Source organism: Dermacentor albipictus, chromosome 1 (assembly GCF_038994185.2).
Source record: "Dermacentor albipictus isolate Rhodes 1998 colony chromosome 1, USDA_Dalb.pri_finalv2, whole genome shotgun sequence".
NCBI classification, from domain to species: domain Eukaryota; kingdom Metazoa; phylum Arthropoda; class Arachnida; order Ixodida; family Ixodidae; genus Dermacentor; species Dermacentor albipictus.
Genome location: NC_091821.1, coordinates 316,283,665 through 316,355,753, shown reverse-complemented (window position 1 = coordinate 316,355,753; position 72,089 = coordinate 316,283,665). Strand labels below are relative to the sequence as shown.

Genomic DNA, 72,089 nt, shown 5'->3' with positions numbered 1-72,089 from the left:
AAAAAGGATGTTCCACAACCGCCGTCAAGGCCGTGAGGTTTAGTAGATAAACGTAAATACCCTAGAAAGTGGACAGGAAAACGGCGCCGCGGAAGCTCACTTGGTAACAGCATCGCACGCGTAATGCGAAGACATGGGTTCGTGCCCCACCTGCGGCCAGCTTTTTTTTTATCTTCATTAACGTAGTATTTCTTTAGCTCAGTTAATAAGTACGTGTAATTTTCCCTATACTGTGCTTGGCTTCTTCGTTGGCTTCTTAGGATATGTGTTGCTGCATTTGCTTTACAAAAACTGATTATCGAATGGGCTGAAGTACATAAACATTTGAACAATCTAACCTGGAAGTCGCGGGCAGTAAATGGGTGCTGAAAGGCCTTTCTCACAAATATTTTATCAAAAAGGCAATGATTCCCAAAATGTAATTGCAGAGGCAGATAGATAAAAAACATACCAGGAACGAAGAGAGATAAAGCTAGTAAAGTGCCTCACTCCATTTTTCGATAGGTAGACCTATGTTCACGGGAGGCGGCTATCTCATGTTTGACGTTAGTTAGAGAAGAAGCTAGCGAAATCCATCACGTGATCTCGCTGGTGGTGACAGAAATCTGCAAAAGAGAATCCTAAGAAAGCTCCAACCTATGGCAGTGCATCAAAACGGTTTTGGAACATGCGGGGATTCCATGTTAGGTCACTTGTAAGAGCAATGTCTAAATACTTAGATTTTGTTACTCGCGCAAAAGTTATATTGTTCAAGCAATACTGTACCACAGACGGACTGCGTCTGCGTAAGAAACGTATATGTTGACATACGGTCCCGTTTAATTTCTTGTGTCATTGAGAGCAGCAAATGGAAATTGTGTGTAGATCAGCTTGCAATGCATCGGCGTGGCCATAAATTTCCCTGTAAAGGACAATGTTCTCGGCACATATCTAGAACTTAAGCCAGACCCAATGTCATTATTATATATGAGAAAAAAGAGTAGCGCAAAGACAGGTCTTTGGTTGAATGAGTTCAATAAGTTTATAATTTTTCGAGTCCTACCAATATTGTCACAGTGCAACCAGAAAACAATGTTGTTAGCAAGACCGAGGGAGGATAGATTGTTTAATTAAAGAGTGTGACAGCCTTTATCAAGTGCCCTCTGAAAACTGAGCACCTGGCAATGTTTGCTTGTCCTTATCAAAAGAGAGGAGAAAATCCTAAAAAAATTGAATCAGTTTGGTAACGCAAGAGCAACCGGATCTTTAACCATTCTGATAGTGATACGAAAAAGTCGTTGTCTTGAAAATGGTCAAATACATTGCGTACAAAATATCCTATAACGCTTTGCAGCACACACTGGTCAATGAATAGGTCGATAAATACATACTGCTGCTGGGCTTCCTGTCTTATGAATGGGTACTACGCTGCCCATTTTCCAATCCACCAGTAACTCGGAACTTTGAAGAGAGAGATCAAACAGATATAATAAGTATTTGAATATATCAATTGGGCATTATTTAATGAGGAGTTTAGGAATTTCGGTCGACCTGTTTGCTGATGTCGACTTTAGATTTTGGACAAGTTTCAACACACCGTGACATTTTACGGTGACTTTTTACATAGGCTCCGGAACAAAAACGGAGTAACATGTAAACTGACTTGGAGTAGTCCATAAAAATAAAAGAACAGACTCAAACTAGTCTTTAAAAGAATTCCATTGTAATCATATTGAATGTATTACGAGGTTAATAACAAACATGTGTGAAAATAAAAAAAAACCTTCAGTTCTATGATCAGCCTGGAAGCTCGAATCTGCGAGGCACCGATTGCACCGAACAGACGTTGGTTGCGCCAGAGAATTTGACATGGCAAATGGCGTACTCCGTCAAGACGCCCAATGCGTTGGCGAGTAACTCATGGGCGCATTTTGTATATGTTGGAGATAGAAACAAGGCACTCAGGTTCCGTAAAGCGCCAACAATTCGCGTAAAATGTAGTGTCTATGACTTCTTAAATTTATAGCAGCACTTTCCGAACTACGTGACAAAATGTAACTGCGATAAACGATGACATACTCGATTTGTAGTACTAAATAATAAACTATGGGTTTATAAGGGCCAAAACCACAATATCATTATGAGGCACGCCCTAGTGGAGGAATAGTCCGGAATAATTTGGACCCCCAGGGGTTCCTTAACGTGCACCTAAATCTAAGTACACGGGTGTTTTCGCATTTCGCCCCCATCGAAATGCGGCCGTCGTGGCCGCGATTCGACCTAGCTTCCTGTTTGTGGCTTTCTTGCTATATTCTTTATAATTTGCGTCACATAGCTCGTTACCCGATCCTTCGGAATTCGATATACACTACCTTCTTCCGGGCCTTCGCCGTCACTACTTGCGTCACTGACGGCGAAGAACTCTTATGCCTGGTCGGCCAATACCGGCGTCGAATTACACGCATACTTTTCTCGCTGTTAGTTGGTGACACTGTTTTTGTTTTCTCTTTTGCTCATAATGTTGTGGTGTCGTTGTGGATTTCATTTATTATTGCGCCTTCAACTCTTTTGCTTATGTTTTAGTATTCTCCCCACTGTAATGACAATGACGTGCTGTTGGTGATTAATAAATCAATTAATAAATACATAAATAAATTAATACATTAGTTAATAATTAATAGGACGATATTTCCTTTATCCCACATTTTCCTCGCCTGATTGTCACAACGCTGCTCAACTCACTGTAGCTTCAATAGCTTTCTTGCGTACCACAGAATACAAGTACTAGGCCTTTTTGTTAAGTTTCTTCAGTCACAAGGGTAGAGGGCAGTCAACTGTGAAATTAAATGCCAAATTAGTATTTTGGGGCCTATGATAGCTCTGTTTTGGCACAAAAGCACAGATAGTATTTTTTTTAACCAGCAATGTTCTCCTTAACTCATGACATTAAGCACGTCTTTCCGATGAAATTCGTGATAAGCTTATATTTTGTTGGTTTGGAAAAATAGGCACTCCCTTCAAAGGTGGACCCCACTGATCCAATTTCTAGATACGTTTTCACGCTATGCTACATTGAATATAAAATGCATCAAGAGCGACATCTTTCGCCCTGAATACGAACTCATTCATAACAAAATCAATATTATTGTGCCTCTTTCTCGGGAGGTGGCGACGTGTGTGCTCTGGCTACGAGTGCTGGGGCGACAAAAATGGAAACACACGTGAGGCCACAGTTACATATTGGATAGAGTTTTACGCTGAACGCATGTCACTGGCGATCCATCATTTACTTCCAATGTGGCTTAGAGGCTGTGTTGCTTTACGACTAAGGTCATGGTTTCATTCCGGACAGGAGTTGTTGCATATGAATGGGGAATATGGCTGGGGCTGCGGGAAAGCTTCTGTCTACGGAAATTACTGTATACTTCGAAGGAGCCCAAGCGCTCAAGAGAAATATAATGCTTTACTACGGCCTTCTTTGACGAGCGCACATAAGCTTCATTCGTGCATTTTCTTTTCCAAAGGCCAAATCTCTTGTCAATGTGAAGAAAGGCAACATTCTAGACAAAAAAAAAAAACACCGTCTGTTATGATACCCCCTAATGCGAAATTTCAGTGCAGGTGTATATGTGTTTTCATTCCGCGATATATTGCCTGGCGCGGACACTCTGCCTAGTGCGGCACATTGCGAATGGAGCAAACAATGTAAACTGCATTTTCAGATTTTGTTGCGAGTATATACGACGAGCATGATTACAACAGAAAGAAATTAAAATAATTAATAAATTATGTGCTTTTACAAGCAAGAACCCTATGATTATGAGTCCCGCCTAGTGGTGGACTATTAACAAGGATGGCCAGCTGACTTTATTTAACGTACACCCAATGCAGGGTACATGGGCGTTTTGTGCATTTCTCCCCCATCGAAACGCGTGGGCCACAACCGAGATTTGATCCTGTGTGCTCGAGTCTAGCATCGCTACGCCAAAGCCACCACGCCACCATAGCGGGGAAATATAAAGATAACAACAACAGCGAAGATTTTCCATCTAAGCTTATGGCAAGCTCTAGATATCTAAATATACAACTACGGCATATTAACGGCAGTCAACGGGTATAAAATATGAGAGTGAGTTATGCAGGAGCAGTTCGTACAGACCAATATATTTGTGCCAATTTAAAGAAGTCGTTACTAGGGAATGCGCTTTGTATGTTTGCACATACCCGTTGACTTCCGCAAATATGCCCGTAGTTGTATATTTAAATCACTAGAGCTTGCCATAAGCCCTACGCGAAGGTTGGAAAGTCTTCGGTGTTGTTGTTATCTTTAAGTTTCCGCGCTATGGGCGGTGTAGTGGCTTTGGCGTCAGAGCCGTCGCCCCCTCGTATCGATGGGGCAGAAATGCAAAAAATGGCTGTGGCTTAGGTAAGGTTAAGCCCAGGATGCGAAGCATACTAGCCTTTATTTTAGTTGTTGAACCACTGTTTAGCCTGGTGAACTGCTGTTGCTTGGCTATATTTGGTTCGGCTAGACGAAGAAACAACTCATGCATTACTGCTTCGCCTTCAAGAGTGGAACGCGACAGCGTTCCCGTCGACCCGCCAAGGGGTGTAAGACAATGGGCTACAGGGCAGCGACTACGCGCCCCGCATTGGACGCGGTGAGCGTCGAGCAAAGCAGCGTTCGGCGCGGCAACGAAATGTGCGCCTGAGCAAGAGACGCACGCCTTAGAAACAGCTCGTTTCTAAGGCAACACCGCATTCACTAGAGGCGCTTTTGTACCGCTTTGAAGCATCGTACTCGTGGCTCAGTGGTAGCGTCTCCGTCCCACACTCCGGAGACCCTGGTTCGATTCCCACCCAGCCCATCTTGCAAGAGTTGAGCCAAAGCCACTTCTCCTCTGTCGTGACGTCACGGTGTCACGTGGTTTCAAGGCGACACCGCCGCGCCTGAGGAGCTGGGTTGAGCTCTCGTAATATGCTTCGCATAAAAACGCCCGTGTACCGTGCACTGGGTGTACGTTAAATAAAGTCAGCTGGCGATCCTTGTTCCGGAGTAAACCACTAGGCGCGACTCATAATCACAGAGTTGTTACTTGTAAAACCGCAGAATCTAATTATTATTTTTTTATTTCTTTAGATTGGGATGATGCTCGTCGAATATACTCACAACAAAATCTGAAAAGGCAGTGGCTGAATTATGGCCAGACACCATGACGGACCCGCATTGAGATCTTGGGTCATCAGGTCAGGTCAGTCAGGTCAGTTTATTTCCTTAAAGGCCCCTTTATCAGGGGTGTTACATAAGGGGTGGGGTACATCTTGTAACAAAAAATTCAACATGATAACAAACGAAACATTTGAAAAGTGATACATACTTTGTACAAACAAGTGCTTACTCGTGTCAAATTGTCAATTAGAATAAAGAAGCAACAGTAAATTTGGCCGAAGAGAAGAAACAGTGGTAATGGACAAATCATTTTAGTAACTAGTGTAACATATGAAGAAAGGTAGATACATTGCATACAATCAAAAAAGTACAGTAGGTGATGAATTTGTACAAAATGGTAATTAATTTGACAAAATAGAAGCAACCTCAGCAATGAACACATGGTGATTATTTGTATATACAACATGGTTGGGAAGGGCATTCCAATCAGTTGCTGTTCGCAAGAAAAAAGAAGCAGAGAAGGTAGTTGTGTGTGAGCGTGGTTTTAAAACTTGGAGTGGATGACGAGCGCGTTGCGATATTCTTGCGGGTGGAATGATGTATGGCTCACGATTAAGGGAACTGTAGAAAAACTTATGAAAGAGAGCAACGCTGGCTATCTTACGGCGGTGCGAGAGAGACTGTAACTCAGATTTCTCTTTTAAAGATGATATGCTTACGTCATATGAATAGGATGAATGAATGTATCTTACCGCACGATTTTGGAAGCGCTCAAGTGCGTTAACGAGATATTTTTGATATGGGTTCCAGATTGGCGACGCATATTCGACTTTAGGCCTGATAAGCGATTTGTACGCTGCAAGTCTGACATCCTGAGGCGCATGACGCAAGTGGCGCCTCATAAATCCGAGTGTTTTGTTCGCCGATGATACTATGGTGTTGATATGCGTGCCCCAGTTAAGATCACAGGAAATTATGACGCCTAGGTACTTGAATGATTTTACTGTTTCAATCTGATTGTTGGCTATTGTGTAAGAAGGTAAGAAGGGTGTACGACTACGGGTAAATGACATATGTTTACATTTTTTGGGATTAAGAGTCATTAGCCAATGGGCACACCAAGACTGTACATGGTTGAGATTTTGTTGCAAAATGTCTCCATCAGTGTCATTGATAATGGTATGATAAAGCACGCAGTCATCAGCGAACATCCGAATTTTGCAAGTTACATGAAGGGGTAAGTCATTGATGTATATCAAAAATAGAAGTGGTCCGAGAACAGACCCCTGAGGGACACCTGATGATACCGGAAGGTTGACGGAGGACTGGTCGTTGATAGTAACGAATTGCTCGCGGTTAGTGAGGAACGTTTCTAGCCACTTTAGTACATCCATGTCTAAATTCAAGAAAGAAAGTTTATGTAATAAGTGACGGTGGGGGACTTTGTCAAAAGCTTTTTCGTAGTCGAGGAAGATAGCATCAGTTTGTTTATTACAGTCAAGATTCGTATGAAGGTCGTGAAGGAAAAGAGCTAGCTGGGTCTCGCAAGAAAAGCCCTTACGAAACCCATGCTGAGCAGGATGAAAAAAATTGTTGGCGTCTAAATGGTCCATGATGAGTGAGTAAATGACGTGCTCCATTATCTTACATGGAAGACTTGTTAAGGAGATGGGGCGATAATTTAGTGGGTTATTTCTATTGCCTCCCTTGTAGATAGGAATGACCTTTCGTACTTTCCACTCATAAGGGATGTAACCTGCTAAAAGTGACTGAGAAAATAAGAGACACAAAAATGCGGCTGAAATGTGCTTAGTATTTTTTAACAGTTTCGAGTTAATACCATCGACACCGGTGGATGAAGATAGTTTGAGGTTATCAATTATTTTGGAGATACCATCTACAGAGAACGCGATGGCCGGCATTACGGATACTATGTTGCTAGACATTAATGATAGGGGGGAACTAGTATCTTTAGTAAAAACTGAGGCGAAGGCATCGTTGAACGAAATGGCGCAGTCGGTATCAGTCATGATATCTCCAGAATCGTCAGCGAGAGTTATGGCGCGAGTTTGAGGGGGGTTTATTACTTCCCAGAATTTCTTGGGGTTGTCTCTAAGTATTTTCGCTAGATCGATGTTAAAAAAAGTATGCTTGGCGCTGCGAACAGCGGATAAGTACGTTTTCTCGGCAGAATAATACTTTTCCCATACAACCTCAGCAAAAGTCATCGTGTCATCGTAGATTGACAACAATTTAAGAATCAACAATTATATTTATACTGAAGACAGAAACCACACTGTCTCGGCACTTTCAGAGTAGCATATCTTCGATTGCTGCTAGTGTGTCCTTTTCCTTTAAAGGGTGCACCACTGCACACTTACTGTATGTGCTGCGAAGCATTAATGTTGGAAGGGGACGATGAGGATGATGGGTAGTTCGGTTTATACATTTTCTTGCAAAAAAAAAAATATGTTCCTTGATTGGGCCATTTTAGAGCCTCGCAGAAGATTTGTAGGCTATTCCTTAATAGAAAATATAAAGGAGCGTGACTCAATGCTTGAAACGGTAGAGCTGTAAAAGGCTTTTTCGCTGCACCGTCGCTAGATGGTGCCTCCATCCCGTTCAGCATGTTGGACGCTAGGTGCCCGATACGTACGAAAAAATTAGCAGTGGCTTACCTCGGCTATGCCAGGATATACCTAGCGTAAGCTGAGGCACGTCGCTCAGCCTCCTGCCGACGCCGCTTTGCTAGACATTCCTCCCTTTGATCCGGTGTCTCTGCAGCACGTTTAGCCTTCTTCTGCTCGTTCTTCCTACGCTCAACCTCTAATTGCCAGGCAACTACTTAAGGATCCGATGAGTTAAGCTTCTCCGCTCTTCTGTGCCGCTTACCAGCAATTTCGTTCTCCTTCTCTATGGCTGTACCACACTGGCAAACGCCCCGCTATATGTATACCTCTACTGATACCTCTGCGCATGAGCACAAAATAAGAGGCGCTATCAAGCGGCTCCGGTGCAGCGTCAGACTTGGCCACTGCGCAACGGAGGCGCACAGCTGGGCACGCGCCGGCGCCAGGTGCGTCTGCCGCGGCTATTACGTCACTCCTCTGGAATGGGCAGACCAGCGAGGCACGTGTGGCGGCGGCGCCAGCTGTGCGCCGTGTGACGTTACTGCTCCTCGCGCATGCGCAGCACGCGAAACTGTTCAACCTCGGCCAGTGTAGCTCACGCTAAAGAATTGTCTCGAACTCGGCAAGAAACCTTCGCTGTAAGAAGGCGCCGCTTCCCTTGGCGAACGAAGAGTCGAAGATTGACGCTCGCCTGGGCGCCCTTGAAAAATAAACGCAACTTCTCTAGAGGCGCCGTACAGTGCGTTAATGCCATTGTGACGGAATCTGGTCCTCGCAACGGTTACCGGCGTCCATTTCTGCACCTGCGATTAAGCCAGCATCCTTGTCGAGCTCTCTGTCACCCTAAGAACTGTTGTGCTTCGTTGAGCACTAACTCCAGCATCTCGCCTCGGTACTAGCGGCTAAGCTCAATTTTTGACATATCATATGTCTTCAAAGGTGTAATTTTCCAGAGGAACTGTCGCGGCGTCTGGTAGACCGTAGAGCTGCGCCAGAGTCTCAGATATGAAAAACTGCGTGCTTGTAGTCTAGTGCTTCAATAATCCAATGGCCTGGCACCTGTTAAAGGGTTTCTGGCATACTCTCCGCCTTTAAATTTAGATCGTAGGAGGTTTACGCATGATTTCTATCAAGGAAAAGCTGACCCGTGTGGCCCATTTATGAAGGTGCACTTTAGGGCAAGGAGTCGTGGCCGTATTCATTTCCAGCGCATGAACTTGTTGTCATGTTGTGCCACGCCAACATGATGTTCATACAACAACACGTGTTCATACAACACGTGTTCATACAGTTATGCGGTAGGTTTGTGTTTCAGCTGGTTGGCGACCTTGGGACAGCAGCTTGGATGCCCCATTATTGTAGCAACAGATTTTAACGCACCACACACCACATGGTGTTATATGGTGTTATTTCTAGTGCACCTGCATGCTGCGTGTGTGTCGGGTTCATTAGGAGCACCCAATTTACCGTCCTTAATCTGTCCGCGCCTAACAGTCGCTACGAACACCCTGGCGCACCTCCACACTCACGGGGCCTGTCTTGATGGCTAGGAAAGACGACCTTCTGTGGCCATGTGAACCCGGCTGCGGGGGTAGTGACTGCCATTAGATTCAACTGGGGCTTATCTTCGGGCGAAACTGGTCGCCGCCTCTGGTTGTGTCGAGGGGTTGACTGGGATCGATATAGGGTGTTATCAGAAAGCACTGTCTGCAACTCCCTGCAGGGCCCGGCGCAGTTTCTTAGTGAGGCACTCGCTGAAGCAACACGTGCGTCGTGGGTGGATGAATCACCAACCCATCCAGATTTGAAACTCCTACGTCAATAGGCATTGTGTCGACAAGCGGAACTTGCATCATACCGTCACCTTACATCAACTGATATTTAGTTGGAAGATCAACGCCTTACTACAGCAACTCGGCGTGAGGGTAGAAATACGCGACGAGAAGGTAGAACGGGTGGAAATTGCACTGTGCCATGAAAATGAGAAATAGTGGAAATATCACTAGCGGAACAGGCTTAGTCGTGTGGTTCTCCGTCTGTCAGATAAAGGGGTCAGCCCAAGAGATTATTTAATATGAGAAACGTTGAAGTATTTATCATATTTTTATTCTATGAACCGGGCTAATTTTGAACTGACTGTACAGAGGTAATAAGGCGATCCTGGTAGGCACTCCATATAGGGGAGGGAAATTCAAGTATGCTCCTTATGAACGTTTCATGTGCTATTTTTCTAATTGCAGGAGGGGAAAGGGCTAATGCTTTTCTTTAGGTAACCAACTGACTTTGAAATGCCTCCTACAAGTTTAGAAATGTGTTCGAACCAGGACAATTTACTTTTTATGAGAATGCCTGGATAACTGTAGGAATCGACTTGGTATATGTCTTTAGAGTTAAGTGAATGCTGAAAGACGAGAGTGAGAAAACCATGCATTTGCACTGCTATCATTGGGCTCCATGAGCCAGCGCGAGGATCCATGTTTCGATGAGTTTAGATTATCCTTGAGTAATTTTCGATCCACGCTACTTGCGATTCTGTGGTAGACAACGCAATCATCCGCAAAGAGCCGGATATACTATGTTATTACCCAAAGAAAAATCATTTATAAAGATAAGAAACAGAAGTGGACCAAGAACCGACACCTGAGGAAACCTGCAAAGCACTTCTGTGTCCATGGGCGCCGGACCACAAACGGCGGTAAGTTGAGCGCGTGTTGCTAAGAAGCATTTTAACCATGTTGATATGAGCAGGTCGATATTAAGATGGCAGAGTTTAGTCATGAGTCGTCGGTAAACTACGCGATCAAACGCCTTTGAAAAATGAGTGTAGTTGACATAAGTCAGAAAAGAGGCATGCAGCTTTTAATGAAGGTCAGTGGTGAATTCAGAGAACTGTGTTTGACATGATTAACCGGGGCGAAATCCGTGCTGCTCTCTGAAAAAGAACAAATTTTCCTCTAGATGGCAGGCAACATTGGAGTATATGATGTGCTCTAACAGTTTGCATGCAACGCATGCCAACTATGTTGGACGATAATTAGACGCTTCAGAACTATTACCTTCTTTTGAAAACCGGCATGGTTTTTTGCAATCTTGCAGCCTTGAGGAATACTTCCTTCTTAAAGGGACTGGGTGAAAATTATTTGCAAGATGCGACTTGAAGCTATTTCAGTACTTTTGAGAAACTTAGCGGGCATGTTGTCGGGTCCTGGAGCACTTTAAGCTTTTAAGTTGTCGATGAGGTTCATAATTGTCCTGAGTTCTGGTGACAACAGGCAGCATCTCGCTGAAACTTTGTCTAGGGGGTACTTGTATATCCAAGGCAGCCTTGAGATAAAACAAGCGAAACAGCAGTCCTTGACGTTTTCTCGCCGATCAAGAGGAACGTCTGAGCCATACGGATGGGCGAGCGTGATGTTATGCGATGGATTATTTGGTTTTAGAATATTCCAAAATTTCTTAGGGTTTACCTGAAGGACGTTTGTTTTAATCCTCATGGAAAAATGTCTTTTTCGAATGCCTCAGAAGACCCGCATATTCACGGAGGTTATTTGAATAATTATCTCATTTCACTGCCAAGCGTGACTTGCGAGCCGCGCGGAACAACACATTTCTCTTTTGCGACAACCTTTTCAGTGAGTTAGAATGCCAAGAATTCACTGCATTGCCGCGAATGCACACCAGATGCCCGTATTTATCGGTTAGAGTTTTTCGGTTAGAGTTTGCCCCTATTTATCGGTTAGAGTTTTGTAGAGAAGGAGGCACTCCTGCGCAAACTGTTCTCATTGTTGCCAGACGAACGAGTGGTTGACAGCCGTGGCTGGTGGAAGCAAGACAACTTCATTTTGAGTGCTTCCAATTGCTAAAATTTCCTCCTGCACCTCCTAGCCGTTGCACCCGACGAAGACACCGGTGCCGTCAAAGATGGGAGCGGCCGTAGCTGTCCACAGGAGGACAACCTGCACGAACAAGGGAATTCGCATAACTGTTTTTCTTGCGGCGACGTGCCCCAAGTGGCATTCCGGTGCGGGTGGCATTTGTAGAGCCGGAGGCACTCCTGCGACAACTGTTCTCGTTGTTACTAGACGAAAAAGTTGTTGACAGCCGTGGCTGGTGGACGCAAGAAAACTTCGTTTTGAGCACTTTCAATTATTGGAATTTCCTCTTGCACCTCGTAGCCGCTACACCCGACGAAGGCACCGGTGCCGTCAAAGAGGGGAGCAGCCGGAGCTGTCCACGTGAGGACAACCTGCAGGAAAATTGGCATCCCTATGACTGTGTTCCTTGCGGTGACGTGCCCTGAAGTGACGTGAATATAATTTATATGCGTCCATTGGCCCTCACTTCAACCTTAGGCAAGCTGATGGAGCGTATGATCGCGACACCCCTTACATGGTGGCTCGAGCGATACTGCTGGTGTCATTCTGGCAAAATCGGGCTCTATCCCCACCTGAGCACTGTAGATAGCTTCGCATGCCTTTCTTCTATGATTCGCATCGGAGAGCGTTCTCGACTCATTGGCTCCCTTCTGGCGATGGATATTCGTGAAGCGCATTAATTTCTATGTCAGCTACGAAGCTATCGTCGGAATCGTCCCCATTAGTTACAGTTCCTTGGTCGTATCTGCGAATTCATCGAGGCTTTTCTTCGCGCTCGCACTTTGTCCATTAGCCTGGCTGGCCAAGCAGCAAGGAAGTTCGTCTCACATCGTGCTGTCCAACAATGACCTGGGCTTGCGCCAATCCCCTTCAACATTGCCCTCCTTCCACTAAATTAGAATTTAATGAGAATAAAACACGCACACGACATCATGATTTCGCACATCACTATATGGTCCATTCATTCTGAAATATGTCGCCGGGAACAACTGCTACACTATCAGTAACCCCTACACTAACCAACCACACCTGTGATCTTTGCTTTCCCCTTTCCCATTCCCCCAGTGTAGGGTAGCCAACCGGACGTTATTCTGGTTAACCTCCCTGCCTTCTTCTTTTCTCTTTCCTCCTCCTCCTACACTAACCACCAGACTATCATCAGCCACTACACAAGGCTTCAACCCTTCGTGAGCTTGGCCTTGAAATTGCTGCCTCTGGATTTGCGGGTTCATGGGTGAAGAGCGCAAGGCGAACGAACAATACACTTGCTACGTCGGATTGCGAAGAAATTTTGCTGCGCGTGCACCGACATGGCCCGCCTTCTAGTTAGTTCGGCACTGCGACCATAACTCGTCTATCGGACCCAGTTTCATCATCACACGAAGACCGAACGTGCTGGCCTTGAGCTCATTAATGACTAAGCCATGCATGCCACAACGGGACTGTCATGTCTCTTTCGGGTGGCAACCCTATAAGCCAAGTACCAAGTCAACACTATCGACGAGTCGGTGGACCAACGTCGATGTGCGCGCGCGCTTAAGCTATCAACATTTTGCTAGGCCGCTACGTTGGTCCGGTACATGGGACATTAATACACAATCCAGTTTCTACGACACACAATGTAGCTCCATGAAATAGGGTGCAACTGACAATAAGCCTCTAGGTGGTCTCTATGGCCCGTTTAACGTCAGGCGACTGCGCGCCTTCGTCGCGCCGCTGACCATCAGGCCGATCCCGCTCCGACGGCCCATATTGCCGAGCTTGCCGTCTATGAGGGCTTGTCCGAGTTGCTCCTTTTTTCTCAATCTGCTCGATATTCTCGGCTCAGGATTTGCACGGACTCGTCGCAAGCCCTCCACAATATACATCGAATAACTGGTATACTTCATTCAAACATAGCATTCACCTCCTTGCTGCCACTACGACTGTCGAGACGCGCGTCGAAAGGTTGCTTCGAGCGGCCTTGTCGGGGTCTCCGCGAAGCAGATTTGGCAATTTTTCCACAGTATATAACACACCCACTTCGAAATTGTTTGTGAAGATGCTTGCGGACACCTGCTCCGGCAAAAAGAAAGCATTCGTCCTACCACACGAGCCCTCGTACCCTCGTGTGTTTCAGACTGCCACGGTGTGCTACTCTGCTGAGAGGAGGTGACATTACGAAGGCTGCGTGTCGGGCTGCGCTCAACCCGACTTTGACCGCTCCTTGGCCTTAACAGTACGGTGGTCGCCCTCCCAGTTGAAAAACACAACAGGAAATTTTCACAGTCTGTCGTATTTTGGGACGTTGTTTCTGTAGTTCTGTTGCCTGTAGTTCTGTTGCCTGTAGTTCCGTTGTCTGTAGTTCTGTTGTCTGTAGTGTGACGTCCTGTAGTAGAACGTTCTGTAGTTCTTGATCAATATTTAATAAAATATTGACAGAGACCTCCTTAAGGCTATGTAAATTTGTTAGTACAAAAACGAAAAATATAAAAGTAAAAAAAAATTAAAAAAAGAACGTCCCCGCTTAGGATTCGAACTTGCGACCTCACGCGTCGGAGCCCGGCACCTTACCGCTGCACCACCCCTGACTTTTTTTTTCTTTTATGGTATTTATTACAGTAGCAGCACCCCTGACATGGTTTTCCAGTGTACATTTTGGCCATGTCAATAGTACGACGTGGTGATGTTTACATTTGCTTTTTAAGAGCCAAGATCCGCTATCACTCCATCGCGTCAAGTGCTGCATCTCTAAAAGAGCAAGAGTGTTCGTACCATCGACAGGTACATCGTGGAGTGCAAGAACATCGATTTTGATGTACAATATCCATATTAAATAAGAAATTCAGAAATAGACAACGTTGACTTTTAGGGTTATTACTGCTACTTTCGACAGTTGTCTCTCGTTCTTTACACTTTTGAGCACGCATATAATTCGTGTGTTCAATGCAAAAAAGCTACATAAACATTCGTGGATGAGAGCTCTTTCTGACAGCATACTGGCTTCTCACGGCAGCACTGTACCAGATTAATCAGACCCGAGCGAGACAGCTTTTCACGCAACTTTGTGGAACAACTCAAATCTTTTTTTCCGCTTCGCATAAGCTTGTGAAATATTCCTGGGAAATTAACTAATGTGTCAGTGTAACAGCACATGTAAGTCCACAGGCCTGTATGCCACATCTTACCAAAAAACAAAAACAAAACGGATACGCAGCCATTCCCGCAGATGGTATGATTTTGATCAGCGGCCGATTTTGAGGAGGCCGGTATAGGCGTTGCTGGTGCCGCGTCGTCACGGCACAATTATAACTATTCGCCACGTCGACTTTAATACCGGTGTCGGTGCCATCAGCATTGCCGGCTTCAGAGAAGCGCGATTGAATACCGCGCAAGAGAAAAGTAGTGTACACCACCGATGCGAAACTAACATATAATTTTAAAGGGCCGCGACGGAAAGCGCTTCTGTTGCGACTTCGGAACTCTTGGCCGTCGAGACCGAATGTTTCTGCTGCGACGTCAGAATTGGTGTCGTAACGTCGGAGTCACTGCCAGGATATAAAGCTGTTGTTCCGACTTCAGAACTCTTGTTGTCGCGACAGAACGTTTCTGTTGCGACTTCATAACTATTGGCCTTCGCGACAGAATGCTTCTGTTGCGACATCAGAATTTCTGTCGTAACGTCAGAAATGTATCTCAATTAAAAAATGTTAAGAACTTCTGTCGTACAACAGAATTTCTGTAGTTCCGACAGGAATTCCTCTTGTCTTTTTCAACTGGGCACTACAGAAGCTTGTCGCATCGCACAATTTCAGTGCACTTCTGTTGTCATCATTAGGTACATGTTGCGACGATAGGTTTCTGTTGTGGAACAGTTCTCTGTAGTACAACAGAAGTTTGTCCATTACTTCAGGAACACTTCTGTTATGACAACTGGGGGCCTGTTGCAATGATAGGTTTCTGTCGTACAACATTTTTCTGTAGTACAACAGAAGTTGGTCGCATTACTTCAGGAACACTTCTGTTGTGACAATTGGGGGCCTGTTGCCACAAAAGGTTTCTGTAGTATTTCAACAGCTCTCTGTAGCACTGCAGAAGTTTTTCGGGTTACTTCAGGAACATTTCTGTTGGGACAACAGGGTGCCTGTAGTGATGACAAATTTTTCTGTAGTACTACAAAAATATGTTGTAGAGCTTCAGCTTTCTGTTGTAACAACAGACATACAACAGAGTGTACTTCTGTGGCCACAACAAGAAATGTCTGTTGTACATCAGATGAGTCTGTCGCTCTATCAGGAATCTGTAGTTACTACAGAAAAATCCTGTTGTACAACAGAAATTTCTGTAGTACTGAACACAACCTCTGTTGTCATGTTCAACTGGGCTGGTCCTTCAAGCCCATTTTCTGATGCCGCATTCAGAATGTGGCAGTGACACACTTACTGTGGACGTGCCCAGGACTTGACTTAAGTTGTCCTCGCCACCTCTCTGCAGCGAATGTTCATGCCCGCCTTGACGGTTCGAAGAAGTAGATGGATACAGATATTCTAAGCGATCGGCAACGCCGGACTTTTTTTATGTCTCGACTAACATTCAGACAGTACATGCCTCTGACGAATACTGCTTTTGAATGTAATGCATACTTTCTTATTATTGACGCAACTATAAACGCTATTATCGCAAAATTTGTAAACTGCGATCGAGCACTCTTGCGAATGCGGAATGCACGCAACAATTTTTGCAAGTGATAATTAGGCTCAGATATGTTTTACTTGCAATCGGCTCCAGAACATGCTTTAAACGCAAGGCATTCATGAATAGAAGCGAGAGCATCTCAGAAGTGCACGTGTCAGAATCGCTCCCGAGTACCCAAACTGCGGCGACAAGTGACTGGGCTGACTCGTAGGTCTCAACAGACTCACCCAGTGAGAGTAGACAGGACATGTGAGCAATGTGTATAGATTCCTGTTTAATATGCCCGAACACTAGATAGTGCTTGCACGTGCTTTACAGAGCGCTGGCTCTCGTAAGAATGTGAGCGTCTGCTACTGAATCGATGCGACGCCAATGATGCCGCCGCTAAGAACTCATCTAAAACTACCGATTGGTGTCGCTTCAACTACTGAACATCCCCCCTCCGTCCAGCTCGGTACGAGAGAATTTCTGCCAGAAGAGTGGCAGCTGCCATCAGGAGTCCGGCAAGCCACGACAGGAAGACGCCCTGCAGGGAGTCCAGCTGTGGGCCTGCGCTGTCCCCGATGTGGCTCTGCGCCGTCAGGCGTCGACATGGGGGAATTTCGAGTCGGCTGTCTCGGTAGAACTTGGCTATGAAGCCTCGTTCCATGAACAGCTCGATCCTGCGCCGCGCATGTAGTCGTGTCCTGGAACAACGTTCTGTCGACAGAACACCATCGTTTCGGACAACAAAGACTAGATTTGCAACCCTCTCTCTTCTTACGTGCCGTTTCTGTTCTTAGTGAACATATACATCCGCAGAGCCAAGTGCTCATTCATAACTGTAAAAAACAATGAATGTAGGCCGGTTTGCAATGGCAGTCCACAGCATTGCAGAATGTGAGGGCACACATTAATTTTGTTATGTCCCATAGGCAAAAGGAAATGTGACACAAAAGAGTATGGAATCACTAAGCACGCCAAAAATTTTACTGTACTATTGTATTGAGTATTCGTTGCTCTCGACAATCCCGTTTTGTAGCTCGCTACTCGGTAATCATTTACCTAACTCCAGATCGTGTGCTCGAATTTATGACATTATTGCAGTGTCTGTCCTTCAGAAAGTAATAAGTTACGTTGGAAACTTTTCATTCGATTCCTCCGGTAAATTAGATGTCGTCATATCGAATACGGCATTCGAGTGGTTTTGTAGTTGCACGACAGAAAGCGTCGCTCACATTTCTCCGATAACCCGACGCAGAGACTTGTCCACTCCTTTGCGCATGAACATGGACATGGGCAGCTGAGTGATGTGCTTTGGAGCGTAGTAGAACTCAGCATCCAGCGGCACTAGCTGTTCGCACCGGTTGCTCATCACAGCCGCCACAGGACTTTCAGTGAAGATCATGGCTGCTTCACCCTGCCACGGGTTATGAATAGCAACGTAAGTTTTAGCTCTAACGGAGCTTACGTAACACAGAGCGTGCACTGAATAGCAAAGGCAAGCGCATCTATTGATCCTCAATACTCGATGGTAACCTTAGAGGAAAAACAATTACTTATCCTCTTCAATCCATAGAATGTTACTTGTCGGAATACGCGAAGTTTACGCCGCTAACCCTGACTTTATAACCATCAAAACAAGGGCACCCTTAACAACGAAGTCTGTGTGGTTACGTACCCGTGTACTGGTTCCGCACGTGACTTATTTTATTGCTTTTTGTTCTATACTTCCTTTTTTTCCCTTTTTTTTGTACAGACACATTGTGGACTCGTACGGGGCCAGCGCACAGTTACGCTAGCGCCGACGTCCCCGGGAGCTCTCTGAAAAACCGGCGCAAACAAATATGTGATATAGAATATTTCTACATGCCACCTAATGCAGCTTAAGATATTATAGACAAACTGTTTCATTCCTTTGACGACGTCTACTAAGTAAACACCTGCGCTCAGAAAAATAAAGAAACACAAACTATGAAAGAAAGAGGAGGCCCGTCAGATTGAAAGGGCAAAGGCTGCACCTTCAATATTCGACGGAGCACTGGCAAGCTGAACATGGTCTCCTTATCCATTTCGCCATGTTGACGCTTGATTCTCTGCAGGACTTTCTTGAAGACGTCACCTGGCGTTTCCTGTGCACAATGTATTGTTAGCCAGTCGCAAATATCATACATTGGTTTTTGTGTTACTTATTAAGCGGTATCTGTATGAAACACACATATACCACACGTGAAGCCTACGTGTAGTCCTGTGCGGTGATGTGTCAAAGAGAGCGAACTAGAGCACAGCTCACACTTTGGGGGCGCATGTGGTTCCGCAAGATCTAACGATGAAAGAAAGTGCCATATGTACACAGGAATCAGTGTCACCTACCACAAATGTCGTCTGCTACAAATCCTAGAGCTTTTACCGAAAATCTTAATGTGAGAAAATCACACATTTCATCGATCGAAATGGGCTGATACCTCGTCGTTAGAGCAAACAGCTGGACGCGTGTTTATTGTAGCAATGAATTTTGCCATTTATCACAAGCTTTGCCCATTTAACCACGGACTACAAGCTGTGCTGCTCAAAGAGAGAAGTAGCAAAAAATTCGAACTGCTTCTGCCTTTAAACATTCCCAAACCATGCGCAAGTATTCATTAATCTTGCTTGCAATGCGGAGCGCGAACACCACAGGGTGGAAATCCTGGCCGAATGCAACATCACCCTCCGCAGGAGGAACGGCCGTTACTTCGCTGCCATGCACCATTCGCTACGCGCTGAGCGTAATAAGCTCAACGTCCTCATTCAGAAGGCAGTGAAACAGCCCCGGCCTTCCGATCACCACTTCCACGCATAAATTCCTCCATGTCGGCGTGCACAGCACTCTAGAAGAGATCACCGAGACTCAGGAGCGAACGCAGGTGATCAGACTCACGACAACCAAGGTGGGCCGCCACATTCTGTGCTAGCTCAACTTCTTCGCCTCGACGACCAGCGATCCACCGAGGTTGACGGCGCGTCCACGCGAGATTCGAGACTTCATCACAATAGCTCCTATTCCGCGAAACGTACATCCTGTCCATAACAGAGGCAGGCGCCTTGCCCGGGCGACCGCCCTTCTCCAGCGTACAGACATGAAAGCAGACGACATCACATTCGTGGACGCCGCCACTTACCGAAAAAACCGAGCCTTCACCGCGGTCGCCCTCTCGCCACACAGCGGACCCTCAACTCAGCCACGATCCTCATCCGAGAACCCGGGGTGGTGGAGCAAGTAGCCATAGCCCTGCCGGTGCTCGACGGCAAACGGGAAGTGATCTACAGCGACTCCAGACTATCCATCAAAGCCCTCGAACGTGGCGTCGTCTCCGACCAGGCGTTACGCATCCCGCGTTGCGCGGATCCGAGCAGCCTCAAGCACCACACTGTCATCTGGTTTCCCCACCCATCTGGGTCGGGTGCCGGTCGCTCCGCCAAGCCTCAACGAGATCGCCCACAACGCAGCATGCGCGCTGACCGACCGTGCCATAGCCGGGCAGCCCCAACTCGTCGAGCTAGAGGACAACCGGGATGCGCTCCTTACGTACAGTGAAATCACAAAACACTTCTACCTGGGGCACCGCATCTTTCCACCACCACACCCCAAACTTAACAGGTCGCAGGCGCTAACGCTAAGCTAACTACAGCCGCACATGTACTCAAACCCCGCCAAATTGCACGTTTTCTATCCAGACGCATACGTCTGCGACACGTGCCCTTCATTCGGAGACACTTGCACACATGCCCTGCACACTTGCACTTGTACACATGCCCTGGGAGTGTAGGAGCGCTGTTCGCGCGCCTACTTCGGCCAAGTGGGTGAAGTTCTTCATAAAGCTCACTACTCGTCCACCAGCAATGGGCCATCCAGCAGACCCACGAAGCGGCCTCCAGGTACTCCCTGTCGTTCCGTAGGCGGGAGACGCCCGCTACGCGCTTAGCGCGTCCAGCAGGACCATAATAACATTTTCCAGTCCAGTCTTGCTTGACGAGCACAAGACGCTGTAAGAGCTCCTACCGGTTACTCAAACTGAAAGACCTTATTTTTTAAGGGCAAAGGCGAACAACGGCAAACATCATCCCAGTACAGAGCCATCGCCTCCAAAACAGTGTCTTTCTGTAGAATGACTCATACTCGTAAAGGATTCGGGGCAGACATGTCATTAGGTCAAAACTGGTCGTCTATTTCTCAAACATCTGAAAATAGTTTTGTGCCTCCATAGCTCGCTTTTTATGCACCCCTTAGAATATTGGCAAGAATACGTACGAGGACGCGTCCTTAGAGTTGTGAGACCAAATCAACGAGGAAGCCTCTTGAAACGAGCATGTTGACAAGCGAAAGTTAAATGCCATAAAATGTAGCATGATACATTTTAGAAAGCAAAACGAAACAGATGGAACCCCTCGTAGGTGTGGAGCTGTAACCTATATATATTTTTTTAATTATGGGGTTTTACGTGCCAAAATCACCTTCTGATTATGAGGCACGCCGTAGCGGAAGACTCCGGAAATTTCGATCACCTGGGGATCTTTAATGTGCACCTAAATCTAAGTACACGGACGTTTTCGCATTTCGCCACCATCGAAATGCGGCCGCCGTGGCCGGGATTCGATCCCGTGACTTCGTGCTCAGCAGCCCAACACCACAGCCATTGAGCAACCACAGCAGGTTGATACATATATACCAGCCTTCTTAATTTATCATTAACAGAATTTTTAGAAATCCCCTGTCGCATGTTGTAACATTCTACATCCTGAGCTATATAATATAATAATAATATCCGCCTATATCCGCCTATATAATATAATATAATATCCGCCTCTATGATGCGGATATTACTTGCACACGAAATTAAAATCAATACCTGACTAATTACTGAAGCTTCGCTAACTAAATTTTAAACGAATTACTTTACAGAACTTATTAAAGCTTACGAGTTATAGCCGGCGACTTCAAAGATCACATTGACTTACAATGAATTCTAAGGATAAAACTCGTTTCCTGATATTCGTTCCTAAAGATTGTGACGAAGTGCGTTAGCGTTTCAGTAATTTCTGAGCTTCAGTTGATTGAAAGAAGACGAAGTGCTTCTCTTGCAGAACACAGCTCGCCCGCCTCTGTGATTTTCTGGACTTCTCACTGCACTTGTGGGGTCTACCACCCCCTCCATCGCGGTGATGGATGCACAACACCCCGAGGACCCTCCCGGTTCCCGTTCACCCGCGGACACCGGTTCGAGAAAGCAAGGAAATACGTCGAGTGATAGCGAAGACACAGAGCTGTACTCCGCATCAGGTGACGAGTCCTCGGAAGACATATTTCGGCTTGTCCAGTACCGCAAGGCCAAACGAATAATTCTCAAGTCATCTTCGGCGTCCAGCTCGAACATCGTGAAAACAGCGCCTCAACGATGACCTCACTCCATCCATCATGTGAAGGGTGTTTGCAGAAATTCGGCCATGTGCCCTCGATGCGCCGGACCCCACTCAGAAGACAACTGCAGCGCAACCACGATGAAGTATCCCAACTGTCAGGGTGATCACTGCGCCTCTTCCAAAGACTGTCCCCAGAGACTGTCCCCAGATCAAGAAAGGGATCACCATTCTTAAACAAGTGCTGAGACAACTCTACCCACAAAAAAGTCGCTGTGAAAGTGCGGCGAAGACGTCACCGTCCAAGGTCTTAACGACGAAAAATATCAACTTTTCAGGAAAAGTCAACTCATCAAGCAGCACCATCAGCGGAAGTTTCCAGCACTCCAAACACCGATGTTGGAATTGAGAAAACTGTCGGATCCCCCTCTACGAAATAATGGCCGCCACTTCTGTGTACACTACCGCCAGAAGAACCGCAGAAGAAGCCGCCCCCAGTACAGCAAGGTGTTGTATCTGAGGAGTCACGGAAAACAGATGAGCAAGCGATAGCTCTTATTAGGCCTTTAATGAATGTTATTCGCGCGTTGCTAAGCAACATGCACACACCGTCTGCCAGAAGAGCGCTTCAAGTACTGGATGCTCTGAGTCTGGTGCTGGCAACCCTTGAGTAGATCATGGCTCCACAGCCACTGTCTTTTAGGGATGAGGTCCGACAAGTAGCTATTTTTCAGTGGAATGCCCGCGGACTCAGAGCGTGCCTTTCGGATTTCCGTCGCTTCGTGTATGCCAATATGTTTCCCATTATCATCATTTGCGAGCCGAACTTATCGAACACGACCAGGCTTTCTGGATATGAATCGTTTATGTTGTCAACTGTTGGTGAAAACAGTAAGGTTTTGGTCTTTATTCGCCTCGACCTCACCTACATTCATCCGCCTGTACCACCTAATGACGATAATCAATATATATGCCTAAACGTAAGGAAAAGGAATTTGGCCTTTACTATTGTGGACACCTATACCTATCTCCGTGAAGTGGGTTTGATCACAAAAAACTACTAGACATCCTTTCCTCAAATCCCGATCTCTGGGTCATTATTGGAGATTTCAAAGCCCATCATAGACTCTGGGGAAGTCCGAAGATCAACGCAAGAGGCAGAGCTCTGGTATCTTTCGCCTCCAATAATGAACTTCGACTGCTGAATGATGGAAGTCCTACGTTCTTACGTGGCTCCACGTACAGCAGCTGTCTTGACTTGGCTTTCGTCTCACGAAGCCTTGTCAGACGTGCAGAGTGGTTTGCGGACATAGAGACGCATGGAAGCGACCATATCGCCCCGTACATCAAGATAAGAGGATTGTCCCGTCCAAAATACGGGATACGATCCAAAGAGTGGACTGGTCTAAATTTTAGTCTATCATGGAAGAACACTGCGACGCCAATCCATCTGTCGACTTGGAAGAGGCAATCAAGAGCGCGGTGCAAGACACTATGCGTACTCTCACATGCCCTTCGAAACTGACAGAATTTGATGTGTAACTAGACCGACTTCGAGCAATCCGACGACTTGCTGAATGAAGATACCGACGTACGAAGAAAATGGACAATTTACGGACCGCCAGACGCACTAAAAATGGCCAGGCTTAGCTTGGTTAAGCCAAGAATGCGTTGCATATTGCGCAAGTTGGGGCCCAGCTTTTCCTCCGGCTGTCGTGACGTCACGTCACGTGGTTGCGCTAAAGGTCAATGGTGGCTGCCCAGCCGCGCGCGCCCAAGGGCTGAACTGAGTGATTGCAATATGCAACGCATGAAAATAGAAGCAACTTAATAACAAACATGGGAAACTTAAAAGAGAATAGACCCACATATGAGACGCGCAGCAATGAACAATGGCTCATAACCTCAATGGTGGCTGCCCGGCCGCGCCCAAGGGCTGAACTGAGTGATTGCAATATGCAACGCATAAGAGAAAATCCAGCGCCGGTTAGACAAGCTCGAATCGCAAAGTTGGACTGCCTTCTGTGAGTCACTAGATCCACGCAAGCCTTTATCGCAACTATGGAGAACGGTGCGCGGTTTCGAGACAGTCCCCGTACAGCGATTCCCATTCAAGGCTTTTTCCCTCTCTCAAAAGAGACCGGAGATTGACGTGGCAGAGGATTTCTGTGCCCGATTATCCGGCCAACTCACAACTACCAACTATCCATCGTCTTCGAATAGTTGTCCGCCACCACGTGATCACCGCATGGATCTACCATTCTCAATCCACGAGAGAGAGAGAGAGATAGCACTTTATTTACACCCGTCAGAGAGTATGGGTGATCGGGTGAGACGCAGCTCTCCCTATCACCGTCTACCTCCCCCCTAGACGTCGGCCGGAATCAGTTGACTTCCGGCGGCGGCCTGGGCTTGACGGATGGCCTGTTTTTGGGCTTGCTCTTCCTGGCTATGGAGGGAGGATTCCCATGACTCTCTGTTTCCATGTAGGCCGTTTAGTGCTGGGCAAGCCCAAAGCATGTGATTTAGCGTTGCTATGCCTTCACAGTTTTTACATTTTGGAGAGTGCACCTCAGGATGCCATTTGTGCAGAATATACGGGTTTGGGAAGGTACCTGTCTGCAGTTTTCGCCATATTACCTCTTCCTGCTTTGTGAGAGATCTATGGGGGGGAGGCAGAGTTCTCCTCCCCATTCTGTAGTGTTCTAGAATTTCTCTGTATGTGGTTAACTCTCGCTTTTTGGACAGGAAGTAATCTGCCTGCGCTGGGGCCCGGTGTGTGAGTCCTCGGGCGACCTCATTGGCGATCTCGTTCCCTGTGAGTCCACTATGAGCGGGTGCCCATATTATCCTAATTAGGTCGTTAGGTACGTTCTCCTTGCCTGCTTGCAGAATTTTGCCGGCCTCTTTGGAAACCTTACCTTTGTCATAGGCTTTGATTGCAGTTTTAGAATCGGTGATGACTATTCTAGTTGATGGGTATGTGATTGCCAGGGCAATCGCCGCCATCTCTGCCTCATCTGGTGAAGAGTGTCGTACGCTACAGCTAGAGACTAGCTCGCCTTTGTCGCTCACTACTACTGCAGCATAATGTCCTTCTGGGTATTCTGCCGCATCGGTGTACACTACCCCTTGTTTTTGGAGGAGGGAGCCTTGGAGTCTTTGGACCCTGCTTCTCCTGCGTTCCTTGTTGTGTATGGGGTGCATGTTTCTTGGGATAGGGGTTATTCTTAACTTGTTAGCAATTTCTTTGGGGATGACGGTTATCCTATCACGTGATTCTGGGTTTTGATAGCCCAGGTTTCTGAGGATGGATCGGCCCGTTTTGCTGCCAGTTAGTCTGATATATTGTGCCGTGAGTTTCGCCTCGCACATTTCCTCTAGGGTGTTCGACACTCCTAGGTTCAGAATCATCTCGGTTGATGTGCATGCTGGTAAACCTAGTGCTGTTTTGACACCTTTCCTGATGAGAATGTCTACCTTGTCTCTCTCTGCTTTAGTTGTTTTTAAGTACGGGATAGCGTAGGTGATTCTGCTAATGATGAAAGAATGAACGAGCCTAAGTAGGTTTGCCTCTTTCATCCCCGCGTTTTTGTTTGCTATCCTCCTGAGAAGCCTGCATGTTTGGTTGGTCGTGGCTTCTAGTCGGTTAATTGTTTCGGTGTTTCTCCCATTTTGTTGTATCCACATACCCAGTATCACGAACTTAAGGCAGCATTAGCTTTGTGTAGCCGCACATCAGCGCCAGAACCTGACGGAATTTCCTACCTAGCTCTGTGTCACCTGGGGGAGCGAGCGAGAGGTGTTCTCCTTGAGTTGTACACTGAATCTCGGAGAGATGGCACGCCACCAACAACCTGAAAGAGAAGTCGCCTTGTTCCATTGCTAAAGCCTGGAAAGTCGCCATTGGAACTCTCATCATATTGCCCGATCGCTTTGGCGAACTGAACTGTATGGGCAAAGTAATGGAGAGGATCGTCCTAGGACGGCTGGACCACGACACCTACCCGGATGCCATGGCGGGCTTTCAACGTGGTCGATCATCGATCGATAACCTCGTCGACCTGGTCACCTACATTCAGCATGAGAAATGCCGTAAGCGTCTCTGCGCGTCTTTATTCCTCGACGTTAAAGTGGCGTATGACAACGTTACGCATGAAGCCATCCTCTCTGCTCTCGCAGAGGTAGGAGTGGATGGTCGGATGTTTTAATAGATACGGAGCTATCTCTCCATGCGATTCATTTCTGTAAGCACCGAGGGAGGCCATACTTGTCTACATTATAGCTACCACGGCGTCCCCCAGAGCGGTGTACTTAGCCCTGTGTTATTTAATCTAACACTAACTGCTCTCCTTGAACACGTGACAACCACAGTCAGGATATCAATGTATGGCGATGACATCTGCATAGGACGTCTGCAGTAACACGCCTACATTTGTGAGCGAGAATTCAGAGAGCCGCCACACAAACTGCTGTCTACCTCAGTAATCGAGGCCTGGAAATTTCCTCCGAGAAATGCGCAGTAGTACCATTTGCGCGCAAACCCATGGAAAACTACAGTGTAATGATAAATGGCCATATAATACGACGGGTCCAATCGTACAAGTTTCTAGATGTCATAATCGACAGGGACTTGTCATGGAGCCCTCACGTATCATACGTGAAAAAACGGTTGACAGACATCTGCCACCTGTTCGAGTTTTTCGTTGGCAAGGCCAGAGGAACGTCGACAAGTGCCATGTTACAATTCTACAGGGTGCTTTTCTAGGAATTTCTGCGATACAGCATGCCAGCAATAACCAACACAGGTAAAATGAATCTGCGCACAATACAAAGTCTTCAGGCTCAGGCGCTCCGGATCTGTCCAGGCCTGCCTCAGAGCGCTTCAACTGTGGCTACGATAGCAATCGCTAGAGACCACTTTGCCCAGACGCACATTGAAATTGAAGTGCTCAGAACCCACATAAGGCATTTAGCCAAAACTCCTCGTCACCACTTAGCCTCTCTACCAGCGGACAGACCACACACATCTTTCAGCCAAACGATAAACGCATATGATGAATCTTTGACAGCTTGTTTCACTCCGGCTGCGAGACCTTCGATTCCTCCATGGTGCCTCGCTCAGCCAAAAATCAACCTCACAATACCTGGCATCTCGAAAAAAGCTGATCTATCATCTCCAGCCCTTAAACAGCTCACGCTACTATATTTGTACAAGAACTACCGTGACTCTACGCATATTTACACAGATGGATCTGTCCTTCCAAACAGCTCCGCGGCGGCAATCGTCATACCAGAGAAAGCTACAATAATCTAATTTAAGACGACCCATGCGACAACATCGACGGCAGCAGAGCTCACAGCGCTCATTACTGCCCTTCATCACAGGGCCTTACTTGAGCCCTAACCCTCAGCCACGTCCCTCTTTACCCTTCCCCCTTTCAATAAAGTTTATCACCACCACCACCATTGGTGATGAACCGCCACACAAGTGGACGGTATTCTGCGATTGGAAGGCGGCACTGCAGTCTCTACTGTCACATTTACGACGCGGACCGCACGAAGAACTAATATTTCATATTACAGAGACGTTCTAAGGTAATCGCAAATAGAATCCGGAACACCTTCGACTTCTGTCAACCAAAGGACCAGGCAGGATTCCGTAAAGGCTACTCAACAATAGACCATATTCACACTATCAATCAGGTGATAGAGAAATGTGCGGAATATAACCAACCCTTATATATAGCTTTCATTGATTACGAAAAAGCGTTTGATTCAGTCGAAACCTCAGCAGTCATGGAGGCATTACGGAATAAGGGTGTAGAGGAGCCGTATGTAAGAATTCTGAAAGATATCTATAGCTGCTCCACAACCACCGCAGTCCTCCATAAAGAAGGCAACAAAATCCCAATAAAGAAAGGTGTCAGACAGGGAGATAAGATCTCTCCAATGCTATTCACTGCATGTTTACAGGAGTTATTCAGAGACCTGGAGTGGGAATAATTGGGGATAAGAGTTAATGGAGAATACCTTAGGAAATTGCGATTCGCTGATGATATTGCCTTGCTCAGTAACTCAGGGGACCAATTGCAATGCATGCTCCCTGACCTGGAGAGACAAAGCGGAAGGGTGGGTCTAAAAATTAATCTGCAGAAAACTAAAGTAATGTTTAACAGTCTCGGAAGAGAACAGCAGTCTAGGATACGTAGCGAGGCACTGGAAGTGGTAAGGGAATACATCTACTTAGGGCAGGTAGGACCACGGATCCGGATCATGAGACTGAAATAATCAGAAGAATAAGAATTGGCTGGGGTGCGTTTGGCAGGCATTCTCAAATCATGAACAGCAGGTTGCCACTATCCCTCAAGAGAAAAGTATATAACAGCTGTGCCTTACCAGTACTCACGTATGGGGCAGAAACCTGGAGGCTTACGAAAAGGGTTCTGCTTAAATTGAAGACGACGCAACGAGCTATGGAAAGAAGAATGATGGGTGTAACGTTAAGGGATAAGAAAAGAACAAATTGGGTGAGGGAACAACGCGGGTTAATGACATATTAGTTGAAATCAAGAAAAATAAATGGGCATGGGCAGGACATGTAATGAGGAGGAAAGATAACCGATGGTCATTAAGGGTTACGGACTGGATTTCAAGGGAAGGGAAGCGTAGCAGAGGGTGGCAGAAAGTTAGGTGGGCGGATGACATTAAGAAGTTTGCAGGGGCAACATGGCCACAATTAGTACATGACCGGGGTAGTTGGAGAAGTATGGGAGAGACCTTTGCCCTGCAGTGGGCATAACCATGATGATGATGATGATGATGCTGCTGATGATGATGATGATGATGATGATGACGACGACGACGACACCATATACGTGATGCAGGCTATGAAATAACCTTGCAGTGGCTTCCAAGTCACTGCGGGATTATCGGCAATGAACCGGCGGATCAAGCGGCCCGCTCAGCCCATGCTGAGGAGCACCACGTCCCGATTCCCCTTTTTAGAATTGACGCAGCACGGAATCTCCGCCTACTTGCTCGGCAGTGTACCGCGTCGCAATGGAATGAGCCACATGGAAGAAATAGGCGACTGTACTCACTTGATCCAATATCAAGTCTTCGAGCGCCATCACCACTTTGCCGTAGAGACGCGACGCTTTTATATCGACTGTGACTGGCGTTGCCTTTACCAAAGCCTATACATTCCGCATAGGGATCACGGACACCACAACTTGTGACCACTGCGGCCATGAAGAATCGATTGACCATATTTTGTGCGCCTGCCCGCAGTACAGTCCACAGAGGGAATGCCTTCGCCACGAACTTGACCAACCGGACGACCAACCGCTATCGGAAAAGAGAATTTTACATCATCGAAAGGTCCTACCGTCACAGAAGAAGGCCGTCAAAGCACTATTGCGCCTTTTGAGATCTACCGGCCTTTGTGAACGTCTTTAACTGGAACGATTTTTTTTTTGCTTTTTTCTCTCTGCCCTCTTTCCAACACCTATCTCCCATCCCTTTGTAGTGTAGCGAACCGGAGTCGGATATCTGGTTAACCTCCCTGCCTTTCCTCATCATCTATCTCTCTCTCTCTGAGCTTCAGTTCATAAAAGTGTGTTTCGTTAAAACAGCGAGGGGAGCAACAGCGCTGTCTAACCGCAAGTTTGACTGAGCTTATGTCGTGAATCGTGCTTACTTTATAATTTTTTCCAAGTGTATATGCCTAGCAAAATCAGTGGCTTCAATTCGCATATTGCATTATGCGTACCATAATATTAAGTTAACGAGATCATTAGTGAAGCTTCATTGATTAGTCAATTCACAATTTTTATGCAGTTTAAGTAATATGCACCATTTCTTAAATATCATCTTAACCTTTTAAAAAAAAGCACACCACGGTGTGATTACAGCAATACACACATTTCAGTAGCTTCATCGAAAAAATTCAGAGATGTCAAGCCAGTTGTTTGAAAGCCATTCAAAATTCCCGCTATAATCACATCTTCATGTAACACATGCTTCAGCCAGTCATAAAGGCGCCACGAAACTGTGTCTCGTGGCAGACATAAACTGTGGGAATACCTTGACAAATGAGTAGAACGCGGACCCTCTGAGGACGACGGGCGTGACGCGGTCCTTCTTGGCCAGGTCCTCGATGCTTCGTATGCCCGTCACTTCGCTCCTCACCACCAGAGCTGCCTTCATTTCGCCAAGAAACGAAGTGCGCATCACGATCAAGGCGAGGAGCCAGATGGTGATCAGGCACCTCGGGAGCGTCAAGTAGGGAAATTTCTCGAACCCTACACAGAGTCAATACATGTCTGTGGAAGTTCTGACTACAGGGCGGTACTCAGTACTCATTTTAGTGTTAACATACACCAATCAGCAGGAAAAAGGGGGACAAAGCAGCGAATATAAGTGAAAATATTGAAATAAAATGTGTTAACATTTCATCGCGCGCTGAGAGAATATGAAAAAGCTGTTCGTAGTGTTGTTATCTAGCCATCCTTATCAAATGCAGCAAGAATAACGTAATGATAATTAGTAACTTATGTTAAATGCACTGGCCTCTCATGGTAAGTATACATGCAGCAATTGTTTTCAGAAAAAAGGAATTTCAGGGAACACTATAGCTTTCAATATACAACGCTTAAGGTAACAACGCATTCTGGCTGGTCGGCGCAAGCGAGAAACAATACGCTTATGTTAGACTGATAATTGTAAAGCAAACACACATTTTTATTTCATTATAAAGATACCACAGCCAACGCAACCAGAAGCTCTCCTTTCTTCTATCTCCTGTTGATTCACTTTTCATTTTCCCACGGGAGATAGGATGGTGAAACGAAGCAATCTCTGGCAGATCTACCTCGCTTCCTCTCTTCATCTCTCTCTCCTTCTCGTTTGTGTTTCAGTGTTTGTGCATTACAATGCAAGTTTCTCGTGCTGAAGGCTTAGCCAGACAATGTATGTACATCCTTCAACACTCCAGCGTTTCTTTTTCTTTCTTTCTTCGTCCGTGAGGGAGACTTCTGTGGATCGACCAAGCGAAGCGAGGGGAAGCGGCTTAGCTGAAAAAGTGGGTTTGCGGAGCCGCTTAGCTTTGTCATGCTCCCACGTGGGTTGTTCTACCTGTCCAGTGCCATCCCCACAGTTTTACCCACCCCCCCAACCCTGATTCTTGCACAGACCTGCTCTTTTCATGCAGTTTCAAGCATATAATCACCCGGCAATAGTTTATGACGAGGAACGCCAGGCGCATTCTATGACGCACGTCTCTAGAGCATGGATGACGCAGTGAGCATTTCGCAACATCTTCTTTTTTTCAAGCCTTTCTTTCTGTACCCGCTCTTTCTTCCGTGTTTACTTCCCCTTTCCCTTCTCCTAGCGCAGGATAGCAAACCGGAGGCTTTAACTCTGGTTAACCTACCTGCCTTTCTCTCATTTTCATTCCCCCCTCTCTCTCTCTTGCAACATCACAAACATAAAACAGGGCCGCTCCTCATATTTCCCGACTGCCGACAAAACGTTAATTATAGATCAAAGGTCAGCACGACTCAGTCAACGGAGTCAGAGGCCCGGCAACTTTTTCTCAAATGGAGAGTCTGGGGCTAAACTATTTGGCTCTCAGTCACACGACTGCGCTCTACATTACAGATCTGATTGGTTCATCGCGTGCAGGCGCGCGAAGCTTAATGTAACATTGTACGCTCCACTAAGAGTTGAATTTTTTAAAAGCCCACGGCACCATGCGACAAATAAAATTGGCGTGTCGATGACCATGGGTATATCTCAAACATTCATCTGTCTATCGCAGCTTCGTTGCTGATTGTTTAGGGGCCAGCCTAATTCAAATAAGGGAAGAGGGCTAGCCGCCGTCCAAGCGATTTTCTCGAGATGATTTTGTCTCCTACATTTCTGAAAAGTTCGGGATGGCCAGTTATGTTCCCGCTCATTCTTTTAAAGCGAGCGGGATTAGCCATGCGAGGCTAATCGGTCACGAATGTTTTGGAGCGCGTCGGAGCAACGTTTTTGTAAGCAATAAAAGAAATGAGTATTGTATCGCTTTACGAGCATCATGACGAGGACTGCCTTCATTCATACGGCGTTTTAGTTCCCGCTTCAGAGACGCATGAGTGAAAAGAGAGCATTGGTCCGTCTTTGCGATGGCAGCACGGCAGATAGGTAGATTCAAGCTTGATGATGATGATATTTATTGGCATCCCCCTTTTGAAATGAGGCTACGGCGAAAAGTCAACTAGCCTGCTTGACCTAATCAAGTTTTACTAGATCTATCGCTATCTAGCCTTGTGCCTAAGGTGTCGAACTGAAACGATTTTGGGTTCAATTTAGGTTCACGTTCAGACTGCTGCATATATTCCCCTTCAGTTCCAGTTCTACTCCAGAACAAAAAATATAGCGATTCAAATTGGCTTGAACCGGTTCACATCGGTTCATAACGGTTTTGAATTAAGGTGAATGAAAAGTTTTGTACTACCCGGCGAGATTATTGGAATGGGAAACAGTATATTATAAATTTTTTAAGTTAAGGCGCCTTTTATTTACGAAAACTTCGAGATTGGGAAATGTCGCGTGCATAAGGGCATGCGAATATTTTAGGGTTGAAATATGGGGGAACACGATGTTGGAAACTAAATTTTTATTTAAGTGGCTTGTTATGCTGGCTGTTTGCTCCTAAAATGGTGCGCATTCAATGTACGTGGCTGGGGAATCCTACGCTATGCCAAGCTTTTAAAATTTAATACGGGGAAACTCCAACCCTGCAGAGAGCGAGTGCCATACTTCAATCAGCCAGGCGACGGACAGTTGCGTCATCAGTGAGGCCGTTAGATGCAGTTTGAAATCTTTGATAGCTAGGAATCCACCATCTCCATTGCCTGCCAGTAAAGAGACCTCGGGCTTAAGTTTTAATAACCATTGTGACTCCCCAGCCTTCCTTTCCAAAAAGCTTGGGATCCACTGCGGGATACACAGAAGCCTCAAGTGTGCCTACAAATACCAGCAACTGCAAAGAAGGCCGAGGTGTCATCAACAGTTCTAAAGCAGCTTACTTTATCGCTTTTACACTACGTGTATGCGCACTGCGTTTAGATTCGCACGGACGATTCGTCCACGTGTGCATACGCAACGGCCACTAGACAGCTTTAGTTTAGCGTACGTAATACCATTGCGTGCGCTATAATATAGCGGGTCGTCGCTGGGCATGCGAAGAATGCTAAACGACCCATAGCCCTTAGCGTCCGCGCACTATTTCTGAGATTCAGCGTTATCGTCTTTGCATGGTTTGCGTGGCTTACCTAAAACATGGTAGTGGTCCCTGCTGCCCACTTACAATTCAATTTGGCATTGCTCTTGCAAAATACACTTCATTCGCAGCAAATGGTTGTATAAACGGCTTTCGCTTAGTCTCAGGTCGCTTCGACGACAGAGTATTATGCATATCCTTGTGGCAGGCACGTACCCAGGGGGGGGGCCCGGGGGGCCCGGGCCCCCCCCGAAATCAAGTGGCATACCCCCCCCCCCCTCTCCCCACCCACGCCACCACTCCTCACACATTTCTAAAGCGCCGCCAGATCAATGTTGAGACTTGGAAGCTGTTCATCGGTCAGCATTATGCTGCCTTTTTCACTCCTTTTAGATGGCGGTAGTTATCAGCATCTCTTGTAATGTGAAGGACAGTTTCTCATAGATTCCGCACCCGTGCGATTAACTCGAGATGCGTTCAGTTGTCACCATCTATTCAACCGTCATGCGCATAGCTGTTGCTTTTGTTAGTTCAACCTTCTTTGTTTAGGCTGATTCTGGGACCAGGAGAGGAATGCGGCAGTTACTCAGCTGGTCTGTACTCTCATGGAACGAGTTGCCATCGGAGAAAACGCCAATTGCGTTTAACTTTTCCCTTTGATTCATTATTTCCTTGAGTTACGGCTCGCCGCGATGCTGGCAGATGCCCGGAACCATATACACGTGATATGGGTTATATAAGGTGGAAAATAAAATAATGTGAAAGAGCGTCCATCATGAAACCCTGCAATAACCCTTAAACCCATAAGCAAAATGACTGTCGCCTGTTACCTCGTCTGCTTTTCCCTAACTGTATAGCACTTTTCGTGCAAAATTGGCAACTGGAAACAAAAATCGCAAGGAGTTGAGAAATTAAGCGATCTACTAAGGGAGAGAGCCAAGGCAACAACCAAACTGCAAGTAAAAGCGAATAATAAAAAAAGTTAACCGTTGTTTATGAGAATATTTATGGATCAATATCTTTTTATTTAAAAAGGAAGTAGAGAAAACGCCGCCGGAAGTGGAGAACAATTACTTGTTTTGAAGGCCACTTCTACAGTTATTGGTCGAACCGCCTCACGTAGCCACTTCTCTGCTGTGCTTATGTGGGTGTTTTTCTAACCTTTCGCGGTGAGCGCAGTACGTCTAGAATCGCAGAGTCCTGCGCTCTACGCGGTTGTATGGGACTCGCGGCCGCACAGCGTTACGCAATTCGCGAAACTGTCAAAACTGATCAACAAGGCGAAAATAACTGATATTCGAAACTATAACATGAGAAAGACTGAAGAAGTTGTAAAAAATGAACGCAGCCTGAGATCAGCAAAAAAGAAACCTGGCATAGGACAAACCAAGATGTATGCACTAAAAGATAGGAAGGATAATATCATCAGCAATCTCGAAGATATAGTAAAAGCAGCGAAAAAATTCTAAGATGACCTGTATACAGTACCCAGAGGAGTCACAATACCTCACTTAGAAACAGTAATGAACAGGATACAGAAGCTCTCCTATAACTAGCCATGAGGTCAGAAAGGCCCTGCAAGACATGAAACGATGAAGAGCAGGAGGAGAAGGTTGAATAACAGTCGATTTATTCAAAGATGGAGGAGACATAATGCTTGGAAAACTGGCGGCTCTTTATACGAAGTGTCTATCGACTGCAAGGGTCCCAGAAAACTGGAAGAATGCAGACATTATACTAATCCACAAAAAAGGAGACGTTAAAGAATTGAAAAATTATAGGACCATTAGCTTGCTCCCAGTATTATATATAATATTTACCAAAATAATATCCAATAGAATAAGGGAAACACTGGATTTTGTCAACCAAAGGAACAGGCTGGCTTCAGGAAGAGATACTTTACAATGGATCACATCCATGTCATCAATCAGTTTATCGCGAAATCTGCAGAGTACAATAAGCCTCTCTATGTGGCTTATATAGATTACGAAAATGCATTTGATTCAGTAGAGATACCAGCAGTCATAGAGGCACTACGTAATCAAGGAGTACATAACGCTAACGTAAAAAGCTTGGAAAGTGTTGCTACATGCGTGTGGTACTTGTTTGTTTGAACGATGCGCGTGGGCGCCATCACTCCAGAAAAGAGGAGGAAGAACGAACTGGGCTCGCGCTGTGAATCTAACCGGTCAGCGCTGCAACCGTTGTTGTAAATATAATCTGTAAATAGTTTCTCGTCTTACTGACTCGTCCTTCGCGTAAGAATATCTACAGAGGTTCTACAGCTACCTTATATTCTACACAAGAAAAGCAGGGAGATACCTATAGAGAAAGGGGTCAGACAGGGAGACACAATTTCTCCAAAGCTATTCACTGCGTGCTTAGAAGAATTCAAGCTATTAAACTGGGAAGGCTTAGGAGTAAAGATCGACGGCAAATATCTCAGCAACCTTCGGTTTGCCGATGACATTGTTCTATTCAACAACAATGCAGACGAGTTACAACAAATGATTGGAGACCTTAACAGAGAGAGTGTAAGAGTGGGGTTGAATATTAATATGCAGAAGATGAAGGTAATGATGAATAGCCGGGCAAAGGAACAAGAGATCAGGATCGCCAGTCGGCCACTAGAGACTGTGAAGGAGTACGTTTACCTAGGTCAATTAATAACAGGGAACCCTGATCATGAGAAGGAAATTCACAGAAGAATAAAAATAGGTTGAATCGCATACGGCAGACATTACAGTTCCTGACTGGAAACTTACCATTATTATTGAACAGTAAGGTGTGCAATCAGTGCATTTTGCCAGAGCTGACATATGGGGCAGATACTTGAGAGTAATTTAAGGACAGCGCAAAGAGCGATCGAACGAAGATTGCTAGGCACAACGTTAAGAGAGAGATAGATAGCGGTTTGGATCAGAGAGCGAACGGGTATAGGCAATATTCTAATTGACACCAAGAGGAAAAAATGTAGCTGGGTAGGTCATGTAATGCACCGGTTAGATAACCGCTGGACCATTAGGGTTACAGAATGGGTTCCAAGAGAAGGGAAACGCAATCGAGGACGACAAAACACTAGGTGGAGCGATGAAATTAGGAAATTCGCGGGCGCTAGTTGGAATCGGTTGGCGCAGGACAGGGGTAATTGGAGATCGCAGGGAGAGGTCTTCGTCCTGCAGTGCACATAAAACATGATGATGATGATGATGATGATGATGGAGGTGGTGGGCCCCCCCCGAAAAAAAATCCTGGGTACGTGCCTGCCTTGTGGGGTTTTCCAGATCGCTTCTCGTTTCGAACGAGTCGAAGCTTAACGAAAGAAATGAATGGATGGATGGATGGTATGTATGTATGTATGTATGTATGTATGTATGTATGTATGTATGTATGTATGTATGTATGTATGTATGTATGTATGTATGTATGTATGTATGTATGTATGTATGTATGTATGTATGTATGTATGTATGTATGTATGTATGTATGTATGTATGTATGTATGTATGTATGTATGTATGTATGTATGTATGTATGTATGTATGTATGTATGTTATGAGCGTCAATTTGGGAAGGGTGGTGGGTTGCGCAACCATGCTCTCGTTATTTTATTGATGAATGTCCTACCTATGTTAAAAAAGAAAAAAGAAAGACAAACAACCCACGATGAATTCCCACAACCAAATTTTCTGAACCCCTGTTGTGAACTTTGTTTTTGTACGCCTGCGTTGCTTGTCGTTTTCTTAATTTTCTTCTACCAATCTTCCAATCGCCTCTTACTAATCTTTATTGCGGACATGTCTACTTTCCCCCTACTCTTGCTGAACCCAAGGGCTTCAAGGAGGCCAGTGATTCCTAAATCGACCGCTGGGCAGATATCTTCACATTCAAATCAAACTGCTCCATCGTTTCTCTAGCTTTACCGAAGCAAGCACATTCTTCTTCTTACTTCTCATATCTCGCTTTATAGGTGCGTGTTCTAAGGCATCCCGATCTCGCTTCGAAAGGTAGTGACCTTCCCTTTGAGTTATCATAAATTGTTTGTTTCATGACTACGTTTTTTCCTCTTAAGTAGTTACTCATGGCAGGTTTCTTTTCTATTGCCGCCACCCATGAGATTATTTCAGCCTCTCTGCATTTCCTCTTGACGTTCTTCGTTGCTTTGTTGCTCACCCTACAGGCGGGATGCTTGATGGTAAGCTCCCTAGTTATTTTTGTGCACTGTAAATCAATATTATTCCTGTAAAAAATACCTCTGAAATGGATGGATGTATGTTATGAGTGTCCCCTTTGGAACGGGGTGGTGGGTTGCGGCACCAAGCTCTTGCTATTATACTGCCTAATGTCCTACCCAGGTTAAACAATAAGAAAAAAACACCACGAACCCCCACAACCAAATTTTCTGATCCCCTATTGCGAACTGTGCTTTTCTACGTCTCCGTATTTCTTTTCTTCCACCAATCCTCCAATCGCCTCATACTAATCTCTATTGCCGAAATGTTTACTTTGCCCCTGCTCTCACTAAGCCCAAGACTTCAAAAACTTCGATAAATCAACCGCTGGGCACATGTCTTCACATTCTAATAAAACATGCTCCATCGTTCCTCTAGCTTTACCGCAGCAAGCACATGCTTCTTCTTCCTTCTTATATCTCGCTTTATAGGTGCATGTTCTAAGGCATCCTGATCTCGCTTCGAAAAGTAGTGAGCTTCCGTTTGAGTTATCATAAATTGTTTGTTTCATGATTAGGTTTTTTTCCTGGTAAATAGTTACTCATGGGAGATTTCTTTTCCATTGCCTGCCCCTTATGAGGTTACCTTAGCATTTCTGACTTTCCGCTTCACGTTCTTCGTTGCTCTGTTGCTCACGATACAGGCCGCATACTTGCTCGTAAGCTTCCTAGTTTTTTTCATGGACTTTGAATTAATATTATACCTGTGCAAGTACCTTCGAAACAATCGAGATGTCAACGCCACCTATCGGTGAAGTCGGGAGATAGCCGCGACGATGGCATGTGGCCTCTGAGAGGCGATGATCTTGCAGGGCAAATAAAACGGTAACAAGCCTACGCTGCTTAGCGTACGCTGTACTATAGCTGTCTACTGTTGTTGTCCTGACACGTCTGGTCGCAGCTGAACGCCGAAAGTCGCATATAACCGCGTCCACGGAATTAGAACTTGTCACCCTTTGTGCTGCTGTTCATTATATTCGACAGGAATCATCATTTAAGTGGGCAGTGTTCTCCAGTTCTGAAACAGCTCTTTAAAGCCTCCCGATGGCACTGCGCCACGGTACTCTTTGCTAGCACAATTTAGGCAATTAGCGAACTTATTGTTGAAATGGTTCTCGCTGCGAGTGTCCACCAAGCTACGCTGCGAGCGTTCAGGGGCCTATAGATCCGACTTTACATTTCCTTAAAGAAAACGAAGTTCCCCCCACGAAGAGAAACATTTGATATAGAGTCGTGGCAGTTGTATCGGCAAAGCGAACCTTGGGAGAAAAGCGGCCTCACGAGTGTGCCGAGGGCCCGCGACCATCGCCATCGCCGCAGCGCGCGGCCGCATGCCTGTCCCCCGACTTGCGCTCCCCGCTTGTCCGGGAGGGGCGCGGACAAGACGGCCGTCAACACGAGCCAGAGCAGGAGCAGACTCGCAGCGCTGGCCAGCCACACGGCTCCCGAGAAGGCGTTCGCAAAGCCGAACACGTTGGTGGTGAAGTGCAGCGGTTTGGCGGCGAAAATTATCATGTTCTCGTAGGCCCACGGAAACGAAGGGTGGGCGACGTTCAGTCGAGAGCTCGTTATAACGAAAGGGCCCGGTGAGATGTCCGCCTCCTGCAGGCAACAGAGACCGGGAATTATGTTTGGATGGTGTACGCCTGTCACCTTCCTGCGCAGTGCGTTCGCAAATCTGTCACAAGTAGCCGCGACGATAACGTCTTTTCAGCTACCCTGCGTCTTCGCACACCGAGAAGGCTGTCAAAAAAACGGGAAGAGCGTCGTTTACGGTGAAACAACGCTCGTATTCTTTCTTTTGTTTTACTGAACTTACAATAAAACAGATCAGATACCTAACGGCTACTCTTTGTCCATGCTGTACACAGCATGGACAATATTGTAACAATATTACAGCATGTAACAATATTGAACAACTTTGCACACGTGAAAAGTTGGACTGTCATCACTAGAAATCGGGGCCTGCTATTGAAATTCAAATCAAATAATAGCCACTAATACCTCATAATCACTCTGAAGTCCTCATAGGCCGACCATGGTGCTTAGAAAAACATGCCGCAGAATGGGACTTGTCCAGGATATTGTTACAAAACCTACGGTGCGTACACCCGCTCTTGCGACATCGTTCAGTCACCGTTCAAGTCATTTCTGTGATTTGCTGCTTTGGAACGCGATCTTTCTTTTACTGTTAGTACTCGTTTCGACAAGAGAAAAAAGACGAAGGCAAACTTACGTTTCTAACAAGCATTCCCATTTTTCCTGACCAGTTGCCGTCTGGAAGAGCAACTCCATAGATGCCGTCGGCAGGTGATGTGAAAGTCGCTCTGTGTGTGTGTGTTTTTTTTTTTATGCACAGAAAACATTACAATCGTAAACAATTATTGAAGACGCACATATGGGCAACACCATCTCAAGTTTAAGAATTGCCGAAAGCCTTCAAGTGTGGTACAATAAAGCTTTCTTTTCTTGAACAGATGTATTTTTATACGCCTATGACGTCATGTTTCGGCCTTTTCAGTTGAATTACTTGAAGAAGTGGACACTAGTAGCCCTACAAAAGGCAATGTCCAAGCAGATAATTTAAAAATTATTATAACCTTTCCAATTATTTTCGTTGAGGCACTTGTTGGCACTTGCGATATTGTAGACGAGCAGTCGTAAAGTAAAGGTAAACAAAACGGAGATACTCGCGGAAATGTATACTCAATGTAGTCCCGCTTTCAAGATACCAGATCTCAATATTACCTACAAAATCCGTTGACGTTCTAGTTAGCAATTATAAAAAAAAAGCGCGCTTTAAACAGTTAAGGACAGCCTTACCTGGAACGTCAATTCATTTTAGCATATTTTTGGGGCGAGTATCCGAAAGAGACGCGAGTTTAGTCTTGGCATTTATTCTGTCTAGATAGACTCAGTCCTTTTAGGCTTCCGTTTTACGACTGAAACATTTGCCCTGAACTCTATAACTAAAGAGTTTTAGTGACTATTTTTAACTACCCGCACACACACGTGCGCCCACACATGTGCAAGCACAGGAACACACGCCGACACGCACGCGAGCGCACATTATTAGGTTACCGCGGACACGTAATGTTTATCTGCTCCACCTGTTAGCGCGCTTATTTAGGAGGAAGCTTTCTCTCGGGGGCTCGCATCTAAATACATAGGAAAGAATAAATCATTTTTCTCGACCACTAATGCGGCAAATCTGTTTAGGTTTGCAGCATTTAAAAGGAAATGTTAAAATCTAGGGACTATTGCAAGCGTCCTTATTATCTAGGCCGTGAATTATTTCATAAAATATTTTTGAAAACTGCAAAAACAACACTATCAAGTTATCCGTAATTCAGCGATGAAAAACGATACCACAATTTATAAATTGCATATGATATTACATCTAAACCGGACCAAATTCACACGTTACACATGGTTCCTAAATGCAATGATAATATGTAAGTTGGACTTTTGCAAAACCATTGTAAACATTTTAACAAATTCAGGTAAGATATAAATGAATATGTCACTCGTGTCCACATTGGATGTTCTAACGTATGCGGTTTCCAGAAGTCTACTAACTGTTCTTGGTGCAGTGTTACGCAGTTGTAAGCTTGGTGGGTCTATATATTCCTTTGAAACCTCAAGATTTTCGTCAATTAAAACACTTCAGGTCCTAAATCAAAATTTCGCCTTCTAATGTCACCAGAATTTAACTTTCTCTCCTAAGTGAAACCATATCATAAGAAGTCAACAAAGAGACACCAAGGATAACATAGGAGAAATAAATTGTACTCACTAATTGAAATAAAGAAATGATAAATTAATGGCAATGAAAGTGGATGAAAAAAACGACTTGCCGCAGGTGGGGAAAGATCCCACGTCTTCGCATTACGCGTAATCGCATGCGTAATGCGAAGACGTGGGATCGTTCCCAAACTGCGACAAGTCGTTTTTTCATCCCCTTTCATTGCCATTAGTTTATCGTTTCTTTAATTCAATTAGCGAGTACAACTATATTTTCCCCTATGTTGTCCCTGGTGTCTTTATTTGTTGGCTTCTTATGATATGATCAATAAAAATCGGGCCCCTCTGTTAACCGCGTTTCTTCTCATTGAATAATTAAACCCAGTTTTATTAGAATAGGCCCAGGGGTTACCTCTGAAAAGCAGCTGTGCATTCTACATGTGTTTCAATAGGCGGCATGAGAGTTGGGCCCGAGCTGAAGCTTCATCTTAACATCGATTCTGTTGCCAGGGAAAGTAACACAAAGACTGTACTTATAAGACTGAAGCACATTGATCTGCCTTCTTGCCTGTTTAAGCCCAAGTAGTTTACCTAAAAAAAGAAGCATTTCTTTTTTATTCTGGCTTCACAATTTCATCTTCCAATGAATGTTTTGAATGAGAGAAAAATCGACGGGATACCCACTGGAGACGAAGTGCCTCGATGATAAGCATCATAAGAGTTCCAACGATGCCGGTCAGCTCAGTGTGGCCATTATGTTGAAGCGCATCCAGATACGGAGGGAACTACGTGGACATTAGTAAAAAAGCATGGCAATTCACTTTATCATGTGCCAAAATTGCAGAAAACCATGCTGAATCCACAAGAAAGCGTTCACAACTGTCAACACATCTCAACAAAAAAAGTGCAAACATTGATGACATATTTGCATTTACTGCAAGTTATAATGCGCAGAAATGTTTGTTGTAGATATATACTCGGAGAAAGGACACACATATCTCGATAGAACGACAGAATGCTGAGCTAGTTGGTAAGGATTCATTATGCAAAAAAGGTGAGCCGTGCAGACAGGACACAAGAGTAGAGAAGGGGACAACACTTGTCCACTTCTCTGAGTAGAGAAGTGTTGTCCACTTCTCTACTCTTGTGTCCTGTCTGCACGCCTCACTTTTTTTGCATAATTAATATCTCGATGCTTTATTTCTATTAGCATTATGACATTGTGCGTTTATTCAAAAGTAGAATATTAAAAGAAGACGAAAAGAATTTAACAACCACTTCGATCGGGCTAGTTGGTACGATTTCATGGTAACAGTAAGCGGGAAATTGACAAGGGCAAATGAGCAACGAAACGCGAGTGCTAGTAAGTTTGCTAAGGATGAGAACGTACTGGCATTACAGGGTCTGACAAGAGCGCGAGCGGTTCTCCCGTGGCTGCAGAATGGCAATGTCTTCGTTTTCTCACCTGTCTTCACTGGCAGAGTAGGAACAGGGGAGTGCTACATAGTATCTCCAGCGCCGGCGTATATGTGCTGGTATGCTCCGGTGACGAGGGTCATGGCTTTTGCACTTTTGGGGTAGACTGTACATGTGCACACCCACGCACGCACACAACCGCGTCTAAAGAGCTATCAATATGTGCAAGGAAAAACCTCATGCAGGGGCACGGTCGCTCTATTCAATGCGGTCCCCTTGTATCTCTGATTCGTCACTCTCTTCGTCTGTTCCTTTCCCTCTTGAACCATTGCGTTCGGTGAAGCGTGTAGGCTTCGAAATTTCCCTAACTTTTATATTGTTCTGAACAAATACACATTTCATGGTTGCTAAAGTAACCGCAAGTTAGTATTCATATAGGTATAACCAGAACGTGTCCGGGCTCACGAAGGAGATGAAAGAAATACGAGAACCCAAACACTCTCAAAAGAAAATGGCCACGCAGAAATTAATAATATTTGGTAAGAAGACTCCGGCCTTGTAGGGTGTTGACATGGCATCTCCACAATCGTGAAATGATTTACACTTTCGGAGAACGTTTTACGTGTGATACAAGGAGGAAAGAGAAAAGAAGAAGGCAGGGAGGTTAACCAGAATAACGTCCGGTTGGCTACCCTACACGTGTGATACATATTCCGCGATAGGCTGTTAGTACCGCACGCGCCCAAGATTAGTTGTGGTTACACTGTATCGTACTATTTGTTATGCCGCTTTCCTTGCTTTGGATGTTGTAAAGTTTCTCGTGTTGTCTTCTTAGTGAACAAGCAACTTTTCTAAATAAAACATTCACTTGACAGGACGCGCTTACTCTGTCCACTTCTTTCGTTTGTCCATGTTATTTCAGGGCTTCACTTTCTACCATACAGAAACTTGCTAACTCGTCAACCTGTCAATTCGACTACCAAGCAATGCCGTACGACGAAATTGAACATGCGTACATTAGCTGGGCATTTCTGACAACAACTTACCTTGACGTAGGCTACGCGCAGCGCTGTTCCGTTAAATGTCATTTTGACTGCAAAGGCCCTTCTACAGCCCTACCTCGCTCAAGCTCGACTGACGGCCCTTGCGTTCCTTCCTCGCCTACGCATTCGTTGATCGCTGATTAATAGTCATGGCTCGCGGCATCAACGTCAACAACCAAGCCGATTCTCAAACATCGCACTTTAGATGAAATCTTGAAGCTCACTGAATAAGCTCCAAACTGTCTTCACGTAAGGACATATACACCAGCTCAGCGCTATGGCGATGAAATCTACAGCTGTATGAGTTCTACGGAAGAAAGGACAAACAAAGAAGATATCTACATACAACAGCCAGAACAAGCATCTTCTTACTCGTTTTTGCACCCACATTATAAATCTGTCTTTCAGTGTATAATTCTCAAAGCTACACTCATTTTGAAGAACGTTATCACTTTAAATGTTCTCTATAAGCATATTTTACTGGAATGGCTACCGAGGAAACCTGCGATAAGGCTTGTGAACGAATAAGTAGAGGCCCTTGTTAAATTATATTCCTCGTACCGAACTATAGCAACAAGGGCCGTAAAGCGATCAAGTAAATTTTTCTGTGAATGCAATGTAAATGAAATCAGGGGGAAAAAAGGTGGAAAAAAGAGCATAGTTAGTGCTGTTTGTTTCTCTTAATTTCGGCCGCGTTTTTCGTCGTAATGAGCACAACTGCGAAGTCCTGCTGAATTTAGCACTGAGCCGTCAGCGTACATATTTAACTGTCCCTGGGATACTGGGCATTACTATTTCAGTCCGATGCGGTTTCTTGAATTGAACTCGTAGCAGAGAAAACAAAAAAAAATTATTAGATTGAATACTCTCGCATCAAAATCTACAATGAAAAAAATAAAGCACTGAGGATACACCAATCCTCAAAGAAAAATTTAAAGCCTTGGTAAAACAGTGCGCTTCTTTCTATCACGCGAAAATATAAATTTCTAAGAGTCAACTAACTCACAACGTGATGTTACTCGGCTCAAAATATTGCGGTCACCGAATAAATATGAATTTTTTGTTAATCGCGCAGAAATAGAAAGATGGAACGGAATTACAAAAAGGCGAACATATGTACGTGCGTTTTGCGCGGAACTTACAACAAATGTGACCTATTTCCCGTGATCGCTATTCGTGATTGCTGCATTGACAGACCTCTTCGGTCAACACAACGCCGACTGGAACGGGAAACTTATTGCAGATATGCGATGTTTGAATGATATGAAACGTTTAACATTTATGAGCCTCTCGGCACTTTCGCACACAGTATGACTGAAATGAAACGCGCTTAGAAGCAAATAAAATTTACCGATATCACTAAAGAAAAAGAAGAACAGGAGAGATTTTTAAAAGGGAAGCTTTTCTTTGCGAGCCTCGCCGTGTTTTCATGACCGTCGGTTCTGAATGGCTGTTCTCTCGCTCAACAGGCCAACCAGGCACACCGTGGGACGCGCGCAACGTGCCCCCCCCCCTCCCCCCCTTTACGTTCCTTTACCGCCACAATATGGCGCTTGCCCCCACGCATTCGCAGCGGTGGTGACTGTGCGGGGAACATAAAAAGAAAAGAGTCGGAAAAATAAAAACTCGCGTTTCTGCTTTTTATGCAGTAGAGGACGCGCGCGATGTCACTGCCGCTGGGTTCCTTGCGTCGCCACCAGATTTGGCGCTCGCCTCCGCGCATCCGAGGCGGCAGCGGCGGTGGCGGCCGCTCGGGGGAAAGAAAGGAAGAGAACCAGAGGATGACGAACTCGTGTTTCGACTCTTTCTGCACTTACACAGAGCTCCGCTGCGTGTCGATTCCAGCTCGTGGGATAGGCTGCAATTTCTTTCTTTTTTTCTTGTATAGGTCGCAAAAGGTGCGGTAGTCTTCGTCTACAGGTAAACGAATTATATATCTGAATTTGTATAATAATATGGTTCTGTAAGGCTTCACCTATCAAAAATTTAGTTCCGTTTAAGAAAGAGCATGCCACCTCAAGGAAGCTAAAAGTAGAACTAGAGTAAGGGCTTTCCGCTATGGAGAAGAAACGCACTGAGCTTAAAGTGTGAAGAACAAATAATGATTTCCATATCAAAGGCATTCCACAATTGCAGAACGAGTCATTGCTTGAGAGGATTCAGAAAATTGGCGACAAAGTACGAGCACACGCTGCACCATCTGATGCAGGTGTGGTGTATCGTGTGCCTACATGGCAGTGAAAGAAAATAAAGCATAGACGTTAAACTTCGTCAGCAGGCTAACGCGGGATAAAGTGCTCCAAGCAGCAAACAGAAAAAAAAACGGAGCTTTCACCTACTGATAGGGGGTTTGCTGACACATTTCCTGCCTACTTTGACGAGCACTTTTTTACAAAGCACAAAGCGTTGCTCGGCATGGCTATTCCCAGAACGAATGAAAAGAGCAGCTTGCCAAGCTGAAAGTACTGGCTAGGAAGGCGGAAAACGCTAGCGTTATTCACAATGCCACTCGTTTAAGCCTGTCCAAGACGGCGTAATTTGCCCTAATTCATTGACTACGAGCAAGTGCATGCTAGCGGATACTGTTGTGCCCTCGCACGATTGAGATATACCAGCTCCACAATGCTGCGCCTCTTAAACTGTGACGCGAGAAGCTTAACCCAACATTATTAAAAATGGTAGCTCTAATTAGACGACATATTGTGAAAAAGGACGTTATAGCGCTATCCTAAACATGTCTAAAATATGATGTATTTATCAACGTTAGTGGCTATCAAATTGTGTCGTAAGTATGGTAACGCAAGAGCGACCGAATCTATAAACATGCTGATAGCGATACGAAAAAGCTATTGTTTTGAATATGGTTAAATATATTGCGTACAAAATGTGCTATAACTCTTTACAGCACACACTGGTCAATGAAAAGGGGCCAAAATAAAATACTTCTGCTCGGCTTCCTGACTTATGAATCGGTACCCCGCTGCCCATTTTCCAATCCACCAGCAACTCGGAACTTTGAAGAGAGAGATTAAACAGATGTATTAAGTATTTGAATATATCAATTGGGCATGATTTAATGAGGAGTTTAGCCATTCAGTGGACGTGTTTGCTGATGCCGGCTTTAGATTTCGCACAAGTTTCAACACACCGTGACTCTATACGGTGGCTCTTTCAATAAAAGTCACTGAAAGAATGGACATGTAATCATATTGAATGTATTACGAGGCTAATAACAAATATGTGTGAAAATAAAAAAAAAATTTCTGTTCTATGCTCACTCAGCCTGGAAGCTCGAACCTGCGAAGCACCGATTGCACCGAAGCGACGTTGGTTGCGCCAGAGAATTTGACATGGCAAATGGCGTACTTCGTCAAGACACCCAATGCGTTGGCGAGTAACTCACGGGCGCATTTTGTATATGTTGGAGATAGAAACAAGGCACTCAGGTTCCGTAAAGCGCCAACAATGCTCGTCCAATGTAGTGTCTTTTAAATTTATAGCAGCACTTTTCGAACTACACGACAAAAATCCACAACGACATACTCGATTTGTAGTACTAAATAATAAATAATGGGTTTACACGGGCCAAAAGCACGATCTCAATATGAGGCACGCCGTAGTGGGTGACTCCGGAATAATTTGGGCCACCAGGTTAACGTGCACCTAAATCTATGTACACGGGTGTTTTCGCATTTCACCCCCATCGATATGCGACCGTCGTGGCCGCGATTCGACCTAGCGTCCTGGGAAACCATCGTGGTCGTGTGATGTCGTTGATATCGTCTGTTTGTGGCTTTCTTGCTATATTCTTTATAATTTGTGTCACATAGCTCGTTACCCGATCCTTCAGAATTTGATATACACTACCCTCTTCCGGGCCTTCGCCGTCACTACTTGTGTCACTGACGGCGAAGAACTCTTATGCCACGTCGGCCAATACCGGCGTCGAATTACTCGCCTTCTTTTCTCGCTGTTAGTTGGTGACACTGTTTTTGTTTTCTCTTTTGCTCATAATGCTGTGGTGTCGTTGTGGATTTCATTTATTATTGCGCCTTCAACTCTTCTGCTTATGTTTTACTATTCTCTCCACTGTAATGACAATGACGTGCTGTTGGTAATTAATGAATCAATAAGTAAATACATGAATAGATAAATTAGTTAATTAATTAATAGAACGAGATTTCCTTTATCCAACATTTTCCTCGCCTGATTGTCACAACGCTGCTCGACTCACTGTAGCTTCAATAGCTTTCTTGCGTACCACAGAATACAAGTACTAGGCCTTTGTGTTAAGTTTCTTCCGTCACAAGGGTGGAGGGCAGTCAGCTGTGAATTTAAATGCCAAATTAGTATTTTGGGGCCTATGATAGCTCTGTTTTGACACAATAGCACAGGTAATATATTTTTTTTAACCAGCAATGTTCTCCTTAACTCATGACATTAAGCACGTCTTTCCGATGAAATTCGTGATAAGCTTATATTATGTTGGTTTGGAAAAATAGGCACTCCCTCCAAAGGTGGACATCAAGAGCGACATCTTTCGCCCTCAATACGAACTCACCCACAACAAAATCAATATTATTCTGCCTCTTTCTCGGCAGGTGGCGACGTGTGTGCTCTGGCTACGAGTGCTGGGGTGACAAAAATGGAAACACACGTGAGGCCACAGTTACATATTGGATAGAGTTTTACGCTGAACGCATGTCACTGGCGATCCATCATTTACTTCCAATATGGCTTAGAGGCTGTGTTGCTTTACGACTAAGGTCATGGTTTCATTCCCGACAGGAGTTGTTGCATATGAATGGGGAATATGGCTGGGGCTGCGGTAAAGCTTCTGTCTACGGAAATTACTGTATACTTCGAAGGAGCACAAGTGCTCAAGAGAAATATAATGCTTTACTACGGCCTTCTTTGACGAGCGCACATAGGCTTCATTCGTGCATTTTCTTTTCCAAAGGCCAAATCTCTTGTCAATGTGAAGAAAGACAACATTCTAGACAAAAAAAAAAAAAACACCGTCTGTTACGATACTCCCTAATGCGAAATTTCAGTGCAGGTGTATATGTGTTTTCATTCCGCGATATATTGCCTGGCGCGGACAATCTGCCTAGTGCAGCACTTTGCGAATGAAGCCAACAATGTAAACTGCATTTACAGATTTGTTGTGAGTAAATACGACGAGCATGATTACAACCGAAAGAAATTAAAATAATAAATAAATTATGTGCTTTTACAAGCAAGAACCCTATGATTATGAGTCCCGCCTAGTGGTGGACTACTTAACAAGGATGGCCTGCTGACTTTATTTAACGTACACCCAATGCAGGGTACACGGGCGTTTTGTGCATTTCTCCCCCATCGAAATGCGTGGGCCACAACCGAGATTTGATCCTGTGTGCTCGAGTCTAGCATCGCAACGCCAAAGCCACCATGCCACCATAGCGGGGAAATATAAAGATAACAACAACAGCGAATATTTTCCATCTAAGCTTATGGCAAGCTCTAGTTATCTAAATATACAACTACGGCATATTAACGGCAGTCAACGGGTATAAAATATGAGAGTGAGTTATGCAGGAGCAGTTCTTACAGACCAATATATTTGTGCCAATTTAAAGAAGTCGTTACTAGAGAATGCGCCTTGTATGTTTGCACATACCCGTTGACTTCCGCAAATATGCCGTAGTTGTATATTTAAATCACTAGAGCTTGCCATAAGCCCTACGCGAAGGTTGTTTTAATCCTCATGGAAAAAATTTCTTTTTCGAATGCCTCAGAAGACCCGCATATTCACGCAGGTTATTTGAATAATTATCCCATTTCACTGCCAAGCTTGACTTGCGAGCCGCGCGGAACAACACATTTCTCTTTTGCGACAACCTTTTCAGTGAGTTAGGATAGCAAGGATTCGCTGCATCGCCGCGAATGCACACCAGATGCCCGTATTTATCGGTTAGAGTTTATCGGTTAGAGTTTGCCCCTATTTATCGGTTAGAGTTTTGTAGAGACGGAGGCACTCCTGCGCAAACTGTTCTCATTGTTGCCAGACGAACGAGTGGTTGACAGCCATGGCTGGTGGAAGTAAGACAACTTTGTTTTGAGCGCTTTCAATTATTAAAATTTGCTCCTGCACCTCCTAGCCGTTGCAACCGACGAAGACACCGGTGTCGTCAAAGATGGAAGCGGCCGTAGCTGTCCACAGGAGGACAGCCTGCACGAACAAGGGCATTCGCATGATTGTGTTTCTTGCGGCGATGTGCCCCGAGTGGAATTCCGGTGCCGGTGGCATTTATAGAGATGGAGGCACTCCTGCGCAAACTGTTCTCGTTGTTGCCAGACGAAAGAGTGGTTGACAGCCGTGGCTGGTGGAAGCAAGAAAACTTCGTTTTGAGTGCTTTCAATTATTAAAATTTTCTCCTGCACCTCGCAGCCATGGCACCCGACGAAGGCAATAGTGCCGTCAAAGATGGAAGCGGCCGTAGCTGTCCACGTGAGGACAACCTGCAGGAAAATTGGCATCCCTATGACTGTGTTCCTTGCGGTGACGTGCCCTGAAGTGACGTGAATATAATTTATATGTGTCCATTGGCCCTCACTTCAACCTTAGGCAAGCTGATGGAGCGTATGATCGTGACACCCCTTACATGGTGGCTCGAGCGATACTGCTGGTATCATTCTGGCAAAATCGGGCTCTATCCCCACCTGAGCACTGTAGATAGCCTCGCATGCCTTTCTTCGATGATTCGCATCGGAGAGCGTTCTCGACTCATTGGCTCCCTTCTGGCGATGGATATTCGTGAAGCTCATTAATTTCTATGTCAGCTACGAAGCTATCGTCGGAATCGTCCCCATTGGTTACAGTTCCTTGGTCGTATCTGCGAATCCATTGAGGCTTTTCTTCGCGCTCGCACTTTGTCCATTAGCCTGGCTGGCCAAGCAGCAAGGAAGTTCGTCTCACATCGTGCTGTCCAACAATGACCTGGGCTTGCGCCAATCCCCTTTAACATTGCCCTCCTTCCACTAAATTAGAACTTAATGAGAATAAAACACGCACACGACATCATGATTTCGCACATCACTATATGGTCCATTCATTCTGAAATATGTCGCCGGGAATAACTGCTACACTATCAGTAACCCCTACACTAACCAACCACCCTTGTGATCTTTGCTTTCCCCTTTCCCATTCCCCCAGTGTAGGGTAGCCAACCGGACGTTATTCTGGTTAACCTCCCTGCCTTCTTCTTTTCTCTTTCCTCCTCCTTCTACATTAACCACCAGACTATCATCAGCCACTACATAAGGCTTCAACCCTTCGTGAGCTTGGCCTTGAAATTGCTGCCTCTGGATTTGCGGGATCATGGGTGAAGAGCGCAAGGCGAACGAACAATACACTTGATACGTCGGATTGCGAAGAAATTTTGCGGCGCGTGCACCTACATGGCCCGCCTTCTAGTTAGTTCGGTACTGCGACCATAACTCGTCTATCAGACCCAGTTTCATCATCACACGAAGACCGAACGTGCTGTCCTTGAGCTCATTAATGACGAAGCCATGCATGCCACAACGGGACTGTCATGTCTCTTTCGGGTGGCAACCCTATAAGCCGAGTACCAAGTCAACACTATCGACGAGTCGGTGGACCAACGTCGATGTATGCGCGCGCTTAAGCTATCAACATTTTGCTAGGCCGCTACGTTGGTCCGGTACATGGGGCATTAATACACAATCCAGTTTCTACGACACACAATGTGGCTCCATGAAATAGGGTGCAACTGACAATAAGCCTCTAGGTGGTCTCTATGGCCCGTTTAACGTCAGGCGACTGCGCGCCTTCGTCGCGCCGACTGACCCATCAGGCCGATCCCGCTCCGACGGCCCATATTGCCGAGCTTGCCGTCTATGAGGACTTGTCCGCGTTGCTCCTTTTTTCTCAATCTGCTCGATATTCTCGGCTCAGGATTTGCACGGACTCGTCGCAAGCCCTCCACAATATACATCGAATAACTGGTATACTTCATTCAAACATAGCATTCACCTCCTTGCTGCCACTACGACTGTCGAGACGCGCGTCGAAAGGTTGCTTCGAGCGGCCTTGTCGGGGTCTCCTCGAAGCAGATTTGGCAATTTTTCCACAGTATATAACACACCCACTTCGAAATTATTTGTGAAGATGCTTGCGGACACCTGCTCCGGCAAAAAGAAAGCATTCGTCCTACCACACGAGCCCTCGCACCCTCGTGTGTTTCAGATTGCCATGGTGTGCTACTCTGCTGGGAGGAGGTGACATTACGAAGGCTGCGTGTCGGGCTGCGCTCAACCCGACTTTGACCGCTCTTTGGCCTTAACAGTACGGTGGTCGCCCTGGTCCTTCAAGCCCATTTTCTGATGTCACATTCAGAAAGTGGCAGTGACACACTTACTGTGGACGTGCCCAGGACTTCACTTAAGTTGTCCTCGCCACCTCTCTGCAGCGAATGTTCATGCCCGCCTTGATGGCTCGAAGTAGATGGATACACATATTCTAAGCGATCGGCAACGCTGGACTTTTTTATGCGAAGCATATTACGAGGGCTCAACCCAGCTCCTCAGGCGCGGCGGTGACCATGAAATCACGTGACACCGTGACGTCACGACAGAGTAGAAGTGGCTTTGGCTCAACTCTTGCAAGACGGGCTGGGTGGGAATCGAACCAGGGTCTCCGGAGTGTGGGACGGAGACGCTACCACTGAGCCACGAGTACAACGCTTCAAAGCGGTACAAAAGCGCCTCTAGTGAATGCGGTGTTGCCTTAGAAACGCGCTGTTTCTAAGGCGTGCATCTCTTGCTCAGGCGCACATTTCGTTGCCGCGCCGAACGCTGCTTTGCTCGACGCTCACCGCGTCCAATGCGGGGCGCGTAGTCGCTGCCCTGTAGCCCATTGTCTTACACCCCTTGGCGGGTCGACGGGAACGCTGTCGCGTTCCACTCTTGAAGGCGAAGAAGTAATGCATGAGTTGTTTCTTCGTCTAGCCGAACCAAATATAGCCAAGCAACAGCAGTTCACCAGGCTAAACAGTGGTTCAACAACTAAAATAAAGGCTAGTATGCTTCGCATCCTGGGCTTAACCTTACCTAAGCCACAGCCATTTTTTTTTTATGTCTCGACTAACATTCAGACAGTACATGCCTCTGACGAATACTGCTTTTGAATGTAATGCATACTTTCTTATTATTGACGCAACTATAAACGCTATTATCGCAAAATTTGTAAACTGCGATCGAGCACTCTTGCGAATGTGGAATGCACGCAACAATCTTTGCAGGTGATAATTAGGCTTAGATATGTTTTACTTGCAATCGGCTCCAGAACATGCTTTAAACGCAAGGCACTCATGAATAGAAGCGAGAGCATCTCAGAAGTGCACGTGTCAGAATCGCTTCCGAGTACCCAAACTGCGGCGACAAGTGACTGGGCTGACTCGTAGGTCTCAACAGACCTACCCAGTGAGAGTAGACAGGACATGTGAGCAATGTGTATACATTCCTGTTTAATATGCCCGAACACTAGATAGTGCTTGCACGTGCTTTACAGAGCGCTGGCTCTCGTAAGAATGTGAGCGTCTGCTACTGAATCGATGCGATGCCAATGATGCCGCCGCTAAGAACTCATCTAAAACTACTGATTGGTGTCGCTTCAACTACTGAACATCCCCCCTCCGTCCAGCTCGGTACGAGAGAATTTCTGCCAGAAGAGTGGCAGCTGCCATCAGGAGTCCGGCAAGCCACGACAGGAAGACGCCCTGCAGGGAGTCCAGCTGTGGGCCTGCGCTGTCCCCGATGTGGCTCTGCGCCGTCAGGCGTCGACATGGGGGAATTTCGAGTCGGCTGTCTCGGTAGAACTTGGCTATGAAGCCTCGTTCCATGAACAGCTCGATCCTGCACCGCGCATGTAGTCGTGTCCGGGAACAACGTTCTGTCGACAGAACACCATCGTTTCGGACAACAAAGACTAGATTTGCAACCCTCTCTCTTCTTACGTGCCGTTTTTGTTCTTAGTGAACATATACATCCGCAGAGCCAAGTGCTCATTCATAACTGTAAAAAACAATGAATGTAGGCCGGTTTGCAATGGCAGTCCACAGCATTGCAGAATGTGAGGGCACACATTAATTTTGTTATGTCCCATAGGCAAAAGGAAATGCGACACAAAAGAGTATGGAATCACTAAGCATGCCAAAAATTTTACTGTACTATTGTATTGAGTATTAGTTGCTCTCGACAATCCCGTTTTGTAGCTCGCTACTCGGTAATCATTTACCTAACTCCAGATCGTGTGCTCGAATTTATGACATTATTGCAGTGTCTGTCCTTCAGAAAGTAATAAGTTACGTTGGAAACTTTTCATTCGATTCCTCCGGTAAATTAGATGTCGTCATATCGAATACGGCATTCGAGTGGTTTTGTAGTTGCACGACAGAAAGCGTCGCTTACATTTCTCCGATAACCCGACGCAGAGACTTGTCCACTCCTTTGCGCATGAACATGGACATGGGCAGCTGAGTGATGTGCTTTGGAGCGTAGTAGAACTCAGCATCCAGCGGCACTAGCTGTTCGCACCGGTTGCTCATCACAGCCGCCACAGGACTTTCAGTGAAGATCATGGCTGCTTCACCCTGCCACGGGTTATGAATAGCAACGTAAGTTTTAGCTCTAACGGAGCTTACGTAACACAGAGCGTGCACTGAATAGCAAAGGCAAGCGCATCTATTGATCCTCAATACTCGATGGTAACCTTAGAGGAAAAACAATTACTTATCCTCTGCAATCCATAGAATGTTACTTGTCGGAATACGCGAAGTTTACGCCGCTGACCCTGACTTTGTAACCATCAAAACAAGAGCACCCTTAACAACGAAGTCTGTGTGGTTACGTACCCATGTACTGGTTCCGCACGTGACTTATTTTATTGCTTTTTGTTCTATACTTCCCTTTTTTTCCCTTTATTTTTGTACAGACACGTTGTGGACTCGTACGGGGCCAGCGCACAGTTACGCTAGCGCCGACGTCCCCGGGAGCTCTCTGAAAAACCGGCGCAAACAAATATGTGATATAGAATATTTCTACATGCTACCTAATGCAGCTTAAGATATTATAGACAAACTTCTGTTTCATTCCTTGGACGACGTCTACTAAGTAAACACCTGCGCTCAGAAAACTAAAGAAACACAAACTATGAAAGAAAGAGGAGGCCCGTCAGATTGAAAGGGCAAAGGCTGCACCTTCAATATTCGACGGAGCACTGGCAAGCTGAACATGGTCTCCTTATCCATTTCGCCATGTTGACGCTTGATTCTCTGCAGGACTTTCTTGAAGACGTCACCTGGCGTTTCCTGTGCACAATGTATTGTTAGGCAGTCGCAAATATCATACATTGGTTTTTGTGTTACTTATTAAGCGGTATCTGTATGAAACACACATATACCACACGTGAAGCCTACGTGTAGTCCTGTGCGGTGAAGTGTCAAAGAGAGCGAACTAGAGCACAGCTCACACTTTGGAGGCGCATGTGGTTCCGCAAGATCTAACGATGAAAGAAAGTGCCATATGTACACAGGAATCAGTGTCACCTACCACAAATGTCGTCTGCTACAAATCCTAGAGCTTTTACCGAAAATCTTAATGTGAGAAAATCACACATTTCATCGATCGAAATGGGCTGATACCTCGTCGTTAGAGCAAAGAGCTGGACGCGTGTTTATTGTAGCAATGAATTTTGCCATTTATCACAAGCTTTGCCCATTTAACCATGGACTACAAGCTGTGCTGCTCAAAGAGAGAAGTAGCAAAAAATTCGAACTGCTTCTGCCTTTAAACATTCCCAAACCATGCGCAAGTAATCATTAATCTTGCTTGCAACGCGGAGCGCGAAAACCACAGGGTGGAAATCCTGGCCGAATGCAACATCACCCTCCGCAGGAGGAACGGCCGTTACTTCGCTGCCATGCACCATTCGCTACGCGCTGAGCGTAATAAGCTCAACGTCCTCATTCAGAAGGCAGTGAAACAGCCCCGGCCTTCCGATCACCACTTCCACGCATAAATTCCTCCATGTCCGCGTGCACAGCACTCTAGAAGAGATCACCGAGACTAAGGAGCGAACGCAGGTGATCAGACTCACGACAACCAAGGTGGGCCGCCACATTCTGCGCTAGCTCAACTTCTTCGCCTCGATGACCAGCGATCCACCGAAGTTGACGGCGCGTCCACGCGAGATTCGAGACTTCATCGCAATAGCCCCTATTCCGCGAAACGTACATCCTGTCCATAACAAAGGCAGGCGCCTTGCCCGGGCGACCGCCCTTCTCCAGCGTACAGACATGAAAGCAGACGACATCACATTCGTGGACGCCGCCACTTACCGAAAAAAACCGAGCCTTCACCGCGGTCGCCCTCTCGCCACACAGCGGACCCTCAACTCGGCCACAATCCTCATCCGAGAACCCGGGGTGGTGGAGCAAGTAGCCATAGCCCTGCCGGTGCTCGACGGCAAACGGGAAGTGATCTACAGCGACTCCAGGCCGTCCATCAAAGCCCTCGAACGTGGCGTCGTCTCCGACCAGGCGTTACGCATCCGGCGTTGCGCGGATCCGAGCAGCCTCAAGCACCACACTGTCATCTGGTTTCCCCACCCATCTCGGTCGGGTGCCGGTCGCTCCGCCAAACCTCAACGAGATCGGCCACAACGCAGCATGCGCGCTTACCGACCGTGCCATAGCCGGGCAACCCCAACTCGTCGAGCTAGAGGACAACCGGGGTGCGCTCCTTACGTACAGTGAAATCACAAAACACTTCTACCTGGGGCACCGCATCTTTCCACCACCACACCCCAAACTTAACAGGTCGCAGGCGCTAACACTAAGCTAAGTACAGACGCACATGTACTCAAACCCCGACAAATTGCACATTTTCTATCCAGACGCACACGTCTGCGACACGTGCCTTTCATTCGGAGACACTTGCACACATGTCCTGCACACTTGCACTTGTACACATGCCCTGGGAGTGTAGGAACGCTGTTCGCGCGTCTACCTCGGGCAAGTGGGTGAAGTTCTTCATAAAGCTCACTACTCGTCGACCAGCAATGGGCCATCCAGCAGGCCCGCGAAGCGGCCTCCAGGTACTCCCTGTCGTTCCCTAGGTGGGAGACGCCCGCTACGCGCTTAGCGCGTCCTGCAGGACCATAATAACGTTTTCCAGTCCAGTCTTGCTTGAAGAGCATAAGACGCTGTAAGAGCTCCTACCGGTTACTCAAACTGAAAGACCTTAATTTTTTTAAGGGCAAAGGCGAACAACGGCAAACATCATCCCAGTACAGAGCCAGTGTCTTTCTGTAGAATGACTCATACTCGTAAAGGATTCGGGGCAGACATGTCATTAGGTCAAAACTGGTCGTCTATTTCTCAAACATCTGAAAATAGTTTTGTGCCTCCATAGCTCGCTTTTTATGCACCCCTTAGAATATTGGCAAGAATACGTACGAGAACGCGTCCTTAGAGTTGTGAGACCAAATCAACGAGGGAGCCTCTTGAAACGAGCATGTTTCAAACGAGCACCCGGCACGCATGAAAATGGAAGCAACCTAATAACAAACATAGCAAACTTAAAAGAGAATACACCCACATATGAGACGCGCAGCAATGAACAATGGCTCATAACCTCAATGGTGGCTGCCCGGCCGCGCCCAAGGGCTGAACTGAGTGATTGCAATATGCAACGCATAAGAGAAAATCCAGCGCCGGTTAGACAAGCTCGAATCGCAAAGTTGGGCTGCCTTCTGCGAGTCGCTAGATCCACGCAAGCCTTTATCGCAACTATGGAGAACGGTGCGCGGTCTCCAGACACTCCCCGTACAGCGATTCCCATTCAAGGCTTTTTCCCTCTCTCAAAAGAGACCGGAGACTGACGTGGCAGAGGATTTCTGTGCCCGATTATCCGGCCAACTCACAGCTACCAACTATCCATCGTCTTCGAATAGTTGTCCGCCACCACGTGATCACCGCATGGATCTACCATTCTCAATCCACGAACTTAAGGCAGCATTAGCTTTGTGTAGCCGCACATCAGCGCCAGAACCTGACGGAATTTCCTACCTAGCTCTGTGTCACCTGGAGGAGTGAGCGAGAGGTGTTCTCCTTGAGTAGTACATTGAATCTCGGAGAGATGGCACGCCACCAACAATCTGGAAGAGAAGTCGCCTTGTTCCATTGCTAAAGCCTGGAAAGTCGCCGTTGGAACTCTCATCATATCGCCCGAACGCTTTGGCGCGCTGAACTGTATGGGCAAAGTAATGGAGAGGATCGTCCTAGGACGGCTGGACCACGACACCTACCCGGATGCCATGGCGGGCTTTCAACGTGGTCGATCATCGATCGATAACCTCGTCGACCTGGTCACCTACATTCAGCATGAGAAATGCCGTAAGCGTCTCTGCGCGTCTTTATTCCTCGACGTTAAAGGGGCGTATGACAACGTTACGCAAGAAGCCATCCTCTCTGCTCTCGCAGAGGTAGGAGTGGATGGTCGGATGTTTCAATAGATACGGAGCTATCTCTCCATGCGATCCTTTTATGTAAGCACCGAGGAAGACCATACTTGTCTACATTATAGCTACCACGGCGTCCCCCAGAGTGGTGTACTTAGCCCTGTGTTATTTAATCTAACACTAACTGCTCTCCTTGAACACGTGCCAACCACAGTCAGGCTATCAATGTACGGCGATGACATCTGCATAGGACGTCTGCAGTAACACGCCTACATTTGCGAGCGAGAATTCAGAGAGCCGCCACACAAACTGCTATCTACCTCAGTAATCGAGGCCTGGAAATTTCCTCCGAGAAATGCGCAGTAGTACCATTTACGCGCAAACCCGTGGAAAACTACAGTGTAATGATAAATGGCCAAGTAATACGACGGGTCCAATCGTACAAGTTTCTAGGTGTCATAATCGACAGGGACTTGTCATGGAGCCCTCACGTATCATACGTGAAAAAACGGTTGACAGACATCTGCCACCTGTTCAAGTTTTTCGTTGGCAAGGCCTGAGGAACGTCGACAAGTGCCATGTTACAATTCTACAGGGTGCTTTTCTAGGAATTTCTGCGATACAGCTTGCCAGCAATAACCAACACAGGTAAAATGAATCTGCGCACAATACAAAGTTTTCAGGCTCAGGCGCTCCGGATCTGTCCAGGCCTGCCTCAGAGCGCTTCAACTGTGGCTACGATAGCAATCGCTAGAGACCACTTTGCCCAGACCCACACTGAAATTCAAGTGCTCAGAACCCACATAAGGCATTTAGCCAAAACTCCTCGTCACCACTTAGCCTCTCTACCAGCGGACAGACCACACACATCTTTCAGCCAAACGATAAACGCATATGATGAATCTTTGCCAGCTTGTTTCACTCCGGCTGCGAGACCTTCGATTCCTCCATGGTGCCTCGCTCAGCCAAAAATCAACCTCACAATACCTGGCATCTCGAAAAAAGCTGATCTATCATCTCCAGCCCTTAAACAGCTCACGCTACTATATTTGTACAAGAACTGCCGTGACTCTACGCATATTTACACAGGTGGATCTGTCCTTCCAAACAGCTCCGCGGCGGCAATCGTCATACCAGCGAAAACTACAATAATCAAATTTAAGACGACCCATGCGACAACATCGACGGCAGCAGAGCTCACGGCGCTCTTTACTGCCCTTCATCACAGGGCCTTACTTGAGCCCTAACCCTCAGCCACGTCCCCCTTTACCCTTCCCTCATTCAATAAAGTTTATCACCACCACCACCATTGGTGATGAACCGCCACACAAGTGGATGGTATTCTGCGATTAGAAGGCGGCACTGCAGTCTCTACTGTCACTTTTACGATGCGGACCGCACGAAGAACTAATATTTCATATTACAGAGATGTTCTAAGGTAATCGCAAATAGAATCAGGAACACCTTCGACTTCTGTCAACCAAAGGACCAGGCAGGATTCCGTAAAGGCTACTCAACAATAGGCCATATTCACACTATGAATCAGGTGATAGAGAAATGTGCGGAATATAACCAACCCTTATATATAGCTTTCATTGATTACGAAAAAGCGTTTGATTCAGTCGAAACCTCAGCAGTCATGGAGGCATTACGGAATAAGGGTGTAGAGGAGCCGTATGTAAGAATACTGAAAGATATCTATAGCTGCTCCACAATCACCGTAGTCCTCCATAAAGAAAGCAACAAAATCCCAATAACGAAAGGTGTCAGACAGGGAGATACGATCTCTCCAATGCTATTCAGTGCGTGTTTACAGGAGTTATTCAGAGCTTTTATATCGACTGTGGCTGGCGTTGCCTTTACCAAAGCCTATGCATTCCACATAGGGATCACGGACACCGCAACTTGTGACCACTGCGGCCATGAAGAATCGATTGAACATATTTTGTGCGCCTGCCCGCAGTACAGTCCACAGAGGGAATGCCTTCGCCATGAACTTGACCAGCCGGACGACCAACCGCTATCGGAAAAAAGAATTTTACATCATCGAAAGGTCTTACCATCACAGAAGAAGGCCGTGAAAGCACTATTGCGCCTTTTGAGATCTACCGGCCTTTGTGAACGTCTTTAACTGGAATGATTTTTTTTTGTTTTTTCTCTCTGTCCTCTGTCCAACACCTATCTCCCATCCCTGTGTAGGGTAGCGAACCGGAGTCGGATATCTGGTTAACCTCCCTGCCTTTCCTCATCATCTCTCTCTCTCTCTGAGCTTCAGTTCATAAAAGTGTGTTTCGTAAAACAGCAAGGGGAGCAACAGCGCTGTCTAACCGCAAGTTTGACTGAGCTTATGTCGTGAATCGTGCTTACTTTAAAATTTTTACCAAGTGGATATGCCTAGCGAAATCAGTGGCTTCAATTCGCATATTGCATTATGCGTACCATAATATTAAGTTAACAAGGTCGTTAGTGAAGCTTCATTGATTAGTCAATTCGGAATTTTTATGCAGTTTAAGTAATATGCACCATTTCTTAAATATCATCTTAACCTTTTAAAAAAAGCACACCACGGTGTGATTACAGCAATACACACATTTCAGTAGCTTCATCGAAAAAATTCAGAGATGTCAAGCCAGTTGTTTGAAAGCCATTCAAAATTCCCGCTATAATGACATCTTCATGTAACACATGCTTCTGCCAGTCATAAAGGCGCCACGAAACTGCGTCTCGTGGCAGAAATAAACTGTGGGAATACCTTGACAAATGAGTAGAACGCGGACCCTCTGACGACGATGGGCGTGACGCGGTCCTTCTTGGCCAGGTCCTCGATGCTTCGTATGCCGGTCACTTCGCTCCTCACCACCAGAGTTGCCTTCATTTCGCCAAGAAACGAAGTGCGCATCACGATCAAGGCGAGGAGCCAGACGGTGATCAGGCACCTCGGGAGCGTCAAGTAGGGAAATTTCTCGAACCCTACACAGAGTCAATACATGTCTGTGGAAGTTCTGACTACAGGGCGGTACTCAGTACTCATTTTATTAATAACATACACCAATCAGCAGAGAAAAGGGGGGACAAAGCAGCGAATATCAGTGAAAATATTGAAATAAAATGTGTTAATATTTCATCGCGCGCTGAGAGAATATGAAAAAGCTGTTCGTAGTGTTGTTATCTAGCCAGCCCAATCAAATGCAGCAAGAATAACGTAATGATAATTAGTACCTTATGTTAAATGCACTGATTTCTCATGGTAAGTATACATGCAGCAATTGTTTCCAGGAAAAAGGAATTTCAGGGAACACTATAGCTTTCAATATACAACGCTTAAGGTAACAACGCATTGTGGCTGGTCGGCGCAAGCGAGAAACAATACGCTTCCTTATGTTAAACTGGTAATTGTAAAGCAAACACACATTTTTATTTCATTATAAAGATACCACAGCCAACATAAGAAGAAGCTCTCCTTACTTCTATCTCCTGTTGATTCACTTTTCATTTTCCCACGGGAGATAGGATGGTGAAACGAAGCGATCTCTGGCAGATCTACCTCGCTTCCTCTCTTCATCTCTCTCTCCTTCTCGTTTGTGTTTCAGTGTTTGTGCATTACAATGCAAGTTTCTCGTGCTGAAGGTTTAGCCAGACAACGTATGTACATCCGTCAACACTCCAGCGTTTCTTTTTCTTTCTTTCTTCGTCCGTGAGGGAGACTTCTGTGGATCGACAAAGCGAAGCGAGGGGAAGCGGCTTAGCTGAAAAAGTTGGTTTGCGGAGCCGCTTAGCTTTATCATGCTCCCACGTGGGTTGTTCTACCTGTCCAGTGCTGTCCCCACAGTTTACCCTTCCCCAACCCTGTTTCTTGCACAGACCTGCTCTTTTCATGCTGTTTCAAGAATATAATCACCCGGCAATAGTCTATGACGAGGAACGCCAAGCGCATTCTATGACCCACGTCTCTAGAGCATGGATGACGCAGTGAGCATTTCGCAACATATTCTTTTTTTTCAAGCCTCTCTTTCTGTCCCCGTTTCTTCTTCTGTCTTTACTTCCCCTTTCCCTTCTCCTAGCGCAGGATAGCAAACCGGAGGCTTTAACTCTGGTTAACCTACCTGCCTTTCTCTCATTTTCATTCCTCTCTCTCTCTCGCAACATCACAAACATAAAACAGGGCCACTCCTCATATTTCCCGACTGCCGACAAAACGTTGGTTATAGATCGAAGGTCAGCACGACTCAGTCAACGGGGTCAAAGGCCCGGCAACTTTTTCTCAAATGGAGAGTCTGGGGCTAAACTATCTGGCTCTCCGTCACACGACTGCGCTCTACTTCACAGATCTGATTGGTTCATCGCGTGCAGGCGCGCGAAGCTTAATGTAACATTGTACGCTCCACTAAGAGTCGAATTTTTTCAAAGCCCGCGGCACCATGCGACAAATAAAATTGGCGTGTCGATGATCATGGGTATATCTCAAACATTCATCCGTCTATCGCAGCTTCGTTGCTGATTGTTTAGGGGCCAGCCTAATTCAAATAAGGGAAGAGGGCTAGCCGCCGTCCAAGCGATTTTCTCGAGATGATTTTGCCTCCTACATTTCTGAAAAGTTCGGGATGGCCATTTTAGTTGCCGCTCATTCTTTTAAAGCGAGCGGTATTAGCCATGCGAGGCGAATCGGTCACGAAGCACTTAGCCAATCAGGACAAAGTGACTAGCCTACATCGTTCTTATCACACCGCACTGATCCGGCATTGACTAGTTGTTTTTATGACCATGTAATACTCACATTGTACCTTCTTTTGCCAAGCAGGTAATAAAAAAAAAGAATCGGTCACGAATGTTTTGGAGCTCGTCGGAGCAACGTTTTTGTAGGCAACAAAAGAAATGAGTATTGTATCGCTTTACGAGCATCATGACAAGGACTGCCTTCATTCATTTGGCGTTTCCGTTCTGCATCAGAGAGGCATGAGTGAAAAGAGAGCATTGGTCCGTCTTTGCGATGGCAGCACGGCAGATAGGTGGATTCAAGCTTGATGACGATGACGTTTATTGGGATCCTCCTTTTGAAATGAGGCTACGGCGAAAAGTCAACTAGCCTGCTTGACCTAATCAAGTTTTACTAGAGCTATCGCTATCTAGCCTTGTGCCTAAGGTGTCGAACTGAAACGATTTTGGGTTCAATTTAGGTTCACGTTCAGACTGCTGCATATATTCCCCTTCAGTTCCAGTTCTACTCCAGAACAAAAAATATAGCGATTCAAATTGGCTTGAACCGGTTCACATCGGTTCATAACGGTTTTGAATTAAGGTGAATGAAAAGTTTTGTACTACCCGGCGAGATTATTGGAATGGGAAACAGTATATTATAAATTTTTTAAGTTAAGGCGCCTTTTATTTACGAAAACTTCGATATTGGGAAATGTCGCGTGCATAAGGGCATGCGAATATTTTAGGGTTGAAATATGGGGGAACACGATGTTGGAAACTAAAATTTTATTTAAGTGGCTTGTTATGCTGGCTGTTTGCTCCTAAAATGGTGCGCATTCAATGTACGTGGCTGGGGAATCCTACGCTATGCCAAGCTTTTAAAATTTCATACGGGGAAACTCCAACCCTGCAGAGAGCGAGAGCCATACTTCAATCAGCCAGGCGACGGACAGTTGCGTCATCAGTGAGGCCGTTAGATGCAGTTTGAAATCTTTGATAGCTAGGAATCCACCATCTCCATTGCCTGCCAGTAAAGAGACCTCGGGCTAAAGTTTTAATAACCATTGTGACTCTCCAGCCTTCCTTTCCAAAAAGCTTGGGACCCACTGCGGGATATACAGAAGCCTCAAGTGCGCCTACAAATACCAGCAACTGCAAAGACGGCCGAGGTGTCATCAACAGTTCTAAAGCAGCTTACTTTATCGCTTTTACACTAAGTGTATGCGCACTGCGTTTAGATTCGCACGGACGATTCGTCCACGTGTGCATACGCAACGGCCACTAGACAGCTTTAGTTTAGCGTACGTAATACCATTGCGTACGCTGTAATATATCGGGTCGTCGCTGGGCATGCGAAGAATGCTAAACGACCCATAGCCCTTAGCGTCCGCGCACTATTACTGAGATTTAGCGTTATCGTCTTTGCGTGGTTTCCGTGGCTTACCTAAAACATGGCAGTGGTCCCTCCTGCCCACTTACAATTGAATTTGGCGTTGCTCTTGTAAAATACACTTCATTCGCAGCAAATGGCTGTATAAACGGCTTTCGCTTAGTCTCAGGTCGCTTCGACGACAGAGTATTATGCATATCCTTCTGGGGTTTTCGAGATCGCTTCTCGTTTCGAACGAGTCGAAGCTTAACGAAAGAAATGTATGTATGTATGTATGTATGTATGTATGTATGTATGTATGTATGTATGTATGTATGTATGTATGTATGTATGTATGTATGTATGTATGTATGTATGTATGTATGTATGTATGTATGTATGTATGTATGTATGTATGTATGTATGTGTGTATGTATGTATGTATGTATGTATGTATGTATGTATGTATGTATGTATGTATGTATGTATGTATGTATGTATGTATGTATGTATGTATGTATGTATGTATGTATGTTATGAGCGTCAATTTGGGACAGGGTGGTGGGTTGCGCAACTAGGCTCTCGTTATTTTATTGATGAATGTCCTACCTATGTTAAAAAAGAAAAAAGAAAGACAAATAATCCACGATGAATTCCCACAACCAAATTTTCTGAACCCCTGTTGTGAACTTTGTTTTTGTACGCCTGCGTTGCTTGTCGTTTTCCTAATTTTCTTCTACCAATCTTCCAATCGCCTCTTCCTAATCTTTATTGCGGACATGTCTACTTTCCCCCTACTCTCGCTGAACCCAACGGCTTTAAGGAGGCCAGTGATTCCTAAATCGACCGCTGGGTAGATATCTTCACATTCAAATAAAACTGCTCCATCGTTTCTCTAGCTTTACCGAAGCAAGCACATTCTTCTTCTTACTTCTCATATCTCGCTTTGTAGGTGCGTGTTCTAAGGCATCCCGATCTCGCTTCGAAAAGTAGTGAGCTTCCCTTTGAGTTATCATAAATTGTTTGTTTCATGACTACGTTTTTTCCTCTTAAGTAGTTACTTATGACAGGTTTCTTTTCTATTGCCGCCACCCATGAGATTATTTCAGCCTCTCTGCCTTTCCTCTTGACGTTCTTCGTTGCTGTGTTGCTCACCCTACAGGCGGGATACTCGATGGTAAGCTTCCTAGTTATTTTCGTGCACTGTAAATCAATATTATTCCTGTAAAAAATACCTTTGAAATGGATGGATGTATGTTATGAGTGTCCCCTTTGGAACGGGGTGGTGGGTTGCGGCACCAAGCACTTGCTATTATACTGCCTAATGTCCTACCTAGGTTAAACAATAAGAAAAAAACACCATGAACCCCCACAACCAAATTTTCTGATCTCCTATTGCGAACTGTGCTTTTGTACGTTTCCGTCTTTTGTCGTTTCTTTACTTTTCTTCCACCAATCCTCCAATCGCCTCATACTAATCTCTGTTGCCGACATGTTTACTTTGCCCCTGCTCTCGCTAAGCCCAATACTTCAAAAACTTCGATAAATCAACCGCTGGGCACATGTCTTCACATTCTAATAAAACATGCTCCATCGTTCCTCTAGCTTTACCGCAGCAAGCACATACTTCTTCTTCCTTCTTATATCTCGCTTTATAAGTGCGTGTTCTAAGGTATCCTGATCTCGCTTCGAAAAGTAGTGAGCTTCCGTTTGAGTTATCCTAAATTGTTTGTTTCATGATTAGGTTTTTTTCCTGGTAAATAGTTACTCATGGGAGATTTCTTTTCCATTGCCTGCCCCTTATGAGGTTACCTTAGCATTTCTTACTTTCCGCTTCACGTTCTTCGTTGCTCTGTTGCTCACGATACAGGCCGCATACTTGCTGGTAAGCTTCCTAGTTGTTTTCATGCACTTTGAAATTATATTATACCTGTACAAGTACCTTCGAAACAATAGAGATGTCAACACCACCTATTGGTGAAGTCGGGAGATAGCCGCGACGATGGCATGTGACCAATGAGAGGCAATGATCTTGCAGGGCAAATAAAACTGTAACAAGCCTACGCTGCTTAGCGTACGCTATACTATAGCTGTCTAATGTTGTTGTCCTGGCACGTCTGGTCGCAACTGAACTCCGAAAGTGGCATTTGACCGCGTCCACGGAATTAGAACTTGCCGCCCTTTGTGCTGCTGTTCATTATATTCGACAGGAACCATCATTTAAGTGGGCAGTGTTCACCAGTTCTGAAACAGCTCTTTAAAGCCTCCCGACGGCACTGCGCCATGGTACTCTTTGCTATGAAATTTAGGCAATTAGCGAACTTATTGTTGAAATGGTTCTCGCTGCGAGTGTCCACCAAGCTACGCTGCGAGCGTACAGGGGCCTAGATCTGACTTTCCCCCACGAAGAGAAACATCTGATATAGAGTCGTGGGAGTTGTCTCGGCAGAGCGAACCTTGGGTGAAAAGCGGCCTCACGAGTGTGCCGAGCGCCCGCGACCATCGCCATCGCCGCAGCGCGCATGCCTGTCCCCCGACGTGCGCTCCCCGCTTGTCCGGGAGGGGCGCGGACAGCACGGCCGTCAACACGAGCCAGAGCAGGAGCAGACTCGCAGCGCTGGCCAGCCACACGGCTCCCGAGAAGGCGTTCGCAAAGCCGAACACGTTGGTGGTGAAGTGCAGCGGTTTGGCGGCGAAAATTATCATGTTCTCGTAGGCCCACGGAAACGAAGGGTGGGCGACGTTCAGTCGAGAGCTCGTTATAACGAAAGGGCCCGGTGAGATGTCCGCCTCCTGCAGGCAACAGAGACCGGGAATTATGTTTGGATGGTGTACGCCTGTCACCTTCCTGCGCAGTGCGTTCGCAAATCTGTCACAAGTAGCCGCGGCGATAACGTCTTTTCAGCTACCCTGCGTCTTCGCGCACCGAGAAGGCTGTCAAAAAAACGGGAAGAGCGTCGTTTACGGTGAAACAACGCTCGTATTCTTCCTTTTGCTTTACTGAACTTACAATAAAACAGATTAGATAACTAACGGCTACTCTTTGTCCATGCTGTACACATGTAACAATATTGAACAACTTTGCACACGTGAAAAGTTGGACTGTCATCACTAGGAATCGGGGCCTGCTATTGAAATTCAGATCAAATAATAGCCACTAATACCTCATAATCACTCTGAAGTCCTCATAGGCCGACCATGGTGCTTAGCAAAACATGCCGCAGAATGGGACTTGTCCAGGATATTGTTACAAAACCTACGGTGCGTACACCCGCTCTTGCGACATCGTTCAGTCACCGTTCAAGTCATTTCTGTGATTTGCTGCTTTGGAACGCGATCTTTCTTTTACTGTTAGTACTCGTTTCGACAAGAGAAAAAAGACGAAGGCAAACTTACGTTTCTAACAAGCATTCCCATTTTTCCTGACCAGTTGCCGTCTGGAAGAGCAACTCCATAGATGCCGTCGGCAGGTGATGTGAAAGTCGCTCTGTGTGTGTGTGTTTTTTTTTTCATGCACAGAAAACATTACAATCGTAAACAATTATTGAAGACGCACATATGGGCAACACCATCTCAAGTTTAAGAATTGCCGAAAGCCTTCAAGTGTGGTACAATAAAGCTTTCTTTTCTTGAACAGATGTATTTTTATACGCCTATGACGTCATGTTTCGGCCTTTTCAGTTGAATTACTTGAAGAAGTGGACACTAGTAGCCCTACAAAAGGCAATGTCCAAGCAGATAATTTAAAAATTATTATAACCTTTCCAATTATTTTCGTTGAGGCACTTGTTGGCACTTGCGATATTGTAGACGAGCAGTCGTAAAGTAAAGGTAAACAAAACGGAGATACTCGCGGAAATGTATACTCAATGTAGTCCCGCTTTCAAGATACCAGATCTCAATATTACCTACAAAATCCGTTGACGTTCTAGTTAGCAATTATAAAAAAAAAGCGCGCTTTAAACAGTTAAGGACAGCCTTACCTGGAACGTCAATTCATTTTAGCATATTTTTGGGGCGAGTATCCGAAAGAGACGCGAGTTTAGTCTTGGCATTTATTCTGTCTAGATAGACTCAGTCCTTTTAGGCTTCCGTTTTACGACTGAAACATTTGCCCTGAACTCTATAACTAAAGAGTTTTAGTGACTATTTTTAACTACCCGCACACACACGTGCGCCCACACATGTGCAAGCACAGGAACACACGCCGACACGCACGCGAGCGCACATTATTAGGTTACCGCGGACACGTAATGTTTATCTGCTCCACCTGTTAGCGCGCTTATTTAGGAGGAAGCTTTCTCTCGGGGGCTCGCATCTAAATACATAGGAAAGAATAAATCATTTTTCTCGACCACTAATGCGGCAAATCTGTTTAGGTTTGCAGCATTTAAAAGGAAATGTTAAAATCTAGGGACTATTGCAAGCGTCCTTATTATCTAGGCCGTGAATTATTTCATAAAATATTTTTGAAAACTGCAAAAACAACACTATCAAGTTATCCGTAATTCAGCGATGAAAAACGATACCACAATTTATAAATTGCATATGATATTACATCTAAACCGGACCAAATTCACACGTTACACATGGTTCCTAAATGCAATGATAATATGTAAGTTGGACTTTTGCAAAACCATTGTAAACATTTTAACAAATTCAGGTAAGATATAAATGAATATGTCACTCGTGTCCACATTGGATGTTCTAACGTATGCGGTTTCCAGAAGTCTACTAACTGTTCTTGGTGCAGTGTTACGCAGTTGTAAGCTTGGTGGGTCTATATATTCCTTTGAAACCTCAAGATTTTCGTCAATTAAAACACTTCAGGTCCTAAATAAAAATTTCGCCTTCTAATGTCACCAGAATTTAACTTTCTCTCCTAAGTGAAACCATATCATAAGAAGTCAACAAAGAGACACCAAGGATAACATAGGAGAAATAAATTGTACTCACTAATTGAAATAAAGAAATGATAAATTAATGGCAATGAAAGTGGATGAAAAAAACGACTTGCCGCAGGTGGGGAAAGATCCCACGTCTTCGCATTACGCGTAATCGCATGCGTAATGCGAAGACGTGGGATCGTTCCCAAACTGCGACAAGTCGTTTTTTCATCCCCTTTCATTGCCATTAGTTTATCGTTTCTTTAATTCAATTAGCGAGTACAACTATATTTTCCCCTATGTTGTCCCTGGTGTCTTTATTTGTTGGCTTCTTATGATATGATCAATAAAAATCGGGCCCCTCTGTTAACCGCGTTTCTTCTCATTGAATAATTAAACCCAGTTTTATTAGAATAGGCCCAGGGGTTACCTCTGAAAAGCAGCTGTGCATTCTACATGTGTTTCAATAGGCGGCATGAGAGTTGGGCCCGAGCTGAAGCTTCATCTTAACATCGATTCTGTTGCCAGGGAAAGTAACACAAAGACTGTACTTATAAGACTGAAGCACATTGATCTGCCTTCTTGCCTGTTTAAGCCCAAGTAGTTTACCTAAAAAAAGAAGCATTTCTTTTTTATTCTGGCTTCACAATTTCATCTTCCAATGAATGTTTTGAATGAGAGAAAAATCGACGGGATACCCACTGGAGACGAAGTGCCTCGATGATAAGCATCATAAGAGTTCCAACGATGCCGGTCAGCTCAGTGTGGCCATTATGTTGAAGCGCATCCAGATACGGAGGGAACTACGTGGACATTAGTAAAAAAGTATGGCAATTCACTTTATCATGTGCCAAAATTGCAGAAAACCATGCTGAATCCACAAGAAAGCGTTCACAACTGTCGCCACATGTCAACAAGAAAAGGTGCGAACATTGATGGCATATTTGCATTTACTGCAAGTTATAATACGAAGAAATGTTTCTTGTAGATATATACTCGGATAAAACACATACATATCTCGATACTTTATTTCTATTAGCATTATGACACTGTGCGTTTATTCAAAAGTAGAATATAAAAAGAAGACGAAAAGAATTTAACAACCACTACGATCGGGCTAGTTGGTACTATTTCATGGTAAAAGTAAGCGGGAAATTGACAAGGGCAAATGAGCAACGAAACACAAGCGCTAGTATGTTTGCTAAGGATGAGAACGTACTGGCATTACAGGGTCTGACAAGAGCGCGAGGAGCGGTTCTCCCGTGGCTGCAGAGTGGAAATGTCTTCGTTTTCTCACCTGTCTTCACTAGCAGAGTAGGAACAGGGGAGTGCTACATAGATCTCCAGCGCCGGCGTAAATGTGCTGGTAAGCTCCGGTTGACGAGGGTCGTGGCTTTTGCACTTTTGGGGTCGACTGTACATGTGTACACCCACGCCCGCACACAACCGCGTCTAAAGAGCTATCAATATGTGCAAGGAAAAACCTCATGCAGGGGCACGGTCGCTCTATTCAATGCGGTCCCCTTGTATCTCTGATTCGTCAATCTCCTCGTCTGTTCCTTTCCCTCTTGAACCATTGCGTTCGGTGAAGCGTGTAGGCTTCGAAATTTCCCTAACTTTTTATGTTGTGCTGAACAAATACACATTTCACGGTTGCTAAAGTAACCGCAAGTTAGTATTCATATAGGTATAACCACAACGTGTCCGGGCTCACGAAGGAGATGAAAGAAACACGAGAACCCAAACACTCTCAAAAGAAAATGGCAGCGCAGAAATTAAGAATATTTGGTAAGAAGACTGCAAGCTTGTAGGATGTTGACATGGCATCTCCACAATCGTGAAATGATTTACACTTTCGGAGAACGTTTTACGTGTCATACATATTCCGCGATAGGCTGTTAGTACCGCACGCGCCCAAGATTAGTTGTGGTTACGCTGTATCGTACTAATTGTTATGCCGCTTTCCTTGCTTTGGATGTTGTAAAGGTTCTCGTGTTGTCTTCTTACTGAACAAGCAACTCTTCTGAATAAAAAATTCACTTGACAGGGAGCGCTTACTCTGTCCACTTCTTTCGTTTGTGTGTGTTATTTCAGGCTTCACGTTCTACCGTACAGACACTCGCTAACTCGTCAACCTGTCAATTCGACTACCAAGCAATGCCGTACGACGAAATTCAACATGCGTACATTAGCTGTGCATTTCTGACAACAGCTTACCTTGACGTAGGCTACGCGCAGCACTGTTCCGTTAAATGTCATTTTGACTGCGAAGGCCGTTCTACAGCCCTACCTCGCTCAAGCTCGACTGACGGCCCTTACGTTCCTTCCTCGACTACACATTAGTTGATCGCTGATTAACAGTCATAGCTCAGCATCAACGTCAACAACCAAGCCGATTCTCAAACATTGCACTTTAGATGACATCTTGAGGCTCACTGAAAAAGCTCCAAACTGTCTTCACGTAAGGACATATACACCAGCGCAGCGCTATGGCGATGAAATCTACAGCTGTATGAGCTCTACGGAAGAAAGGACAAAGAAAAAAAATATCTACATACAGCAGCCAGAACAAGCATCTTCTTACTCGTTTTTGCACACACATTATAAATCTGCCTTTCAGTGTATAATTCTCAAAGCTGCACTCATTTTGAAGAACGTTATCACTTCAAATGTTCTCTATAAGCATATTTTACTGGAATGGCTACCGAGGAAATCTGCGATAAGGCTTGTGAACGAATAAGTAGAGGCCCTTGTTAAATTATATTCCTCGTACCGAACTATAGCAACAAGGCCCGTAAAGCGATCTGGTAAATTTTTCCGGGAATGTAATGTAAATGATATCAGGGGAAAAAAAAGGTGGAAACAAGAGCATAGTTAGTGCTGTTTCTTTCTGTTATTTCGGCCGTGTTTTTCGTCGTAATGAGCACAACTGCGAAGTCCTGCTGAATTTAGCACTGAGGCGTCAGCGTACATATGTAACTGACCCTGGGATACTGGGCATTATTATTTCAGTCCGATGCGGTTTCTTGAATTGAACTCGTAGCAGAGAAAACAAAAAAAAATATTAGATTGAATACTCTCGCATCAAAATCTACAATGAAAAAAATAAGGCACTGAGGATACACCAATCCTCAAAGAAAATTTCAACCATGGTAAAACAGTGCGCTTCTTTCTATCACGCGAAAATATAAATTTCTAAGAG

At 45.5% G+C, this 72,089-nt stretch overlaps 2 protein-coding genes across 2 annotated transcripts; both read right to left on the bottom strand.

The window, feature by feature from the left end:
- Nucleotides 1-16,752: 16,752 nt before the first annotated feature.
- Nucleotides 16,753-43,455, bottom strand: LOC139051331 (glutamate receptor ionotropic, kainate 4-like). Its single transcript, XM_070528368.1, has 6 exons — nucleotides 43,414-43,455; nucleotides 41,632-41,736; nucleotides 38,467-38,809; nucleotides 29,793-30,010; nucleotides 17,546-17,727; nucleotides 16,753-16,990 (listed from the first exon to the last, which is right to left on the bottom strand). Exons 1-6 carry the CDS (start codon nucleotides 43,453-43,455, stop codon nucleotides 16,753-16,755), a joined length of 1,128 nt encoding a protein of 375 aa, XP_070384469.1.
- Nucleotides 43,456-53,093: 9,638 nt separating this feature from the next.
- Nucleotides 53,094-71,146, bottom strand: LOC139051271 (uncharacterized). The gene is made up of 7 exons (XM_070528295.1): nucleotides 71,105-71,146; nucleotides 69,586-69,690; nucleotides 66,458-66,794; nucleotides 60,690-60,907; nucleotides 55,815-55,925; nucleotides 53,887-54,068; nucleotides 53,094-53,331 (listed from the first exon to the last, which is right to left on the bottom strand). Exons 1-7 carry the CDS (start codon nucleotides 71,144-71,146, stop codon nucleotides 53,094-53,096), a joined length of 1,233 nt encoding a protein of 410 aa, XP_070384396.1.
- Between the last annotated feature and the right edge of the window lie 943 nt (nucleotides 71,147-72,089).

Coding starts and splice junctions, on each gene's coding strand:
- LOC139051331 (XM_070528368.1), bottom strand. CDS start 43,455: ATGACATTTAACGGAACAGCGCTGCGCGTAGCCTACGTCAAG. Junction 30,011..38,466: donor GAGGCCGCTTTTCTCCCAAG/GTTCGCTTTGCC, acceptor GACTCTGTGTAG/GGTTCGAGAAATTTCCCTAC. Junction 17,728..29,792: donor CGTTCTACTCATTTGTCAAG/GTATTCCCACAG, acceptor AACCCGTGGCAG/GGTGAAGCAGCCATGATCTT.
- LOC139051271 (XM_070528295.1), bottom strand. CDS start 71,146: ATGACATTTAACGGAACAGTGCTGCGCGTAGCCTACGTCAAG. Junction 60,908..66,457: donor GAGGCCGCTTTTCACCCAAG/GTTCGCTCTGCC, acceptor GACTCTGTGTAG/GGTTCGAGAAATTTCCCTAC. Junction 53,332..53,886: donor CGTCGGGTTATCGGAGAAAT/GTAAGCGACGCT, acceptor TGCGCGGTGCAG/GATCGAGCTGTTCATGGAAC.